Consider the following 72,089-nt stretch of genomic DNA (forward strand, 5'->3'; position numbering starts at 1 on the left):
CATGAAGGCTGCCACTGTCACATCTGTATGCAAAATACAGTCTCCTTCACCACATGCACCAATTTTGTTTGCATGTAACTAACAAGGATGTACATTTTATTGAGGAAGAAGATACAGTGGAATGAAGAAAGGAAATGAGGAGGAGGGAGAGAGGAGAAGGCCAGGTGGGGAATGTTCTCTGGGATAGAAGACTTACAAAATCCAAGACGTTGTTTGCAAGATGAGAATAAAGAGGACGAGAAGACTGAATTCCTTCTCACATCTGCTTCTAAGCTGTTTATCCAAACCCATGGATTATAAAGACTAGTAAGTAATTCACAGACTAATATAAAGTTATTGTTATCTAAATGTAAAAAAACACTAGTGACGAGTTGAAGATGAACTCAATGGAAGAAGGCTTGCCTGCCACACACTGAGGTCCTGGCTTCAACTCCCAGCACCAGATCAAATCCCACTTAAGATTTCTGAGGCCTAGAATGACATCTCTGCTATTCTTGTGTATAATAAGAATAAACTCCTAACAGCCAACACACTCTAAAATACAGGAGAGAGCATGGACAAACACTGGTGACAGGTACACATGTGACAGTCAGACAAAAAAACCTTTCTGAGATTCACTCCCACTTTACTGTCATTGGTTTGTAAAATAGAAAAACTAATACGTAGCACAGAACCTTGGCAAAAAGTAGATAGGCCATATAGATTATATAAGAAAAAAGGGTGTAATGGTGTGTGCACATGTGTGTCCTATTTGACTTATGAAAATTTCAACATACATTTTTACAGTTGTAGTTATTAAGACATACTTCTATATCAACCTTAAAATTTTTATATAAAAGCTTAAGAAATATAGATTAATAAGGGATTATACTTATAGAAAGTTTTCTTTTGTAATGCCCATTACTCGTCTGTTTTTTAATTGCAATTCTGATTTCATAACAAATTATTTGACAAATAGCAGAACTCTTTCTTATTAGAAAGGGTTACCTCAAACACAGTGAGTGGGTTTAGGGAAGAAAGAGGCTGGAGCTAGACCCTTGAGGGAGTGTGTGTGTGTGTGTGTGTGTGTGTATGGGGATAGGAGGGGAGGGAGAGAAGAGAGGGAGAGGGTGAGAGAGGAAGAGGGTGACTGACAGAAAGGGAGAGGAAGAAGCTGCAACACAACTCTAAACCCAAGGCAGCATAATAACCATTGTAAGATTTGATTGCCAAGAGGCTCAAAGACATTTAAAGCAACCTGCCTAGGGCCAGCAAGCTGGTGACTGGGACAAGAAACCAAATCTGCTTTTCCTGTCCCAAAACTCAGACAATAATGCATATGAGTGTTTCCCAAGCAAGAGGGCCCTAGCTCTTCTTGCTCCCACCAGCCATACAGTAGGAAGGGCTTAGCTTTGTCACATGTCACAAGCCCACTCACAAATTTAGAATCAGATACAACACTGATTCCCATGTGACTACAAGGAAACCAGATTTTGTTCCTGCTAGATTGTAAGTGTATCAATTCTTCTGGTTAAGTGTAAATGGCCTAGGTGTTAGAGCTCTTCCTTAGAACTAGCAGACTACTTCTATCCAAGCTGCTTGTGATGGGGCTTACCTGACAGAGGAAAGGTTGCTGACACTGAGATTGGAAACATATGTAAGCCCCCACCTCACTCTTCTTTACTGACCTTTAGAGTGGTCCCCAGTGTATAATCACTCAACACAGACCTACAGCAGACCTGAGAACATTGATTATATATTCCTTCTCATTACAAAAGGTCGCAACTACAAAACTCCAGAGGCATTAGTGTTGGTAGAGAACCCTGAGTGGGAATAGGAACATTCTTTGCTTTTGCCAGTACCATGAACCTAAGTAGTTAAATGTCCCATTCTATTACTGTGGCACCAGATTTTACTAGGTTACGCTAATGTGCATGCTGAAACCTTTCCTAAAACTCAACAAGTTCAGAAGTTTCTAGGACCCAAACCCAATATGCTGTAATAACTTCAATTATTATATATATCCACAAAAAAGGGTCATCTAAATAACCCCTATAATGCTCACACTGGATTCAAAAGACAAACAACAGCAAAAGACCTGAAGCCCTCCAGTCAGCTGCAATACAATTCTGTTTCTTCAATAAAACAGCAGCTTACATCAGAGATATATTATCTGACACTTCCATGTGTATATATGTGTATATCTGCAGTATCAGAGAACCCTCAAAAATCAATGACACATGTAGGGTGGGGGGATATTTTCATCATAGCTATTTATTGACATGGAAGTCAAGGCCTGTTACATAAGAACTTATGCAAGTTTGCACCAAAAGAAGGCAATATGTGAAGGTCACAATGTCACATCTTCTAAATCAAAACTCAGTTCTTTCTACTCTTCTCGGTATCATTAAGGGATGTCCAAACAGCAGGTTATAATTTGAGTTCTATAAGATGTAGCTTATCTTTCCTAATTAATACTCAGACAGTCATGGTCCTTGATAGTCCTGATGCCCCTCCTTTGGAACAACAAAACACAGATAGAGAAGCTGACTGAAGAATCTCTCTAGTCTTTTTCCACCCCGCCTACTGACCCATCTTAATTAACGGCCGCACATACAAAGCCATAATGCAACCGTAAAGCCCATAAGACAAAGCAAGGTCATAAACTTGATTTGCTTTCTTTATAAAAGATCTATGGAGTATGGAGTGTCCCTGATACCTGCTCATTAGGACCGACTGCTATGCAACCCACCCATGGCTACTTCTGAAGCAATCTTCCCCTTGTTCTTTCCTCTTCATTTACCTTGGCCCTTGGCAGGTGGAGTGGCAAACTGGTGAGAGGGATTAGTAGCATTTACTCTGCCTTTGTCTTGAGCCTTGGAAAACCAAAGGATCCTAATAATCCAGCCCTTTGCTTAATAAGCTCTCCTAGTGTGGGGCTTCAGAGGGAGTGGCCTACAGGCCTACAGGCCTACAGGCACTGTTTATTTCCTGTGGAGGACAAGTCCTGAATATTGGGAGCCAGAAATGCTGCTGAAGGCTAGGTATTAAAAAGGAATGCACTTAGGAGGGAGCACCTCAGCAGGTCAGCCAAGGTCTTCCCAGGAGGAATCACCACCATGTAACAGGCCTCATTCAAAAGAAAGTTTACTGGGAAAAGGAAGGGGACCTGGAAAAGGGATAGAGGCAGAAAATGAAGGGGGACAGAGAAGGACAGAAAGAGGAGGGAAGAAGAAAAGAAGAAGCCATCTGGGAACAAGTGGAGGATAGAAGGAGAATGAGAATAGGAGATGGAGAGAGAATAGGAGAGGAGGGAGTGGGGAGGAGAGAGAGAATAGGAATAGGAGAGACAGAGTGAGAGACAGAGACAGAGACAGAGACAGAAACAGACAGACAGACAGCAAGAGTGAGCGCATGCAAACTGGGATAGCTGAACAATTCTTATATTCCATTTTGGCTCAAACCTAGGTAGCTGTTGGGTGGACCCTAGCAGAATTGCCCTAAAGGACCCTGTAGATTTTGAACCATTAATATTTTAATAAAATAGAATAAATAAAATCAATCAAGCGTTCTTTGGAAGAATTATTGTGGCAAAAAAACTACATATACAACTCGTGTATGTGTTTAAAAGGTAAAAACAAAAACAGTAATTCAAAGGAAAAGTTATCATAGAACTTTCCTACCTAGAGTTCCATGGGAATACAGATAATAAAAATTGAAACCAGAACTCTGGGCTATCACACAAAGTCTCTCCAAAGTTTAAAGGCTCAAGGTTTTATCCCCTTGGTGTTGAAAGAACTCAGCCTTGTACATGCTAAGCAAGCACTGCTGAGCTAACCCAACCCCTCAAACAGCTTTAAAACATTGTCAGGGCAAACTAAACCTACCTGAAGGCTGGCTCAGGACACACTGTTCTGGGTTCCTCCTGGCTTCAAAGGAAAACATCAGTGTGTAAGAGAACAGAGGCAGCAGACTACCCTTAAGAAAGCAAGAAGAGCTAGGTGGTGGTGGTGGGGGGGGGTGCATGCCTTTGATCTCAGCACTTAGGAGGCAGAGGGAGTCAGATCGTGAGTTCAAGGCCAGCCTGGTCTACAGTGTGAGTTCCACAACAGCCAGGGCTACACAGAGAAACCTGGGTCCAAAAAAACAAAAACAAAAATTGTAAGAAGGCAATGAGAAGACACTGTAATTTCTTCTCAGGGTTCCAGGGAGTCAATGCATCAAGGCCCAGCAAATTTCCCACAATCACACTAGGGCAGGAGGGAAAAAACAGTCCCTAGAGATCAGGGGGGAAGCATACGGACCATGGTTTCTGTAACCTTGAGAAGCCTTAACTGGTGGGTGCAGTTTTCAAACAAAAATCTACTTTACTATACCTTAACAAGTACATATACTTCTTTGGGAAATATGTAAAGAATTATACATAAGAATTCCATGAGAAGTTGCAGGAGAGTTATAATAGCATGAATGGCTGAGACTATTAGCTCTGCTGCCTCCAGAGTTCTGCTGGGTAGCTAAAGAGAAAGGAAGGGCCCAGCAGTAAAGTGCCCTTAACTAAATGCAATGAGCCTCAGATCCAGGACTGGAGTCAACATGATACACTTGTCTATGGCTTCCTAAGTCACACCTGCCTGGCAGATCAAACTCTGGGTAGCTGTGAGAGATGTGGGCTTGGAGCTTGGTAGGGACAGCACTAAGGTGCCTTCATCTCTCCATCTGAAAGAAAAGCTCCATAAAACCTGGGAATACTACCCACCACAGTCCCATTTGTCTATTTTCAAAGACCTGAAATCTTCTGTGTAAATGCCTGGGCCTCAGCCTGAGAGCTGGTCTTGCATCAAACAGAAAGCACGGCCAGCAGGCAGTTCCAAGCCCAGCTGTTTCCCAAGCTCACGTTGCAGGTGTGAGATCACCCCCAGGAACCTCACCTGCCTGCAGTTTGTCACCTCAATGTCATTACCACAGACAGAGATGTGCTGGGGGTTTTGTTTTACTTCACACCAGGGGGAAGTCATTTTTGGAATTTTTCATCTTAAATAGTTTTTTCTTAAATGTATGTGACACATATTCCTCATAGGACTTAATAAAATAGATATTTCTCATGCCTACAAAGTAAACTACAGCTGCACAGATTAAAACAAAATTTATTTTTTTTTTAAAAAAAAATCTGGTTGGAATCATTCAAAGTACAGGTTTAACAAAAATTTCTGGAAACCCTAAGAACAAATAAAAATGAAATATTCTCAGGAAGTAGTTTTAATATAATATTAACTTATAGAACAAAGTTAACCAAAGCTAACAAATATTGAGCAATATATCCTGGTGTTTCTTTTTATCCATAACAAAAATATAATTTACAAACAGAATTTTAAAAAGCTTTTTCTTCTCACATGCTTATCATCAGAGAAACAAGCTGAAAAATCATTATCTTCACATTCCTGAAACACTTAACTTGCTAGGCATGGTAGTAAGACCTGTAATTCCAGCACTTGGGAGCTGGTGGTGGCAGTAGTCCCAACTCAAGCCAGTCTGTGAGTCCCTGTCACAAAGAATCCAGGACAGACAAGCGCATTTTTTTCTATCCTGACATGTCTCTAAAATAGGCTACAAAGCTTCTGATTGCTGCTACAATGATCCCTTGTAAACACAAACAAAGCAAGTTCATTTTCTTGCAAGAACTTTGGCTGACTAGTCAGGAAATGCTATTCCTGTATGTAACCTCAAGCACATGAAAATAGATATAGGTTCTTTCACTTGGTTATTCTGTTTTGTGATTTAATTTTTTGGCCTGTTTTATATATGAGTATATATAACGTATGTAATTAAATATATGTATAAAACCCAAACATATTCCCTATCTATTAATTGTTCAGAAAAGGAAACAACAGTGATAAGAATGTGGTCTTCATCACATCCTCCGGTGACTTCCCAGATCTCCTTGTCACACTGAGACTGTTACAATGACAAGAAGGAACAAACCTCAGGGACCCTGTAACCTCCCCAGACATGGCGTTCTAAAAGGATTTGGCTTGTCTTGCCTCTCCTGATTATGCAATATATCCTGGAAGCAGAGGAACGGTGACACGGACCACTGGGCTGTGGACAATGTTTTCCAGTCCCAATTGTTTCAACTCCTCATTTACTATTTTGTGTGTTGCTCTGACACAGGAAGAAGAAGGTGGCCATAACTCCAGGCAAGAGCAATAAAAAATGTTTTGCCTCTTCTAATTAGGTAAAGAATGCAGAAAAGCACATATTTACAACATACTTAATAGACCAGCATAGACGTGCACGCATACACACACTTGCTGTTGCTGTCCCTCTGTCTCTCTCAGTTCCAGGCACCGATACATCTTTATTGGCATAAGTACATAGGCATGTTAAGACTTACATAAAAAACATTTTCCTTCATGTAGTGATTAATAGTTCACAACTCAAATATCTGAAAACCTAGAAAAGTCTTACTGTTAAAAATTATTTTGATGTCCATCAGAAACTAGTATTAGCTAAAATAAACAATTATTCTTATACCATCCAAGTTTGAAATTATACATCCAGAAACACAAGCCAAACAAAGTAGTTCATATTTAAACTACCTCTGATGGTCTTTTGTAGATTTCACATCATGGGTTAACAGGTGACACCACAAAACAGCATTCCATGAGATAACAGATACTGACCAGATTTTCAAATAAATAATAAAAATTGTTTGTGAATTTTTATTTGGGCAGAACCAAGAAAACTTATTATTGTGTCAATTGCCCAGCAAAAAATATTAGGGGCTAGAACCTTCACATTATAATGATTCTTCTGTTTCAAACTTACCAAGACAAATAAGCCACACATATCCACTAGGATTGAAGACTTTTTGACTACTAGTTCTAAGGTGTCCAAATAGATGAGGCTAGTGATTGTACCTTATGATCTCAAAGGAAACCAACACTACAGAGAGTTATCTCTTCTGAGTTTACACATGCCCACCCATCAAATCTAAATACTGGGCTTAAGGAACAAGCTTCCATAAGAAGCAATTATGGGGAAGATCTCAAAAACAAAAACAAAAAAAAAACCAAAATAACCAACAAACACATAAACACTAACACTCTGTTGTCTATCCAGCCTCCAAGTTATGAGATGCTGAAACCAATCTTGTAAATTACTCTAGGAATGTCAGTCCAGTTAATGGGCCAATGAAGGGAATGATACCAGTGCAGTCAATACCAAAACCAGCATCACACTAAAAAGCCCAAGATGCTGCACACAAACCAACTCCCAGACGGTACAATTGCCTTTTACAAACCCATCTCAGTGACTGATGCCTAGGACAGACTGAGAATATGTCAGTCATGTTCAGCATATCGCTGGTGTTCTGCCAACAGAAGTTGACATAGCTAAAATACCATTTAGAATTAGTATAAGGAAAATGCTTAAGCTTTCCCCCATGCTCCTTTTTTAACACTATTATCTTTTAATTAACTCCCTTCACAGAAAATTTAGGATCTTCTGAATCAAAGAGATCCTTTGTAATCTCTATTTTGAATAAGCTTTCATTTTCATTATTATAAATGGATGTCCAATTTTGATAACCAAATTCAGCTCACTCCCTATCCTAAGGAAAACATAGTGACAGCAGTGGAGGCGCACGGCTCAGCCTCCAAAGTTGGGAGGATAAAGCCGTAGATTCAGAGCACATGGCTCTGAAGTCAGACTGAACCCATCTTGTCTCACTTGAGTTTAGACTGCCCACCCCTCACACCTCTCATTTTAATCATCTCACCACGACTACCATTCTTTCCTAATACTCCAGGCAGAATCACCAAGATCAGCAGCTAGAGGGGAAAAAGATAAATGAGGCAGGACAAAGGTTCTTAGCACCAGTACTAATGTAAGCACAGTAATAACAACATGTCGATACAATTCAACAAAGAGCATGCTCTACTGCTATACAACAGGCACATAATGTGAGCCAGAGATGTAGTTTGACATTTTCTAGTAGTATCTGCTAGATAGTGGTGGTACACATCTTTAATCCCAGCACTCAGGAAGCAGAGACAGGTTCTGTGTTCAAGGCTAGCCTGACCCACCATGTTCTAGCCTGGTCTACAGAACAAGTTCCATGACAGCCAGGGAGACACACACACACAAACACACACACACATACAGAGGGGGGGGGAGGGAGGGAGGGAGGGAGACAGAGAGAGAGACAGAGAGAGAGAGACAGAGACAGACAGAGAGAGAAACAGACATAGAGAGAGACAGACACTATCTCAATAAAGAGAACAGAAACATTTAAAAATTGTTTAGGGCTAGAGAGATGGCTTAGTGGGAAAAGACGCTTGCCACACATCATGAGGATCTGAGTCTGAAACCTGAGAATCCATATAAAAAGCTGGGCACATAATGTCTGTATTCCTGTACTCCTATGGAGAGTATAAAGCAAAGAAAGGAAAATTCTAGAAGCACATGGGTCAGTAAGTCTGGTATCCATAGTTGAAAACCAAGAGAGACCAAATAAGACACAGGATAAAGATAACAAAGTTGCCCTCTGATCTCCATGTGTGCCCTGGCATCACACACACACACATAATATAAGACTTGAATGAACACATATATATGCACATAAAAATTTAAAAAGGCAAATATTAATACATTTTATTTAACTTGTTGTATCTAAAATTTTTCCCCAGGGAAATCAATAAAAATGAGATTTTTATTTTTTTTATATCACATGTCTAAGCTTTAATGCATTGACACCTCAAAAGCATGTCAACCTGGGCCTGCCACACGTTACTGCTGAAGAATCACGTGTGGCCAACGGCTCCTGAATTCCATAGTGCAGACTTAGTCTACTGGGTACTAGTGTAAATATTTCAGATATATTGATTTATTTCCTCTTTGCAATAATCCTCTAAGGGAAATATTACTATATATTGTTATTTTATAGATGAGAAGCCAAAACAAGGACACATAATTATAATATGGTAGATACTAGAGCCAAAAATCAAAGCTTAGTTACCTGGCTACCACTATTGTGCTATTATTTATTAAGAAATTACTGTGTAAAAGTCTAAATGTGTTCCTTGAAACAAACAGAAATATTTATATTTCAACTTAATAAAGACATGAGATATCATGTCTTTACAAGGTAATCACAGGCCTGTTGGTTAGTAAGAGCACATAAAACCATTACAAACCGACTAGATCCCTACACATAAAGAACCAAACAAAATACAAAACTAACACAGTGATTTATAGAAAAATACTAATCCACTAATACTAAATGTTCTCCATGAAAAGAGATGACATTTAAAATGGGCCTTTATGCAGAAGTGTAGCTAAAAAGTAGAGACCTCACTAACATACTCATGGGCCTGGGCTACGTCTCTCTAGCACAACAAAATTAAAGACAAAAAGACTTTAGAAGCTTAGGATGATGAACTCTTCCACAAGCAGAGATGAGGATGCAGAGGAGAGAAGCGCTGGGTTGTGCTGAAGAGATACCTAAAACAGAAGTCATATGGCTAGTCATCCAAGGACCACAGCATGCAAAACTTATATTCTACACAATGCTTGAGAAAATGGCAGCATTAACAAACCTGATGCCTATATAAAAGCTGTCTAGCAACAATGGGCAAGATGAACAGCAGTAAATAGTTTACATAGTGAAGGCAGGTAAGGGCACCACTGCAAGTGGCCAGGCTAGGTAGATGTGAAAATCACTACAACTGCAGCCATGTCAAGGATAAGCATTTTAACTCTTGGTGATGAGCAGTGACTGAATCATTAACTTTCCTTGTAACATAATGCTCTGGTTAGCTGTAATATGAAAATGGAGTTTTTACTCTCTCTTTTAACTTGAACTTCCCACTATCTCTGTGCATCCAGCATCAAGATTTGTACTATCAGCATTGTATCTGGAAATTTGAAATACTCCTTTTTCTTAACTGAATTGTTACTGGTTTGCAGATTTGATGGAGGGACACTATCTTTTAAGGAAGACAGAATTATCCTACATCTCACATATCAACCCAAGACAGATGTGGAATCTTGGGTTCTTATTTTTAATATGGATGAATAATATTCTAGAAGAATTAGTGGGCATACTAAAATGTGTTATAGGAAAAGGTAAAAATTTCCCTGTTGTCTCCTTACTTCTTAGCTGTATTTGTTATTTTTCATGATTAATTAAAATACACTTAAACTTTAAGCAAATATTTTCACTTTCCCTCCTCCTAATTACCCCGATGCTGATAGAGCTGCATAAATTTTGCCCTGGGTTAACTCTGGAGTGGAGCCTAATCACTAGCTTGAGACCATGTTTTGGCCAAGTAAAGCAGAACGCAGTTATCCCTTGTGTTTGAACAATACTTAAGACGCTTCCAGTAAGATCTCCTCATAACTAATATTGATTATGATTCACACTTCAGTCCTGATTTATGTGGGAACTCTGGAGTGTCCGCCATATTACCACTGTGAGATTTAAGGACACGAACCTGAGTCAGGAGAACTCAGGTGTGGAGTCTTCAGAGAATAACAGGAACACCAGTGCTATCCCTGATTAAATGGTGACAGACTTCCTCTGAGTCATCTGTACTACAGAAACTTTCATGTCTTTCTCATGCTTCCCATACAGAAAGTATACAGCTACAATGAGTGTGTAGAAAAGCCGGGGGAAAACAAACACACAGAATTCAGTGCCAATACATTATCAAGCGATTACAAAAAATAAAATTAAAATGCTAAGAAATTAACAAACCTAAAACAAAAACAAATGAAACTCAAGGCCAAATACGGAACAAGCTACACCATCTTCAGTCACAGGCAACATGAGTGTGCAGCCTCTTTTTCCTTAAGTGGCTCAACTCTAAACTCCTAGAGTCAAGTCTATAGCTTCACATGTGTGGTCTAGAGATGCTCACAGCACTTTCCTTATCCTATAATTAAATCTCGTAATAAAAGCATAGTGCTCTGAAGAGTGAATTCAGGGGCAGCTGGTAAGTTTCACTGGAAATGATCTCATCTGCTAACCATCCAGGACTCCCCAAAGTTTGGAAGCGTTCTTGTGTCACTTGCCACTAACAAGGAAATGAGAGGGTAGGGAGGCACCTTCCCCTTGAGAGAAATTTTACTGCGTTCTGGGTCAGAATTTCACCTTAGATACAAAATGCACACAGGCAGAACACTCTGATCCCAACTTGAAAATTCTAACCACTGCTGTCTACTTAGGTAACCATTTGTAGTGTTCCAAGGACTAGAGGAACAAAAACTCCCACTACCTGTAGCATTCATGCTTTCCTTTCTACACACACGCACACACACACACACACACACACACACACCACATACTCGCACACACACATCCAGTCATCTCTTAAGGCAACTATCACATGAACTGACCTTCCAAAAATCTAGAGCAGTGGTCCTCAACCTTCCTAAGGCTTTAATACAGTTTAAAACAGTTCCTAACCCTTTAATACAGTTCCTCGTGTTGTGGTGACCACTAACCATAAAATTATTTTTGTTCCCATTTTATAACTATAGCTTTGCTACTGTTATGATTCATAATGTACATATCTGTGTTTCTGTGATGGTGTTAGGTTTGAAAGGGTCACTGAAAGGGTCTTTCAACCCCCGAAGGGGTCACAACCCACAGGTTGAGAACTACTGATCTAAGGGCACTACTCTAGAGAAAATAATGACAATTTTAAATATGTCAGGGAAACGGCTAGCTCACTAATGCCACCAACTATTTCTTATGGTGTTAAAAATATTTTAAAAGCACAGGCACCTGAATGAGAACACTTAGCACGGCCTATTTAAAACTTGATTTCTCATCTCTTCACCCAAAAGCTCAGAAGAGTAAAACACATACTGAGAGAGCTGATGCAGAGATAAACAGAGTCATGTTGACAGAAACACTTCACACATTAAGTGTCTCACAAAATTCATGACATTCTCGTTCCAGAGAGCAGGTCACTCCGATTCAGATAAACCAGAAAGAGCTGGACAAAGAATGGGGTCAGGCCCTGGATTTATAATTTTTGTTCCTACATGGGCAGGGTAATTTATTCAACAGGAATCCACTGGATGCTAATACTATCTTCAATTTCTATCATCACAAAATCTTATTTTTATTTTTTTATAGTCAAGAACCAAAAACAAAATACCCTTTAAAAACAAAGCAATAGTGAATAACAGTCTTTTTTTTTTTAGGATCCCAATGACAATTTATTTGCCTCACTGTTTCGATATAAGCATGATTCATATTCACTGTTTGTGCTGTTAGTCTGATGCCAACCTAAAATAAATGTCACAGAAAATGGAGGATTGGGTAAGAGGCTGGGGAAGGTCCAACGTTAATACAATGTGCCATCACCAACAGAAATGGTAAATTTGCAACTCTTAAAAAAAAATTAAAGCCCAGGAAGGAGGGGAGAAGACACATGGAAGTGTAGAGAGAACACCAGGTAGAGGTCAGAGGGCTGTGTGAGCTTGGGTAGCACTTCAATCACAGGAAGGGAAGGTCTGATTCCCCAACAGTGATGGCTGCCACTGCAGTCAGTTCCCTTCACTGGGTCCACTTTCTAAAGTACCACACAAGTTCAGACCTGATGGGTCAGTTTTCAAAACTCCTTCCTTCCTTCTTTCCTCTATTTCTTCCTTCCTTTCCCTTTTTTCCTTTCTTGTGTGTGCATGTAAGTGTATACATGTACAACTGTGCACATGCAGAGGTCAGAGAACAACTTGCTGGAGTTACTTCCTGCCTCCTACCAAGTGGGTCCCAGGAATCTTAGCTCATCAAGCTTGGTAGCAGGAGCTTTTCATTCATGGGACCATCTTGATGGTCCAAGATATTGTTCCCTGAGTTTTGAGTGATTACAGTGCCTGTTCTAGCAGTCAATGTATTAGCCACTTCCCCAAGTGTATGATGTGGAAACAATTGGAGTGTGGTGGAGAAAGTTAAAAAAAAAAAAAAAGCACAAGGTGTGTGAATTTAAAAAACTGCATCTAGACCAAAAAGAACCCAGGAATCCCAAAAAAAGGTGTGTACACTCTTATCAGCTTGCAACTGGCTGTGGAATAAACAGACTTGTCTTTTAACCTACATCTCTACTTCAAAACTGAAATTATAATTTAAAAATATAAGTCTTGATACAATGTTAGATATTACCACTATATTACATACAACATGCTTTGGCAGTCTAAATGTAAACATATATAAAATCCAATAGATGAAATGTCCTTATATACTATTTTTATGCTTGTAAGAATGATTTTACAATCTCATATTTGAAAATTATTCAATACATATTTCGTTTACTGATCATTATCTGTTCTTAAAAATTTACCCAGAGGTAAAATGAACAAAAAAATTATATACACTTATCTGTCCTACATGTAAAAGTTTAGTAAGTTTTCCAAATTATTACATACCAACGACTGCTTAGCCAAAGTAACTAAGTCAACCCTTCAATCACAGGCTCCCAATTGTTATCTGTGAATAGTTCATTCCAAAAAGCAGGGAAGAGATAGGCAGACTCTATTAGGAGAGTTCATGAGCATGTATGAAGATACAGATGTAAACAAGGGGGAAATGCTGTCCACATCTATAAGAGGAAACTCAGAAATAGGGGAAGAGCTCTACAATCAATGCATTCAGCTTAAATTGTAACGTCTTCATGGAGCCTAAAGCAAACTAAAACAAAGGAAAAAAGACTGGGAATTTATACTTCATGGGCATTATGAATATAATTTCCAAATATGACGTTAGAAAAACTATGTGGACTCCTCAAATAGTCACAGTCCAATTTTCACATTTCAAGATTTCTATTAAAATTCAAACAATAGTAACGATCAAGTATTACACCTTCCTCCACTACAGTATGATAGGCTCTACAGCAGGTTCTATACTTAATATTGGCTTACTATCATAAAAATCCATAGAATAAGCCCAACTTTTACTCTAAAAGGAAGACACCAGGGAACCTGTCCATAACCATAGACCAGTTATTCAATCTCAAGCAACTCTAAATGCAAACATTCATTCTTTTAAACTCCCAATACTTTTAAAGTAAGGCCAGTACAGCAATTCTGAGACAAGTAGATAGACTTCCACTGCACAGCCTTTAAGAAAAAAAATGTTTTTAAGCATGGCAGCAGGATAACAACCTTGAAACTGCTGAAGTTTATTGAAGTTTACTTAAGGCTGATTCTCAAATCAAGGAACATTTTTAAAACACCAAGGTTGTCATTCATCCATATATGTCAGATCCAATAAATAAAACCTGCATCAAAAATTAAAGAAAAAACCCCACTGGGTAGCAGATAGGTTAAGAAAAGGATTTAAATGGTGTGTCGTAAACAGAAACATTCTAACTAAAATTATTCCAATTCAGATATAAAATAGGCTCATGTCTGTATATAATATCATCCTACATACCTGTAATGTCATCTGTATATAACAGCATCCTAATATCATTTCTATTCTGAAAATGTAAACATACATCGTTTTTCTGTTTATTTCTGATGCCAGGAATCCAAGCCAGGACCTTATAAATGCTAAAAATCATACTATACTCACCATGTATTTATTTAATTTCGAACCATGAAAAATTATGGAAACTCCAAAATATCCGATGGAATTTAAACTTTTGTCACGTCCCTTTCACATTACTGTAACTAGTCACACAGTTTAAGGTATCAAAAAACGGTTTTATTTTACAAATCAATTGTGTCCCTCCAACACAATCACTGAAACCTATCAGTCCTCTACCCTGCTGAATTTTCCCCATAGTGGAAAGTTGAGCTGAGTTTCATTAGAATCGGCTCAGTGGGTTTTTGTTGTTTGTTTGTTTGTTTGTTTGTTTATAAGAGGCACACTAGTTTACAAAGAAGCAAGCTCTCAGTACTCATTAAATTCTGCTCAGTGATTTCCCTAACAAACTCCTTTTCTATAATAGTAGTAAGAAGTCTGTATGTCAAACATTGTATATTAAACAGTTCTATGGTGGCATATAACAATCACATATCACACCAAGCACAATGACTGGAGGTTAAAACAGGACAAGCTCTTGGGTTTGTGTATTCAGGACTGGCCTGGGCAATATACCAAGACCCTGACTCAAAAATAAACACAAGCAAACAAAAATTATACATGAAAATTTTCACTTGTGACAAGCAAGCAACTTAAACTCAGGAAAAACTCTTTGACTCTCATGGTTTCAATAGCTACTATCACATCAGGTGTACAGATCTCTCATCTAGGAAAGGAGAGAACGTTCAGGAAGTAATCAAGCTTTGCCCAGAAGAATACTCACTGGTTTCTTCTAAAGGTATTTTTCCTTCTCCTGGGAAGTGATTTTAAAATCTCATTCAAATCTCTAACAATTCCTACCAAATTAAATTAGAACCGTGACCTTATAAGATACCCACAGATGAGTCAAATTAATCTTAGTTTGTAGAATAGATTAATGAATGTATTTTACAGCTCTCTGTATAGATTATACATATTTCCATTAATCAGTAGTAAAAAGCCTAAGAATTCCTGGAACTTATAATAAAACCCAATGATAGGGGGTAATAAAAAGCTACTGAGAATTCTTGTCAATCAATACCAAATACAGGCCCTGACTGTTACTACTGTTACTACTGAAGAGCTATAGATCAAGTGACAGTAAGGGAGACTGTACCAGGTATTGCTCATTTGGAGTGTCAAATGAAGGCTTTCCATGGTTTTGTTTTGTGGGTTTAAAAAAATATTTGTAAACATTTTGTCAGTTTGATACATGCACCAAGTATTAAATCTAACACAAAAACCTAAGATCTCCATCCGTGATTTTCAGTGATCCCTCCTTCTGTGGCTCCTAGCTTCACTTGCTCTGCCTGCATACTATCATTGCAAAGGCCACATATATGATCCTCCCTAGTGAGATCTACTGCAAGAACATAAAGAGGTACAGACACAGGTGCCTGTCCTCAGCCCCGGCAGAGCCACATTCTTCCTAAGTGTTCTCTCTAGATGAGCAGAGGTGCTCCTGGACACTTTCATATGCTCAATGCTCAGGCAGGAGTGCTGACTGAGAGGCCCCGAGGCACCTCAAAACCCACGCTGTCACTTCTAGTCACCACTCAGCCCAGCTAAAGCCATGCCTGTTGTGACAAGCATGAGCCACCTTAAGGCACCACACCTTTGTGGCTCAACAAAACATAGTTTTGAAAAGGTATGAGCAGAGGGAACTTGTTTCAGGGGTTGCCAAGGAAAGCCAGCCTTGTCTATAAACAGCAGGAGCATCCAAAGCCAAAAATGCAAGATGACTGCTAGCCCAGGGTGCTAATAACTGTTCTACTTCCTGTGCATAGGCAGGATGAGGAAGGGGGCTGTGACATAGTAAGATACAGTCTGACCATGCTAACATGGGTTCAGTTGTCAGCCTAAACTTGCCATCTGGTGTTACGATATAGCAGATCACACCACAGATGTGTTTCTTCAAACAAATCACTTTTTTTCCCCTTATCCCTCTTTTTTCCCCCTTAAAGAAAGAAATGCCTGCCAAAGATACAAATCAGCTGAAGTTTACTTCAAACTAAGAACTCTTGTTAACTCAGTCAGATAAGTAGGTGTATCATTTCACACACCCAGACCCTCAAACAACCACTTTTCCAAAGTGGCACCTAGAGATGCTGAGCAGAAAATCATTTGTTTACTCCTGTGGACCCTAGAAGTTGAGGTTATCCTTGGTCATCTGAAAGCCTTTTCATCTGAAAAATGCAATGTGCTGCAGTGAGGGAGAGCCCTGAAATCCCTGTCCTCTGCATTTCTGGTCTCTGCATCCCGTTCCACAATTGGGGTGGGGAAGGTTACGCAGCGCTGTCATTTGCACCTCATTACACTGGGCTGGAGCTTTGAGAAAGCTGATATTCCCTCTAAATTTTTACAGATGCTTCTAGTTTACCAGTTCATGACTGCACTACTAGGAAAGACTTCCTGCCTCTAAACTGCTTGCTGGCATGAATGCTGAATTTCAAAATCCCTGAAAAAAGCAAACCTTTGTGGTGTTCTCTTAACTTTCTTCCAGGGGGAGGGGAGGGTCACCAAAACCAAACCCAGCGAAGGCCTTTTCTCCTATGGACTGAGACTGAGTCTCTCAGAAGCATTCCCTCCTAACGACTGACTGTTCATCTTGGTTTGGAACCCATCTCAGAAAAATGTTCATTAGCAGAAAGTTATTTGTGAAAGTTGGGTTTTCATCGTAAATCACAACTGTGCCATGTTCAGCAAGTTGTGGAAATCAGTCAACCACAATACAGCCTTTCACCTGAGCACACAGATGTGTTTCCTTTTACTCCATGTATGTCATTTGAAAAACACTTTGGGACACAGAAAAGGGACACTTTCTAAACCACCACCCCTACTTATTTAATAGCTCCAGGGTTTTTCAAAGTTCAGGGCAGGTGACACTGGTCTGTTCTTAATCTTTACTGCTTTAGCAATGTTCAGGCAGATGACGAGGGACACAAATCCCCTGATGGAACTGAATGCATTCCAAGCTCCCCGACCCACTCAAAGCAGTAATCCCCTGCAGCTGGATCTTACTTACCACCATACACAGCTAATACATTTTTTAAAAGCTAGTCACTGGTGACAAATGTAAACTGGACAGAGCAGTTCTCCTTCGTCTCTGTCTCACTCCCTCACCCCTCAATCTACCCCCATAACCCAGAGACTCACTGCTGCTATGATGGATAGGCTCTGCCTTTTAGAACCACCGAGCCTGGGCAGCATAGCCCTGCTCTAAGTGACTAGAAGGTTTTAAAAGCATCTTCAGCTGCCAGACTGTAACAGAAACAACAAAAATGTCATCCGTAACACAAACATTTCACAACTGAGACAATCCTGTAAGTTGAGATTATCACTGCCATACTGAATCCACTATTTGTTTAGCTATCACACGGAGGCAGACTGTTCTGGCACGCTGGCTGCCTGACTGAATTAAGCTGGTTGCCATATACTAGGGCATTAAAGGATGAACACAAAGAAAATTGCAACTGGTGGTTCTTTATAAAATATATGGATTGTTGTGGAACCCCTTCACTTTTAAATTTTGGCAGAAATGACTGAAATAAGAATAACAAGTACCATTTTTGATAGGCATGGATATTTCACCACAGGAAATTGAATAACCCCTTGGGAACAAAACAGCTTTGTACTAAATTAAGTCTTTAAAAACAGGACAACAAACTACTTAAAGCATACTGTAAAGATGGATGGAAGGATAGCTGGATGTATACACTGAGCCACCTAAAGTACGAAATCTCAACTGGCATCATTACGTATACAACCTAGATGTCACTGTGATACAGAGATAAGCTAGCTTCCTCACCTGATCCAGACAAACAAAGGGTTAATATAAGTGAGTTCTTTGTCTTCTTCTAGTTCACAAATAAGTGGCATTAGGTGCTGTGGTTTTAGTAACATTATCAACTTGACTTAGAGACAGCCACCACCACCACACTGACTATGACACTTAAACCCCATCAGGTTTAATTTCTACAAAGTTATATCTGGAGAGGTTAAGATCATTTTACAGCCTCTCTCAGGATTCCTAGTTGAGCTTAGTCCTGCATGGTACATACTCACCCGAATAATTGAGGCCCTGAAAGGCACCACAGTTAATAATGTGTAACTAGCAGAAACACCAAAAGCGACAAGCAGGTCCCTGTGAATTAAATTCTCATCTAATTATGTGACCTTTAGTGTCCCCCTACCCTTCCTAAGAACAGCCTAGTGACCAGCCTCAGCAGGACCCATGCAATAGGAATTTGGTGGGGGTGGGAAAGAGGGGAGGGGCAGGACAGATGAATTAAGAGTGAAGAATTAAGTCAACTTGCCTAAGAGAGTCCAGCTCTAATTTTCTTACTTGCTTCCCATTGTCATATATTCAAAATCCAGAGAGCTCAGTCAACACACAAGCATTTCAACCATAAGGAAATGTAAGCCCTGCTGCTCACATGACTCCAATGCCTGGGGACTAGACCTAAACATGTGGTATGTATGAGAAAGTCAAGGATTTTGGTGAAAGAACAAGAAAAGCAAGAAGCCACTATGGGCTCAAGTGTATAGAGGAGAACTCTGCTAAATGAAAGTACAAAGTACATGCGACTGGCTCTATTTCCAAAGATCCAATTAAGAGTACAGGAGTACTAAGCAAAAAAGAAGAAAATGATTTGATAAATAGGAAAGTTATAACCAACAGCATTATTAACTCAGTCTGACTGTAGATCTTGTTTGTATAGCATTTGGGGTGTGTGTAGGCCTGACTGTATATGCACATGGAGAGTCCAGAAGTCAGTGTGAAGTGTTTTCCTTTGTCACTCTCCAGCTTTCTCTTCTTTTGGAAACAAGGTCTCTCCAACTGGAGCTGGCTGTTTCAATTGTGCCTGTTAGTTAGCAAGTCCTCATGATCTGTCTGTCTGTCTGCCTCCTCCTACTGCAGAATTCAAACCCAGTTCCTCAAGCATGTGCATCAAGCAAAGTACTCACTAAGCCAACTCCCCGAGTCCCAGAAGCCATATTCTCAAGCTATTTAGCCAAAAGTACTGTATTAAGAAAAGTTTATACTCTTCATATAACAATCACAGATGCCACTGGTTTGTAGCATTATATATCCATTACAAACTACAAGTAGTATTTCTACTTCACAATACAAATGATCTCAAGTCTAAATTCCGATGTCTACAATGATGTGTTTATGCTATAAAGTTGTCAGAAACCTAGAAAAAAATGTAAAAAGTTAAGCCTCAGAGGAAAAAAAAATTGAATTATAACCAGAAGTCTGTGTGTTACTTAAAATGTGATAAGAACTAGAGTTGCTTAACCAAACCTTTTAATAATACATTCTATAACTGTACTCAACAAAAATCGCTGAAACAAATAAATCTGCAGCTAATCCAGTGAGAAATATTGATCACATTTTATAGGAAACCCACAATAAACAACGAATCCTATTTATCTAAACCTCCAGGAACCAATTCCTATTAGATAGAAAAACTTAGCTGGAAAGACTTGAGCAAGGCAGATTCTGTCGGTGGCTTGCATAGAAAAAGAACACTGTCTCTTTAAGAACTCTCTCTCTCTCTCTCTCTCTCTCTCTCTCTCTCTCTCTCTCTCTCTTTTAACACTGCAGTTAGGTAGTATTAAGCCAAGGAAAAGTTCTGAAGTTTAACTCTCAGGAGCAAACGTTTTTTCTACTTGTGAAGAAAACTCTGTTGAAAGATAGAAGACTACATCCCACCAGTAAAAACAGAACAGTCTTCAGTCAGTGACAGCTTTGCCTACAGAGAGAGAGAAAAAAAATGTGTCATAGGCTCACTTTATTAAACCATATGCTCATTGCCCTGTGAAGAAAGCAGGGTCACTAATTAGTTCATTCTGTGAAAGAAGCCCTTCCTGATCCCGTTGACTTTTGTCCCCCTGGTTAGCTCCAGCTATTTCTGTCATGCAACTTGAAAATCACTGGAGGGAGGAAGATCGCCATAACAACCACTGAAATGATCTTGTGGAATGTGTCTAGTGGCACTGGAGTAACCTGAATATGTGCTCCAGATGTGTCGGCTGTCAGGGAAAAAGTAAACACATCTGATGGACAGCGTATGACTAGATGGCCTCGAAGCGACTCCAGAGGCTGGGGGAGGTGCTGCAGTTCCAGGAGAGGCAGTAGAGGCAGGGAGTCCCCAGCTGCAGAGGACTGGGGACTCATCAGGCTTAAAGGGACTGAATGTGACTGTTCCTCTGAGCACCTCCAGAGTGGCCTCTGCGAATTTCCGTCTGGCATGGACTTGTGAGCATTTGGGAGTGAACTGAAACATGAAGGCTGAGAGGAAGGGGGAGAGGAGAAAAGAGGGAACGGCTCAGAATGCTGCTTTCTGTCTTAAATATTAATGGCAACATGTTTCTGAAGCACTCTGTCTTGGGATAGGGAGCTGTCTCTGGCCACTGAGCTCGATCTATCAAGAGAACTGTTCTGTTTCTTTGCCCCACATGTGTAGCTAAGCACCCTTTTATTAGGTGACTGAGTGATCTCATTCCTGATATCAAATGTTCCTTTTTTGATGGCAGTGTGTGGTTCCATAGTTTTTCACAAGTTGGACAAGCGAGTTGATTCCTTAATTCAAAGCGCTTTTTAAAAACATTTTTAAAATAAAATACATAGAAATGGCTAGAAAACTACATGGGCCAAAAATCCATTTTCACCTTATTTCCTGTTCTCTGGTATAACTGCAAAAAGAAAAATTTAGATCTGTGGCCAGTGTTAAAAGTTCAGAAGTAAAACAGAAATTCTATAAACATCTAGCACACAGTAGGAACTTTTGAACACTCCCTGAGCCAAATTAATTTTAATGTACAAAAGTCAACAAAATAGTACTTAGGTTCTACATATAAACAGTAGCAGGAAAATTTTTTTAAAGTAACCAAGCTCAAAAATACTGAATAAAAATAAATAGGTAGCTTACTTCCCCAGAGGAATGAAAAAACACAGCCCTAAAGAAAATCGGAAACAACCGTATCCTCAGTGTGGAACACATGCTGCCTACTCGTGCCTACGTATGTATAAAACATCCACTACCTTCTCTACACAAAGGCTCACGTCTGTGACAAGACTACAGAAGTCTGTGTGGAAATTTAGACTCTACTTCAAACACTTTTCAATCAAGACAGTCTAGCTTTTCTTTCAGGTCCTGCACAATTTTATTTCATAAAAAACTATAATGGTTTTCTAACATTGTTTAGACACAGAATGTAACTGCTCTGGAATATAATTATCTCTGTAAGATATACAGTTATGATGTACAACTGTTTAGGCAATGTTTAAGTTCTTTAAATGGCTAAAGCTTAACATTAATTAGGGCCAATAAATTCCACCAGTCTGACCAATGGCAGATGGCATTCACCTGGTTCTCTCACCCAAGGTGACTGCCAGGTTATAATCTCCCTTCAGTTTCTAAACATCTAAGTTCCTCCTCTGATAGACCCATTAAGTAGTTCAGATTCTGTAAGTCCATTACCAAAGGGGACGGGAGGGGGGGAAGGGGGGAACCAAGAGAGAATTTGTCTGAGAGCAGAAAATGGCGTAAATCTTCAACTGGCTCCTCTCTGTGCAACTCACAGCCGTGACCTGGCAGAGGAAGACGCAGAGGATGTTTGGAGGCAGAGGAACTTAACATGAAAGCCAGGGTGAGAGAGCAGCAAAGCTCAATGGCACTGCTTCAGCCTTCTAGAAACTGGATCCACTGGCAGCAGGCAGAAAGAAGCCAGTGAGAGGTTCATGGTGGTGGGAAATGCTTTCTCTATTTCCTCCTCGAAGGGAGAGCACTGTTATTTCCTTGCAAGAGAAACTGAACTTCTTGACGAGTTAGACAACCTAAAATAATCATCGCCAAAGTCCAATTCATAAACACTCGTTGGCAATCTCTAAAAAATAGAAATCATCTGGATATTTGCAATTTGCAGAGCACACTTTATGATGATTACAGTCCAATCTTGCCACCTCTCTACACCAAATTTTAAAACTTCATAAAGGGCTGTCAAGATTTTCAAATAAAAAAGTCAAATATTTAAAAACCTTTGTAAGCCAAAATTATAAATGTGCGCATTTGTAAAATGAAGTGCCAAATGTCTAGAAGATGGATGAGCTTCTCAACCATTTTCCTTTTCCTTGATTCTTAGTATTTAACCAGTGAGGAATAAGTGTGTGCATATCCAAAACACTGCAAAGCATTCATAATCGTTTTTGTAGTATTTCTTATTCTTCTCAGGTTTCTTAAATGAACTCGCAACTCTCTTTCTTTTTAAAAGAATGGTTATGATTTGAATGTGAAATACACACATGCCATGGGCTTATGTGTTTTAACATTTGATCCCTAGCTGGTCCTGCTGTTTAGAGAGACATGGTCTAACTGGTGGAAGGGGGCACTGGGAGGTTGGGAGTGGGGAGCCTGTTAGCCAGTGAAGGTAACAGCACAAAGCAGTTTCCAACCAGGATCTCTTTTCTGGTCTCTTAAGATGTGAACAAGCCCCATCATGATTAGCCATCGTGGTTAGGGATCCAGCTACTCTATCACTATGCCTTTCCCACCGTGATGTAGTAGTAAGCAACAAGCCAAAATAAATCTTCCTTTTCTGTTGTTTCTGCCATGTTTGATGCCACAACGATGAGAAAAGAGTGATAGGCAGAGATGGTTAGTAGAGCACTGGACCTTTTTGTTTACTTACTTGTATTATTTTTAATTATATGTAGATGTGTGTCTGCAGATGGGTCTGTGCACAACAGACATCCTCTGCAGGTGCTAGAGGATGTCAGACACATGGGACTCCCTGCAGCTGGAGTAACAGATAAAGCTGTAAGCCACCTGGGGTGTGTGTGTGTGTGTGTGTGTGTGTGTGTGTGTGTGTGTCTGTGTCTGTGTCTGTGTGTCGGTGTGTTTGTGTGTGTGTCTGTGTGGGGCAGGTGGCTCACAACTGCCTGTAACACAAGCTGCAGGGATTCAATGCCCTCTTCAGGCATGCATGCTCTCTCTCCTGCTCTTCCCCCCCCCCTGCTCATACACACACATAATTAAAAAAATAAACAAATCTTTCTTTTTAAAAAGATCTAAGAAAATTAAGATGGTGTGACAGCAATTCCACTATTCTCTATGGCATTACAGACCACCAAATAACTATGAGTGTGTGAGTTAAGGAAAGCCAGGACAGTTGAATAATGTGGAAGCCAGGACAGTTGAATAATGTGGACATTAACAACCTAACCTAATCTAACCTTCCCTTCCCTTCCCTTCCCTTTTCCCTCTCCTTCCCCCCCTTTTTCTTTCCCCTCCTCTCCCTTCCCCTTCCCAAGATCTTACAATGTTCTTCTGGCCTGGAACTCACAACATAAACCTTGCCAGCCTTATTCTTTGAGGTCACCACCATGTGTCATGCTACCAAGGGAAAAGAAATCATGAAGGCAGTAAAGAATTCTAGAGAAAAGCAGCCATTTGTGAAACAGAACATGGAGAACACAGAATCTTCTGCCCAGTTTCAGAGACAGAAAGAATCCCTCATCAAGAATATAGCTTTGGGCTGGGAAGTGATAGACTTCAGCAGTGACAAGTGTCTTTGCTTACCATGAAAGAGCCCTTCCAGCTCCAGCATCAGGATAAGTAAATAAATAGCCTCAACTGGATCTATTTACTATGTATGGATACATCATAAATTTACATAGAAATCCATGAAGCCCTCCACCCTACTCATGGCCTTGACAAGAAAACAAGTGAGCTAGAGAATCCTATCTCAAACATTTCACCAAACAAAAGACTCTCTTAAGGCACCTTTGAAACCCTTAAGACAAAACATAGTGATACTAATTTCTAACAAAAAATACTTTCAATAATTCCTCAATTTTAAATACTTTCCATATAGAATTTAAATGGAAGAAAAAGTTGAACAAAACTTGAGACCTCGTTCCAAATTTCTTCCCCACACAAACAAGGAACCAGGTTTGTGGACTTGTCACTCATTTGCCCAGCATGACCCCACTATGTATCTGGAGGAAAGAAGGCAAACTTACAGCTCTGCTACTGGCAACTTTTCTCCCTATCTTCGAATGACAGCTGGCCAGTTTCTCATGTGGTGAATTCTTCCTCAGATGCACTCTGCCTACAAGCGAATGTCAAGGGTAACAAACACCTTCCTGACAATTTCAACCTTCTGTTCCTACAAGCATTTACCTAGACTATTAACAAGGAAGGCAGTCACCCACTTAGTTTGAACTAAACTCTTTGTTGCCCCTGGCTCCTGAAACCGTGCTTGAAGGCACTGAAATGCCAAGAGGAAGTCAGAGGGAAAGTCAGTGTCCTCAGAGCAGGAACGACTAGCTATACCTATTATGTTTTCCTTTAATCTGAATCATGAACAAAGAACATGTTTCTTCACTGGGTTTTCAATGTCACTGTCCTTGCAGGCCCATCCCTGATCCCTGACATGCTAGAAATTGCTGAATGCTTGGCTTCCTTCTATAAATTATCACTGTTCTTGCACATGGGACAAGTGATGTCCCTGGATCCAGGAGGACCACTTCAGATAGACTGACACGTGGCCATGTTCTTTAAAACAAAAAGAATAGTCTGAGTCAAAATTCTGCTTAAAACCTCCAGGAACCTCCCGTTTAACTTAAAATGATGATCTGACTGTGGTCCCTAACAAGGGCTCCCCATGGAGGGGAGGGGCAGCCCAAGCTTACTCACCAATCACAACTCTCTACTCTCTCTGCATTACCTGTAATGGTCTGCATCCTCACCTCAAGTGCACCATGCCCTCCATGTGACGTGACTTCATTTGTCTTTATCCTTCTGACCTCAGCTAAAAGGCCCTGCAAATTTGTCTTCTCTAACAACAAAAACTTCATCTGGTGGTCCCTCCTTCATATCTGGGGACTTTGAGGCATTCCAAAGCAGAAATAATAGGGACAACAATAATAATTCTGGTATTATTAGCATCAAATTTTCACTCTTAAACTACACTGGTAAAGAATTAAATGTTACAAATTTGGGGATACCACTTCTACTTGTCAAAACCTCTTTTATTTGAAACATTCCAAAAACAGATCAATACTTCTGAAAACTAGGTTCCCTTTATTTCTTTCCTCAAGTTGGTCTGCAATGTGTGGCTGCTGCAGAAAACAAAGAGAAAAATGTGCAAGCCTTCCAGTCAAACTAAGTCAGACTCTATGACGTCCCAGCTACCTGACCTCAGGGAATCCCACTGCCTTCTCAGGTCCACTCCTCCTTCTTAGAAAAACAATGATGCCTTCCTCAGAGAATTCAGAAGACTTATACCTGGAAGCCAGTGTGTGCATTCCTAAGTACCATACTGCCATTCTGCAATTTTGTCTGACCATCTAATGATACAAATCTCTGCATCCCTATGTAAACTCCATAAGCATAAAGAAGCTTTCGGTGTTTCCCCCCCACTAACCCTTGCTTACTATTAGCCCGGAATCTACTATATAAAACAAGAATTAAGGACAAGGTTTTAAGATAAATGATTAAAAGGGAGGTGTGGAGGTGGCTCAGCTGATACAGTATCTTATCTGAAAGCATAAGATACGAATTTAGAACCCGAACACACATGTAAATAGTTGGGTGTGATGGAGTGTACAACTGTATCTCCAGCCCTGGGGTATGGAGATAGGCTAATCCACAGAGCTTACTGCCAGTTTAGCCAATCAGTGAGCTCATAGCTCAGTCAGACTCTATCTCAAAAAATAAGGTCGAGAGAAAAACAGCAAAAGAAAACACTGGACATGGAACTCTGGCTTCCACAGATACATGTATATGATACACAATGACATGCATTCACATATATGCTACACACATACCTACAGACACACATGAACACTTCTTAAAAGATAGAGTGCGATGTGGAATGGCTTCTCTACACAACCATTATCAGTGTTTCAACAGATTTTCTGCAACATGCAGTATATTTCTGGCTGTCACATTTGTGTTGGTTTACTGTTCTTACATGGAATTCAATATTCTTTGAGAACAAGTCAATCACAGAACTCATAGACACTTTAAAAAACGAAAGCGTAGTCAGTCTTATTTATACTGGTTTCATATCACTACCATCAGAAATTTCATGATATTAAAAGAACTAAGAGTATTCAATGCTCAGCACTGTCCTTCTACACAAATGGGAGACAATTCATATGGGTGATATGTCAGAGTAGCCTCATAACAAGCAAACGTTGCTTACTTTTTCTATGTTATTAATCTCAATTCTCGATACTTCACTCCAACTTAGACTATACTTCAGTTTGATTTTTCTCCTAAACATGTCTATAAATACTTTACATGTAGCAAATAATTTAACCTTACCCAATTACCACAGATTAGGCAGCATTATCATCCACAATTTACAGAGGGAGAACAAAAGCTGAACTCTATCTGTACTTATCATATATACTTCCCTTTGTAGGACAAGTTGTGGTGTCCCCCTTCCTCTCCCCTCCCTCATCCCAACCTCCCACCCCCCTCTCTATATATATATGTATGTATATATGTATAATATATATGTAGATGTGTATATATGTGTGTGCATATATGTATCTTAGTATCTACTTAGCAGAAACAAGCACGTGCAAAGCACAGCTATAGTATCGCATTTTAACTATGAGACTTACAACTTTTTGCCAAGAAACACACATTTAGGTTGGTATAAGTTTTAGAAGAATTGGTGTCTAAAGCTGTATTTTTTTTTCTCCAGCTTTGCCAGTTTTGAGACTTACTCTAACAGGATAAAGCTTTCAACCCAGGAAGTCTTCAGTAAAATGCAGCACCCACCCCACCTAGCTAAGAATCCTGGCACTAGAAAACTATCTCACCCCCTCAGCAGGCGGCGAGACATAATCATTTTCATCTGGCTATAACACAGGGTGGAGAGTTTAATCTCTGAACTCTACAGGGATTGGTTTTAGCAGCTTTAGAAATTGCCTCTCACACTGTGAATGCACCTCACAGCAAGATGACCCTGCTAATGGGTCCCAGATTAGGATTTGGGTGGACCAAAGGCATAGATCCCACCTCTCCCTAATTTCTTTTCCTTTGTAGGCCAAGTGTGTGGTCATTCAAGGTATCCTCATGACCCTGCTTTCAGAAACAATTTGTTCTGATTTGAACAAAGAAATCCAGGTCATATTTTAAAGTTGGAGATGCGTGTGTTTAGGATGTGTAGATCATCAGTGACACAAAAGTGTACAAGCAGGTCTAATAGAGGCCCAAGCAATAATATGTTCTTGAATGAAAAATAATCTCAAATTTAACCTTGATTCTTCAGGAACTTTGGCAGAGCTATTTCTTCCAGGAAAAAAAAATCTAGAAAAACCAATTTGAGAATGTAATTTAACGTTTCATTTCTTATGAAGTTCAATTCTGCTCAGTCATTTTCTCCCAGGTTCTAAATGAACTCTCACAAAGTCATCAGGAATGAAAATTAAATACTTACAGTCATGTCTGATGGCTCATACATTTAACTCCGGCACTGAGAGGCCGAGGCCAATCTGGACTACACACAGCAAGGCTGTCAGAAAGGGGTGGGACAAGGCGAAGAGAGGAACAGAGATTATGTTCATCAACTGCTAAACTAAAATAATCATTAAAATTGAGATTTGCAAATCCCATAAAGTATAACTGATTGGATTTTTTTTCACCTTTAAATAGAAGAGCCCAGTCTCAAAGTCAAAAATTAACAATTCTAAAAATAAAAAGGACAAATAAATATATGCAAATGTATTTTCTCTGCTTCTTCAGAAAAGCCCCCTGGGCTGGCCACAGGATTCTGAGTGTTGGAAAGCCACATATATTAACAACTACAACTGTTCAGCCTTCATCACCTGGTTCAGCACATGTTTAGAGTATTCTGACTCTATCATGACTCTATCATGATTTATCTCCTCTATCCATATTCACAGAATAGGAAATACCAGGGATAAATTCTAAAATGTAAGAAAAAAAACTTAGAGAATTAACAAAACTTTGTTCTTTTTCATATTACTGGAAAAAAAATATTAACCCACATGAAAATGTATCAGAAGTATAAAACTAAAACATAATAAAATATAATCCTAGAAGACTGGCAGGCACTTGAGGCAGTTCTGAGTTTCTCCTATGAATAGGCCAAGGCAAGACCTGGTAATGGGGGTCCTGAAGGGATACTGCAGGTGAGATTAGACTTCAGAACTGCAGTATCAGATGCATGTTTTACACAGGACCAAGATATGCTTGTGCTACAGCGTCCAGGACAGTTTTCTGATGCCATTGCAAATGCAGACAACCAGGACATCAGAGCCTCACTAAGCTGATTCTGGGGCCCGTAAGATCCTTCACTCTGGTGATCATCACCTCCACAGCCACACTGTAAGTGCATATTCTCTATCTATTCACCTTTGAGGCTTTCTGTACTTTATGATGAACAGTGTAAAAGTACCCCTCAGTGGTAGAGGGACACCAGCTCATGCAGATGCTAAGCCCTATGGAGTTCCACCCTGCCTTCTGTGGCTATCAAGCCTAATGGTCCAAGCTACAAGATGTCTGTGCACTTAAATAAGACCTACGTGATAAAAAAAAATTATACTATACACAGGTTTCAGCCTACCACATATTTTTTTAACCATAACTGATTCCTTGGAACTTTTTTTGTACACAGATCTCTGCTAATAGCTTTATTCTAGATATTCCTTAATAGAAAAACAATCAAAGTAATGCAACTTACTAGGCAGGGCAGGATGGCATATGCAGGATAGCTCCACATCCAAGGCCAGACTGTTTTACACATTGAGTTCCAGGCCATCTGGAGCTACACCGTAAGTAGGACTTTGCCTCAAAAACATAAAGGCAAAAGGATTTGTGCAGACAATCCAACCACCAGGAATATACTAAGGAAAGAGTCAGTTTTATTTACAGGTTTGGGTGTTTATAGTTCAGAATGGGTATTATCTTCACTAGCACATGCTCATGGCTCCTCTTAGGCAGAACAGTATTTTGGTTATTAAATAAACACTTATGGAATACTTGTCATATGCCATGTTTATGCTAGGTTTGGTGATTCAAATATAAATAAAACATGACTCCTACCCCAGGGGACACTCTTGATGGCTGAGACAGATACAAAGAAATACAAAAAGGCTATTGTACTGGCCTATGAGTACCACAGATGTGGCTGCCACATATAATTTCTTACGGAACACACATGAAGGAAAACTAGTAATTTTGCTCGTCTGTGGAGGTGAGTAACATAACTTAGTTCTTACATAAGTCCCTCCTTGGACAAAGGACTAATACAGAAAGGCTACTCAAATATACGGTTTCTAACACAGTGGTCTAAATCTGGATACTGTTCTTACACAAGACACTAGAAACTTTGAGATTCTTTCTCCTAAAGCCAAACAACAATTCTCCCAATAGTTTATATACGGGATATGTACCTGATGGTAAACTTACTCATTTGCAGTATTTCTGTACCTATCAGAACTGGTACTAGTTTAGTTGCTGAGGACTCTGAATCTTCCAATGGTAAGTTTGAATTATGCTAAGTATTAATATAATAAAAGCCATACTTTATCTCCCCCCTTTTTGCTGGCCTTGTTTCATTGTGACACTAAAAAACCACCTAAAATACAACTTGGTTTGAACAGTACCCTAGATTAGAAATAAATTCCCTATAATCTTTAAATTAGCTACTTCATTAAATGACAACCTTTCTGAGGGGACTGATCAGGTCTGATTAGTGCTTATCTGCAGGTTATAGAAGGATCCCATGTAAGCCTGTTTTAAGTATGCATATCCCTTTATTACTGGGAACAATCACTTCATGTCTTCTTGCATCTATCACTATACGCCTATGTCTTAGCATCTAGCCTGTATTTCTCTCAGTGAGATGTACAAGGAAGATTAGAAGATCCATCCAACTCTGTATCCCAGAAAAACATGACCTGTTGTATGCAATTTGCATTGAAAAGGTTTTGCAAACTGCTTAGTCAACAATTGTGGTACATAAACCTATACACATGCATACAATCACAATCCCACCACCAGACTTATAAAAGTCATTAAAAAGTGCTGGAGTGTTCTCCAGACCTCCTTCCCAATATCTGTAGGTACAGTCTCAAAATTCTTGTCTTAAACAGCCATTGACAATCCATCAATTTTGATGAAGATTTGAAGTCTGTTTTTCATCTTTAATTTAGTCTATCCTCAGATAAGGAGCATGAAACAATGCCAAAGAAGTTACAAAGATCAAAAAACCTAGGTGGTGACAGTCTTAGCTGGAAAAACTCCAGATCTGTGCCTTCTGGTCCATACCACAGTGACTACCTGGAATGCTTCTCATTTACCCTAACCATAGTGTTCCTTGATCTCTTCATGTCTTAGTGACAATTCTGGAGTTTTGGTTTCTTAAAACACACACACAGAGAAATATTGTAAGAATGTTTTCATTTGAATCCCAGGTGTGAGATATGGAGCCACTTCAGATTGTCCACAACAGCTGACTATGATTTACTTCGTGCTTTAGTGGGGGCGTGATTTTGCCAGTGGCAGATAGTTTTTGCAATTATGTGATGTTTGGAATTCTGGGGACTTTTCACAGGGAATATTAAGGCTAGAGCCCTGAGAGGCAGGATGGGTTGTTGGCTGCTGTTGGTCATAGTTTGTAAATAGTCAAGTGCAAATAAGATACAAGAAGAAGAAAGTAGATATCCTGAAGGCAAAGACCAAACTGGTGCCAAGGAGTGTGATGCCCTAATCAGCAGGAGGTAGTCTAATAATAAAGCTGCCCCCTTTCCCCTCTATTCTTTTTTTCTCTCCTATCTAGTGTTAGGAGGCTGAAAGGCTGGAAGAAATAGAATGAAGAAGGGTGAAAGAAAAATGAATCCACTAAGTAACTAACTCTGGCTACGTGTCTCCATCATTTAACTTCTTACCAATTTCATTGTGGTAGATACCTACACCTCAATTGTTTTGCTTTTATAGAATGCCAATGTTCCTGGCATTAAACGGGAAAGAACTTACTGTTATTTCATATATATCCAGGTAATGACTGCCTACTTAACCTAGCATTTTTTCCCAAGCCATTAGCTATGACTTGGAAGCTTTCACAGTACTCATTCTATTTTAAACAAAGACAGAAAAAAGAGTATTTGTTACTCTGACAGAAGGATCAAGAGTTTTTGATAACTTGTGATACACACACATACACACACATACACACACACACCACAATATTGTTTAATAATATGATGAAAAATAACTACTGTGTCTGTATCTTTCTAAACTGACACATGTGTGACAAACACTCCATGCAATGAGTAGAGCAGTACTTGCCTTGTTTGAAAATCAGAAAGACAAAGTTTGAAAATGCTCAAACAATGAATTTAGAAAATGTACCCAAAAAGATAAAATACTCCAAAGTTAATGAACAGACTTAAATGCAAGATAAATATTTGTTGCAAGAGATGTATTTCTCACATTTATTTCCATGAAAACATTCCTTAATACACATAGTTTTGGAAATTTTGAAATTTTGGAAATTCCTGTTGATTATTTTTATATATTAACCTATGCTAGTTATTTTGGTGTTTTGTTTTGGTTGTTTTTTTTTTTTTTGGTTAATCTCATATTCTGTGTGCCTGCTAAACTAATACAAAATTTCTCATTAAAACAAACTGGTATCATATCCCCCAGAATAACTCCTATAAATATAAGTCTGATACTTTGCACCCATGATAAAGACAAGAAACTAATGGATCCTTATCTCCATGATGAGCAGATGCCATGCTCATTTTCATAGGTATTATCTCAGAACACTCAAGCATAAATATCTTTATGCTTGTTTTATAAAAAGAAGAAATACTGATCAAAAAGCAAAAGACATCAAAGTCTGAGCAGAAGTTAAGGGATTGGTATAACGAGGCAGAGAACATACTAGAACTAAATACTACTGGGGATGCTGTACTTGAAGATGGTCCAGTTTATGGCATGTGGTTATATCTTTATGATAACTAACTGGATAGATAATCCAGGTGAAGGATATTTAGGAAGTCCTGTACCATTTTTCAACCTTCATATGGTGGTGAACTTATTTCAAAATTAAAGTTAGTGTTCTTAAGGTATAACAATGTGTACCTATAACATTAAAGTTGGTGAATTATATACTTTAAAACTTTTAGAGTGAATTCTGTTATACTTTTAAGCCACATATAAAAACAGATAAGGCAGTGCCCTCAAGACTCTACCTTTCTCAGTAGAATTAATATTCAAATTCAGATCTTTCTTTGCTCCAAAGATACCATTCCCTTTATTGTAAAACCAAAAGTAACAGTACTGAGATGTCACTTAAAATCATTATAAATCTCTACACTTTCAGAAATGAAACTCTATTAACTAAATGTTTTTATAAAGATTTGCATATACACATACATATACGCATGCTCTGTCTTCATGCACACCAGAAAAGGGCATCAGATCCCATTATAGATGGTTGTGAGCCACCATGTGGCTACTAGGAATTGAATTCAAGACCTCGGGAAGAGCAGCCAGTGCTCTTAACCACTGAGCCATCACTTCATCCCAACCAAGCATGTTTTAATTGGAAGCTCTAAAGTCTATGTTCTCGTCATCAATCTTTAACTACTATTTTTCTGTATGCAAATAAGTTGTCATTATTTTTAAAACTTGTAATGTGTAAGCACATCCAAATGTAAGCAACTGAAGGAAAATGTATTCATATAGAAATGTTTGTATTTCTTTAATTGTAAAATAAAAATATGTTCAAATCTAAAAAAATCCATATCCATGCTTTATTAAGTTCACTACATAAAACAACTGTGTATAAGGCAGCAATTCACAATCTGTGTGTCATAACTCCAAAGCAACCAGCAGAAGACAGAGATATTTACATTAAAATTCATACTGTACTAAAATTACAGTTATGAAGTAGCAAGGAAAATTATTTTATGGTTAAGGGTCAACACAACATGAGAAAAATGTATTAAAGGGTCACAGCATTAGGAAGGTTGAGAACCACTGTTGTAACGGGAGATACTAAACAGTGTAGTAGTTAGTTATTTCTGGATGAATGATTTTAAAACAAACAGCAAAAATCAAACAAAATCAATGATCTTGTCCTCCCCAGTCACAACTGCAGAGCTGATGGCACCAAGAAGCAACAGGGAACATGTGAAAATTCTGTAGTGCTGGTAGTAGATTTTATCAAGAAGTTATTTTACTACTTTAAAAAAAAATGTATACTTAACAGGTTAGCAATTTCTCACAATATTTTAAAACTGTAATTAAAGCATGAGTTTTAGTGCATATAATAACATGCTAATTTACCAAGCACTGACATATAATATGATAGGCATTTACATAACTCAGTATATCTGGGTTTGATTTGTTGGCTTACGACTAAATATTTTTAGTGTGCCAAGTATATAAAGTATCCATATGCCTTTACAAATCAGATTTACTCAAGAATGTTAGGAAGTGGAATTCAGAGTTCCACTTGTGAAGAAGCTTAAAGAAACAGAAACATTTCTTTTTAAGGGAAGGATTTTGTTAGGTAGAATTCTAAGGGAAACTCCTATTTTAACCAGTAGTCTATATTTTCTTTAATCAGTTAGCTATCCAGTGATTCCAACAAGTGGGTCTTACCGAATTCACCACTGTACAAAGTCTTCTGTACTCTGTACAAGTCTGTGTCATTATCCTAAACAGCAGCATGTCTCCCTAACTCAGTCATCTGTGACAAACAAAACATCTAGTAAGATTTCCAACTCCCAGTGGAGGAGGAGACATCCCCAGCTCAGCACCCAACAAGCCTTAGCATCGCCAGCCCCTGGGATGTCAGTCCACTGACAAGGCTGCTCCTGTCATTAGCCAAACTGACATCTAGCTTCCTGCAGAGCGGCTGGGGATCCCACAATTTGAAACTTAGCTTCCTCTCATGTGCTCTACCAGCTGTGTGAGTTCTAATTTTCTCATCTAACTTAAGATCAAACATATCTGCATTAATTTGATTGATACTACAAAAACTGGCTAACAGAAATGGATAGGAAAAGTGTGAAGACCCTTTCCATTACCAGTATTTTAATTTGGCCATCTAACTTTTTCTAATGTACAAATTATTATATATTATTAGGGAGAAATCCTTGGAAGTTCAATCTTCAAAACAGAAAAATTATTTAGAAATACAATTTCATACTGCAAGACATAGCATTTAAGTCCAGTGTCTCTGTACTACTGCTGACCTCAAGACCAAAACGAGGCTAACTTTTTAAATAAAGTAGTATAAAATTTAAAGACAGTTATGTTTGAGACAATAATTTAAGAATTTTACTTAGAGGTTTTGGGGAATGGCTCAGGAAATAAAGCACTTATCTTGAAAGTTTGAAGACCTAAACCTGGCAGGCCCGATGGATAACACACGCTGGTATACCCAGTGTTGGAGAGACAGAGACAAGAGAATCTCTGGACCTTACTGGCCAGCCAGCCTAGCCTAACTCTTATCTTCTGGCCTTTACATATATACACTTACACATGCACCTAGACATATCTGTGCACATGTACACACATACATACAGTTATTTTATTGTTAACTACAGCAAAAGAATGATAGGAAATAAACATCGTAAGACAAGACAGCATTAAACTTTAAACAATTATCAGTAAGAGGAGAGCAGAATCTTTTTCTGTATGCCAGACCCCAGTGGCCGATTTATTAACAAGAAAAGTCATTGAATCTTTCACTTTAAAAATCTTCAATTGTCACCGATTCTGAGGTGTATTCCCTCCCAAGTGCTGACTGGAATCTCTTAAGTCCACAGAGCACAGTACCCACGCAGCACAGCACAATGCTAACCACCACAAACCATCACCAGCATTAACTGCTCCCAGCCTTAAGACTTTAATTTCTCTGAGCCTGCAGTTCAGAGACTTCGAACCGGTAAGGCTCTCTTTCAGCAGGCATGGACAAGGATCACATATTTTTATACATGCTTGTGCACATAACAAACATTTACCGCTCTAGTCACAAGCATGTCCAAGACAGAATTTCTAAATTAGTCTACAAAAACTCTCCTCGGAGCATTTTCATAGAATACGTGTCAAATCATTGTCGACCATGAAGATCGAGTGACCAGTACTCAATCCAATCTTTTCTACAAGTTAATCTTTGAAAAACTTCAGGGGAAAATAAATTCTGAAAAACTTCACTCTCACACTGAGCTGTCAATTTCCAATTCAGAGATGAAACAGCAAAGTCAGCTGACACACTGTATAATTATCAGCAAAGGCAGATGCATGTCAGCTCAACTAAAATTTTTTCACTGCTAAAACTTTTTCCTCAGACTCAGAAAGACCTTTGGTATGTATTCACTTATATATGGGTATCAGCTGTTAAGTCAATGATAACCAAGCTACAATCTGTAGAATCACAGAGGATCAGTGCCTTCATCAGCCATCATTGGAGAAGCTTCCTTCTGCAGCAGATGGAAACAGATCAGAGATATAGCCAGACATTACACAGAGAGGAGAGACATGGAAACCCCTCAACCCTAAACGGGATGTCTCTATCAGATCCTCCATCAATTCTAAATGAGATAGCCTCCCCTCTGGGTTCAGGGAACCTGGGGAAAAGGTGTTAAAGAGTGTAAGAGCCAGGGTCCTCTAAATCAACTGAGCAAAGCTCTTATGAACTCACAGAGACAGCAGCATGCACATAGGGTTTGCACAGGGTCTGCACCAGGTCCTCTGTGAATACATTATGGATTCTAGTTTAGTGATCTTAAGGAATTCCTGAGGGTAGGAACAAGTCCATCTGACTCTTCAGCTGTCTCTTGGACCTTCTCCTTCTGTTGTTTTGTCTTAGCCCAACTCTGATGCAATGATTTATCTTATTGTATTTTAGTATTATCTCTTAGAATCCTATTCTTTTCTAAGGAGAATGGATCCAGACAGGAAAGGATGTGGGGAGGAACTTAGAGGAGCAGAGGGATGGGAAAGCCTGATTAGGATATATTATGCAAGAAAAGATTCTATTTTCAATAAAAGGAATAAAGTAACCTTTCCCCTGAAAGTACACTATTTCTGTAAAACATAAAGTATATGGTATGTTTTAAACAGTATCTGTGTACACTGTTAAGATGCTATGCGGTAAAAAGTTAATGTCTATAGCAGGTCCTCCAGATAAAACTAAAAGTTAAAACACGTACTGTGGGAGGTCGACTTCCAATTACTAGAAGTAAGCATGTCAGAGATATAATTAGTTACGACACTAGGACAGGCATGCATGTTTCAACACACACGGTTCAGAACAACACTTTGGCATTATATGACAGAGGACTTAAACCAAAGACTCAAAGAAAGGCTATGGAGTGTGTATATACTTTTTATTATTATTACTTAAAACTTGCCACACCAAATTATTTCTTTTAAGTTATAAGCATATTTGATTTGTATAAACATCTCTTTAAAGATTTCTCAGGAGAAATGAAAAAAAAAAGCCCTACTCCCCTTTCTCTAAGCCTTCCACATTAAAGAACTTTACTTAATAAAACTCGTTGGATAGAAAAAGAACAGGACTGGTGGGACTGTTCATCGGACAGAGGTGCCTGCCACCAAGGTTGACAACCTGAGACCCGCATGGTTGAAGGAATGAATTGACTCCCATGCATGTCTGTGCACATGCACACACGCGTGCACACACACAAAATATAAATAAATGGAAAATATGTATCTTCCAAAGAAGTTGCACAATGACCAAACGTATTTAGAAATTCTGATAAAATTATGAAATCTAATTACAGGCTTCTCAATCATGAATAAACCAAAATCTTTCAAATAAAACACATGAGGCAACATGACTTGATTTTGACAGTCTGTCTGAGAGATGTAAAGATACCTGCCCCTCAAGCCAAAAGAACTGTGCAAATAAATAAATAAATAAATAAATAACATAATTGTATTAAAAAACAAAAACCTTAGTAGTAAATCATGACGAGTTAGATCTTATCCAATAATAAAATCATAACATTAAAAAGATCAAAATGTATCAGAACCAAGGTACAATCCCAGCACTCACAGTAAAAGAGGAAATGTTACCACTACGAAATCAAGGGCATCTTGGTCTACATAGTGAGTATAGACCATCCAGGGATAAATAGTATGGCCCTATCTCCAAAAAAAATAAAAATAAAAAATATTGTTTCAAAGCACCCATTTTGTAAGGGTCTTGATTCAGTGATTATTAAGGCTGGGGGGGGGGGACAGTGCAGTGAATAAAGTGACTACTGAGTGAGCACAAAGACCTGAACTCAGATCCCCAGCACCTGTGTAAGAGGCAGACTATAGAAGCGCACATCTGTACCCTCGTACTGCTGGGGTGGATGTAAACCACCCACAAGTGGCTGGCCAGGCAGGCTAGCTGAAAGGGTGAGCTCCAGGTTCAGTAAGAGACCCTGTCTCAGCAACTAAAGCAATAGATGACACTATCCACATGGACTTGTAGCTTCCACACTTGACCACAGGCATGAGCATCAAACATTCTCAGATCACTCACCCCTGAGAAATGGTGCCTCCTTCCTGAGAATTTTAGCACACCTTTGTTTCATTGATAAAATGAATACTAATACATAAATTCTAAGCAAAGAGTTTCAAAAAGGCAAGGTGAAGATACACACGCGCGCGCGCACACACACACACAGAGTCACAAAGCAGATTTCAAATTGGACGGCTTCAGACTTCCCAAAACCGTACAGTACTCAACCTGCAAATGGAATTCCACAGATGATGTCAGGTGCAGTGAAGGGGAGGTACACCAAATGGACGCTAGACACATAAAGCTTGTAATTAAGTGCATTCTCGAGTGTAATAACCCACCCTGGAACAAGATAAAACATTCGGAACTTATTCAATGTAAAGCAGCTAGACCTTATACTCCCACAGGAATACAGCCTATGACAATGAATTATGAACTAAATCCCATCTTGTAGGCCAAATGGTCCATGAAGTCAGCACACATGGTCCCTCCAAAGACATTGTTAATTATGTCCTCAGGTTTTGGTCCAGCAGAGCCTACAATCTTAAAATAAGGCCTGCAGCAAGCCCTCTCTTCCATCATAGAACTATGTGAGAAGCCTATTATGTAAGTTTTACAAAAGACATGGAGATCCGGCTTAAAAAAAATAAATGTAGTAGATTACAGCTAAAATAAAATAAAAGTACTAATGTTTACTTCCAACATGAGTGCTTCAGAACTTTTATAGTTCCAAAAGTTCCAACATTTCAGATAAAGCTGGAGAGAAAGAAATGACTGAGCTATCATCCCACCCTAAAAAAATATACCCATTTTCTGGGAAGAATGTGACTCCAAAAAAGTGTGAATTCTGAAAACATTTTCTATTGTATGACAAAAAAATGATTCTAAGATCTACAGATTCAAGCCGGGCGGTGGTGGCACATGCCTTTAATCCCAGCCCTTGGGAGACAGAGGTGGGCAGATTTCTGAGTTCGAGCCCAGCCTGATCTACAGAGTGAGTTCCAGGACAGCTAGAACTACACAGAGAAACCCTGTCTTGAAAAAAAAAGAAAGAAAAAAAAAGATCTGCAGATTCTGTGCAAAATTAGTATTTTCTACTGTTAATAGAGGTAATAGGATGAAGCAGAATAAAGCTTAACAGTGTAATTTAGCCAAAATCACTCTAACTAATAAAAATACTTTTCATTTTGAGGTCATGTCTCATACTAGCCCAATCTGCCCCAGAACTCATCCTGCAGTCCAGAGTGACTTCAAAATACTGGTAATCCTCCTGCCTCAGCCATAAAATGCTCAAATTACAAAAACAAACCAACGCATCCATCAATAATTCTTTTCTTAATTGATACCCCAAAAGAAATGTTATGTGTTCTATCAAACCACAATTTACAGGAGCTAAACAGGAACCAAATACGCATGATATACATGTATATGTATACGTATACGTATACGTATATGTATATGTAATAAGCTAACTTTAAAAGGGACTAGAGAAATGGCTCAGGGAGTAAAGTGCTTGTTATGTGAACATGAGGACCTGGATTTAGGTCCTCATTACCCACACAAAATACTGCATATGGCAATGCACATATATAATCCAAATGCTGAGAGGTAGAGACAGAGCTAGCCTGGTGTTTGTTGGCTAGCCTTTATAGCCAACTGGTGAGCTCCAAGTTCAGCAAAAGACCCCATCTCTCAAAGAAAAGTGACAGAGGAAGGCTGGACAGTACCCTTCGGCTTCCACATGCATAGAACAAGCACAGGTACCTACATGCACGGGCATGTACACCAACACACACACACACACAGTCCACACATATCAAAGCACAAACAATAGAAACTATTTAATAACTGCCTTTTATTTTGATATGAGCCTAGTACCAGTATAAAAAAGTCAGCCTCAGAAATATTTGAACAAATTTCTGCCTCCCCAGCTTTTACCTTTCTAATGTCACTACTATTTGTTTATGCACAACACACAGATTTGCTCAACTAAGAGAAAATATACAATGTAGGTTTATACGTCAGCTTTTACTTTGAGCCTAAAAGCTCTCAATAAAACTGTTTAATGTCATAGGGTAACCCTGCCATCTCACATTCTGCTTAAAACTTTTCTTAGCTATGTGTGGCCGCAAATGCCCACAACTGCAACCCTTGGGAAAGTGAAGCAGGAATGAGCTGGAAACCAGCCTCAAATTCTCAGCAAGGCTCTGTCCCTATATTCTCTTCAGAAGCATCCAGAGGGGATGAAGAATAATATTTTTACTCTGAATTCATAAAATCTACGTTAAAGTAGAACTAACAGATGCTTGGCACATGGAGTTGGTTAGGCAAGTCCATAAAATAACAAGCTGGTCAATAGAAAGATGCTACAAGCATTCGTGTATGTATATGGTAATCATCTGTATGAAACCTCACATCAATTCTTACGCAGCTGTGTTTCCTTTTTTAAAATTGATTTAAAGTTCTAAAAGTTGTAGAAGAAAGGAACCAGTATCAGTGCTGTCACCGCAGGACACTTCCAACACTATGTTTGCTCAAATGTCACACTCATCATTTAGGACTATTTTTGGAGTCAACTTTTTAATTGTATTCAAAAAATTAATTTTGCTTTTTCTGATCAAAAATGGAATTGTAGTTCTGTATCACTAACCAGATTCACCATGTTATCCAATGATTTAGAAAGTCAAAACTTAGAACACAGAAATCTTGATAGCATTACAAGAATTAGACATGGGGTGTCTAAAACCAATTTCAAGTGAATAGCTCCAAGGCAGGCATTTATAGCTATGGCACCATTACTACATGATCTTCCATGATAACTAATTTATCAAGAATAATGTATATTTCTGCTTATTTGTGCTTTTTGATTTTCCCTAGAATATTCAGTAATATATTAATTACTTTAATAGTTCATTCAGGTTTGTGGATCTTACCAAATACCTCATTCAAGTTCTTCAAAGGTAATGTTTTTTTTTTCTTTTTGAGATAGGCTCTCATGTACACGGACTGGCCTTGAACTCCCAACCCTCCTTCCTCTACCTCCCACATACTACACTTATAATTTTGAACTGCCACACCTGTTTTTTGTGGTGGTTCAAGGTGGGGGCAGGGAATCAAACCCAGAGCTTTGTGCATGTTAGGTAAGCACTCTACCACTGAGCTACTCATGCCTATATTATACAACTCTATCTCACTTAAGAGATTAAAGTCAGTATATAACCATACTTCCAAATATTACATAAATCATCTATTATTTTCCTATATCTTCAAAGTTATAACTGTAATTGCAGAGTTATTAAAAATCACATTAAACTATATATGTATTATATCCCAATAAAGTTAAGTTGTTTCTAGAAATTTCAATCATAGAAACTATAACAAAAACAAAAAAAACCAAGTTCGTTTAAAAGTCTAAGCTATTCAAATTGTGGGGAAATTAATCAAAAGCCCAGATCACCCCAAAACAGACCAACCCTGTAACATTTGTAGTCACTAAAACATTTCATGTATCTTTTCACATTTTAGCACGATCTCAAGGGTCCTGCACATGCATACCCTAACTGAAGAGTCTTGGAAATCTCATGAGGAATATGGTGACATGCCATCTGTGATACATGTCGCACTCAACAAGCATCAGACTCATTGTACATGATGTGTCTTAGGGCAGGATGGTGGCAAAGCTATGAGTGACAGGAGGGTCTACCAGATGAGACTTGCCCAGCAAAATTCAGAGGACAGAAGAGGAAGATGGGGGGGGTATCCTGAGAAACAGGGACTGGAAAAGATCATGGGGTTGGGGTTGGGTCTGGTTAATGATCAATCGATCGATTTATCGACTGATTCCAAGGCCTACAGCATCTAAGCACCGGGCTCTCTGAGCAGGCTAGATCTCAGGTCTTCAACAACTCTTTCTACTTACAGCTCCATCACTGTCCCACCTCACCTCTGTAACCTCTTCATCCTCCCCTCCACCCGCTCCACACCCAGTCCTCTATTTACACCACAGATGTCCAAACATAAAATTTTAAATGTGAGAAACATTTTAAACAAATAAAAAATGCCTCTCTTTTAGAATGAGTGCTCTTAAATTTGTGCGCTACTGAAAACTAAGACTAAAACTGAGACCAGTACATAAGAAAGCGATGAGAGCCTATGGCTCCACCAACTTCTGTCTTACTGGTTACTATCAAGTGGACAGTGAGAGTCTTATACCTTCTCTTCTCAGTTAGTAACAAGTGTGTCTCCATAAAGTGTTCATGAAGAAAAACAAAGGGCTGAAAGCTCAAAGTAACCATCGCTAAAAAGTCAGTGCTGGTCTCAAAAGGTAGAGAACTGCTTTTACTTTTTGATCTCTTGTTCCTCATAAAACAATGCATTGGAAGTCAGATAGCTGATTAAGAATCCTTAGTATCTAATATTGGCCCAAACTTAAGAGAAAAGAAAAGCAGAAAACAAAAGAGACGCACACTTCACACCAATACCAAAAGCAGTTTACTCTTCCAATATATTAGGTCAGTGTCAGATCACGGTTTTGAGGCTTTCTTCAGTATTTTGTAACTAGACTCAAGCCCCTTCTTTAAATGATGTGGCTCCTTCTTCCCTCAGGCTGCAGTTTTTCCCTCTGGCCCGTCTCCATGGTCACCTACCACACACTAACACCATGCTGCACATAAGGAAGCAGGATGGAACATTCCCTAGGAAATTTAAATGAGGAATCCTTACCCAGCCCATCCAAAACTGGACAGGTGCAGCCACTTTAATAAGTAGCTCCCAGGACCCTGCTTGAGAATATTAAAGCATAGAATGATAAGGGATATGTTAGGCTATGTGGAAATGAGAAGCAGGAAAAAAAGCAAGAAGGGTAAAGGCTGTTGAGGTTATTTACCTAGGTGCTCAATCTAGGAGAGGGGCCAGGGTTACGCTAGAATCAACACAATCAAATCTCTCCCTATCTGAGAGGAAGTACTCCAGACTCCCGTGTCCATCCATAATGTCCTCTGATCAAATTCCAAAGCAACAAAGTAATGAGCAACATTCAGATAATTTGATATCGACTTAAACCAGGCTGCAAAGGCCATGTCAACTCCATCTAGAGGAACACACGGATGTTGGCCCTCATAGGATATACAGTCTTATACATGTTCCCATATGTGTATGTGCCTGTTACTCCTAACTCTCACATGCACAGATCTGTGTGTGCTTATTATTTTCAGCCCTCACATTTACCTGTGTGTATGTATGTATGTATTTAGTGTGTGCATTCACACACACACACACACACACAACTCTCACCCCTCACATCCACAAGTATGGATGTCCCTTACTCCTACATAAACATGCACAAAGGTATGTGTGTGTTATATGTCCCTGTTTATTACTCTCACCTCTCAATCAATGGTAAAAAAATAAAATAAAAAAATAAAAAATAAAAAAACAAAGATAAGCCATTAAAGGAAAGGTTGCTGTGAAAAGATCATTGAAAAAAAAAATCATGTTGTTAGGTGTAACACAGAAGACTAAAGGCTGTTTTCATACTATGGTTATTCTTTAATGGTATCTATCCTGTACTGTATTTTGTGTTGCTTAATTTTAGGGTTATAACTTCTACTTTACACATAAGACTTTGAGCACCAAGTTTTTTATATCATAAAACCTGGAAAGTTTGATAAATTTTACCTTCTAAAATAAAAAAAAAAGGAAATGTAGCCTGGAGTGGTGGGGTTCACACTGCAGTACCAGCATTCTTTTTTTTTTCTCAGAGCTGAGGATCGAACCCAGGGCCCTAGGCAAGGGCTCTACCACTGAGTTAAATCCCCAACCCTTCAGTAACAGCATTCATGAGACAACAAGAAAAGAATCAGGAAATCCAAGCCAGCCTTGGCCACGTAGCTACTTTGTAGCTAGCCTGAGATACTACCAACCCCCACTCCCACCCCTGCCCACCCCACCCACCCCATCTCAAAACAAAACAAGACTAAAAATGTCTAAATTTTGAGTTCTACTTTGCAAAACAAAGCAACTAGAAGTCACACACCTGGGCAGGATGTAGACTTTAAACATCAAAACTTGACAAAGTTTAAGAGCTTTTCTTATTGTAATCAATCAGTACTGGACTTAGGCAGTGTTTTCAACCTTCCTAATGCTGAGACTTTTATATATAGCACCTCTTGTTGTGAACCCCCAATTATAAAATTACTTTCGTTCCTACTTTGTAACAATTTTGCTACTGTTCTTTTTTAATTTTTTTTATCCTTTCATATAATTATATCCCTAACTCAGTTTCCCTTCCCTCTTCTCCTCCCAGTCTCTCCCCCAACCTCCCCTCTTCCCTGGAACCACTCCTCCTCTACAGGCCTTCCAGTAATATTAACCAAACACAGCATATCATGTTGCAAATTGTCTAGGCACCTACCTTCATTTTTAGGCTGGACAAGGCAACCCAGTAGGAGAAAAAAGGGTTCCAAAAGCAGGCAAAAGAGTCAAAGACAATTTCCCTCAAGATCAACCTATACAACCATAGCATATATGCAGAGAGCCTAGGTCAGACCAATTAAAGCTCCCTGATTGCCACTTCAGTCTCTATGAACCCCTGACGAGCCCTGGATGGTTGATTCTGTGTTTTTTCTTGTGGTGTTCTGGACTTCTTTGGCTCCTACGCTTCCTGTCTTCCTAAAGATTCAAGATTCCCCAGGCCCAGTCTAATGTTTATCTGTGGGATTCTGTATCTGTGCCCATAAGTTGCTGGATGAAGACTTTCTGATGATTATGCTAGGCTCTAGGCTCTGGTCTAGGGGCGTAGCAGAGTATCATTAAAAATCATTTCACTGACCATTCATGTTTGGTTCTATCCTGGGATGCTGGACTATCCAATCTCTGTTCCTGGTCCTCTGGGCAGCGTCAAGGGTGGGCTCCCTCTCATAGCATGGGTCTCAAGATGAAGACTGATTGACCATGCCCACAAGTTCTGTGCCACCTTGCAGGTAGCATAAATTATACATTGAAATTTTGTGGCTGGGTTGATGACCTACTCCCTCCACTAGAAGCTTGCCTGGTTACAGAAGACAGCTGGTTCAGGGTCTGTATCCCTAAGAGTCTTAGGCAGCGTCATCCTTGTAGGTTCCTTGGAGTTTCTACTGTACTAGGTTTCTACCTCACCCTTGTAATATTCCCCAGTTCCAGCTATCTCTTTCAATACTCTTTCCCTCCATCCTCCCTCCACCCAATCCCTCATGTTCCAGTCCGACTTTCTTTGTTATGAGCCATAATATACATATATGGTATGCAGATTTCTGATATTCGACCCCTGTGAAAGGATTGTTTGACCCCCAAAGGGGTTGTGACCCTCAGGTTGAGAACCACCAGCCCAAGATGTCATGTAAAAGCACCAGTAAGTTATTCTACTACATATAGCAAACAGACATCCAACTGATGGGTATTAAGATTCATGAGAGTCCTATGACACTCTGGGTTTTGGTACCAAGCATGAAAAACAGTGATTTATGATAGTGTCACATCAGTACTTCAGAAATAAATTTCATAATATTACTAAACCATTTGGTAAACCACTCATTGTTGATCTATGTCACGAATAAATATACCGAAATCCATCTGTTTGTCTGTCCAATCTCTGTTTCTTTCTCTTACCCAACTCCTAGGCTCAAGTCATCTTGCCACCTCTATCTTCAGGTAGCTGGGACCACAGGAACATCTTCCAGCTCAGGGACACTCCTGCCACACATTTGTACACATTCATACAAACTGTCATTGTGTCACTGAGTGGTTGCTCTTTGTGATCACAAGTGGTATTGTGATCAAGGACCAATAAACAGCTCTAAGTCTTTCCTATGATAATTTTCTTTTGGTTTGTTCCTCCAGACAGGGTGCCTCTGTATAGCCTTAGATGTCATGGAACTCCCTCTATAGATCAGGCTGGCCTCAAACTTTCAGAGATCCACTGCCTCTGCCTCTCAAGCTCTGGGATTAAGGCACCAGGAGGCACATATCCCCCCCCCCCCCCCCCGCCCCGGTCCATTGAAGCCACTAGGAGGACACCGGAAAACAAGTGGCAATAACTGGCTACAAGGATGGTGTACTGAGGGTATGGATTTGCTGTCCCCTTCTTTACATTTTGGGACCAACCACTTAAGAATAAGGTTGCATAACTCATCTCTTAAAGATATGAAGAATCTTTAAGAAGTATATTCTCTGAGAAATGAATTTAACTCTTGCACTAGATGTTATTGTAAGTAAACTGATGACGTTTAAGTTTGGCTTGAGACCTGGCAGAACTTCTGAAATTAAAAACAAAGTCCACTGTTAATTTTAGTTAGAGCTAATATGCTCTGGAGCAAGACTGTTTCCAAAGAAATCTGGTCTTTTATTCCAATCATTTTGAATGAGAGAAAAATTGTAACTATCATACTATTTCTTGATGCAAAGTTGGCAGGTGCTGATAGAATGAACTTCTCTAATCTGCTAATTACAGAATAAAAAAAGATCAGAAGCCTTGAGACAGGGAACTGAAGGGTCTTTCTTTGTATAATTTACTATTCTAGTTAGTGACATTCTTTATGTCCCAAATATAATATCAATCCATAATAACACACGACTTTCTTAACCCAATATGGTCATGCCAAGACATACTAAGAACAGAAATGTAACATCACTTCTCCAATGAGAACAAATTATAAAATTCAATGTGGGTCAGTGTGGAGTCTCTCACATGAGAGGCCTCAGTCTAATCCCCAGCAAAAGAAGAAGAAAAAAAGAAAAAATATATATAATCAAAAGTCATGTACCTTATAGATATAAAATGTTTTGTCATACCAATTTTATAAATTATTTTAAATTCTCTACAGAATATCCACAGGGAAGAAAGTTAATCCTCAAATTATGTCATGAGGTATCACTTTAAATTGACTAATTACTGTTTTCATGTGTAAACACTTGTGAGGGGGGAAAAATCCACATTCTCTCCAAATATAAATGTGACCACTTGGCCACCTAATTAATAAATGGTGCCAAATAATAATGAAACTTTGTCTAAAATAACTGGCACAAGGCCAGAAACAGACAATGCAATTAAATAAGAATGGCCCATCAGAATACTGGAAAAGCAATTATTTAAACAGAAATGAATATAGGTTTTATTAGCATGAATGAAAAGAAAATTAGACATTTTCTTTAAAATATTCCTTTTAATTCAAGCATGATCTAACATCGCTGCCCCTAAATTAAGTTACCTTTTGCCTGCTCTCAGGTTTCTCTAACTCCATGGCGGGAGGCTTTGAAAACACACCTGGTAGACAAGAGAGCAAGCTGTTTGCAAACACATCATGCCAGATTTGAACACAGTATTTATTTAAAACTTAACTGAGCCAGTTATTTTAGGCTTGGATATCATAAAACAATTTTCAGTTTTATCTCTGTTGGTGATGTTTTGTTCATGATGGGATGTCTAGAAGACAAATTTTCTCAATAATGTTTTTTCCTCCTTTCCTTTTGAGGTATTTATAAAACCAAAAACAATTATTTCTAGGTACTTAATTCCACCCTCTAGGGCATGAAGTGTGTCTGTTATCATACAGAACACCTAGATTGCTTTTAAACTCAATGATAATTAAGGAACATCAAAGTAAACCCAAGCTGTTTCACAGGGAACCAGTACCTATCATCTTCTAGCTACTGAATGACATATTTCTTGTCCCCTGGAGTACCACCAAGAGTTGTTAGCTGGCTTTTTTTTCTTCCCCTAAACAATAGAATGTTCTTTCTTAACGTAGCCTTAACTCTTTTAGGGATCAGATAAATCTAAGCTTTAAATGTAAACCACTGAAGGCAAAGCAAGCAAGACCAGACACATGGAGCTACAAAAACTTAAAAGCTACGACATGGCCACAGTAAAAGAAGCAACAAGCAGAAGGAAAGATAACCCACAGAATGAGAGGAAAATACCTGTAAAGTAAATTTTGGGTAAGACAATAATATCCAAAATACATAAAGAACTCCTACAACTAAAAAACTAGCAAAACCTATGTAACCCAATCTTAAAATGGACAAAATGCCAAAAAGGTTTGTGTGTCTACCTATCACACCCACCCCACGAGAGCTGAGGCTAGAGGATAATCAGAAGCTAGGGCTGCCTCAAGTCTGTAACAGCTATTAGAGACTGAGGCAGAAGTCTAAGGCCAGCCTGGGAAACTTAGTAAGACTGTGGTTTTGAAATAAAACACAAAGGGAGATAGACATACAATAGAGTTCAGTGGTAGAGTGATTATCTCACACGGGTGAGGCCCTAGATTTAATCCTCAGTACTGGTAGGTTAGAGGCTAAAAGGGAGCATCACTCCATCCCTAGATTTCAAGGCCAGCAGAGACAACAAAAGTAGACAGGGATATGTCACCTCACAGTTGTTATAGTTATATTCCTGTCACTATCATAAAATTACAGCAGGTACTGGTGACCACATGGAGAAACTGCAACACTTGGGCACCCTTGATAGAACATAAAATGGTGCAAATGTTACCCCCCCCCAAAAAAAAAAGGCAACTTCTCAAACTACAAAAGGCAGACTACCACATGGCATGATCTAGCAACCCTACAGCACAGTGTTATCCAGAAGGATGGAAAGACACAGGGAAGGAAACCCAAGCATAAATCTTCATGACGTTGAGTGAGACCAAGTTTCGGGGTTTGGTTTTTGTCTGGTTAGGGGTTTTTGTTTGTCTGGTTGGTTGGTTTTGATTTATTTTTGACCACAAACCAAAAATGAGAACAAGGAAAATTATTATGTAAGTTGGACTTCATCAAAATGTAAAATGTCTCATCTTATCCTGATAGACAGTGCTAGGAACTCTTCTGAGGGTCACTGTTGCTCTTGCACTGAGTTGTTACCATTTAACATGCAATAAAATTTTGTCTGGAAAAAAAATCTTAAACTTCTTTCAAAAATATTTTAAAATTGTTTCAAAGGAGATCAAAAAAGTAAAAAGACAGCTCACTGAATGGGGGAAAGCATCTACAGATCTTGAATCAGATAAAGGATTGTAACCAGACTGTATCAACAACAGCTTTTACATCTCAACTATAAAAAGGCAGCCTAAGGTAAGTGAATGCCTCAGCAGGGAAGGGTGTTTACCACCAAGCTTGAAAACCTGAGTTCAGCCCCTGAAACCCACATGGTAAAAGACAGAACCAACATTATGCATTATGCGTAACAGTCAAAAATACCCATGTTTATGAAGTTAAAAGAAACTATGTGTCCATATAATGGGGTATTATTAATGTACATTTTAAATGGTGATTACCTGGTATATAAGGTATCTCACAATAAAGTAGTTAAAACTAAAGTAAACCACTATGATTTGTATCATCAAGCAGTTAAGGGAGAAAGCCTCAGAGATTACCAAACTGGTTGTTTGGCTAACAGGGAAGAACAGCTAATGCCATAACTGCCTGTATAAAGCAGTGTATGCACAGAAATGTCATAACGGAAACCATTGCATTGTATACTCACTTTAAAAACTGCTTTCCAAGACAGCCCCAAACACTGAGCCGGTAAAGATTAGACACCACAACAAACAGCATTCATTTCCGTTCCCTGCTTTCTTCTCACTGGCCTGGAACTCACCAATGAGACTGGCTGGCTGGCCAGTGAACCTCAGGGACCTGCCTGTCACTGCCTTCCCAGCACTGAGGCAAGGCACTAAGCCTGGCCCTTTCTTTGTGCATGCTGGGAGCAAGGTTAAGTCTTCATGCTAATGTGGTAGACACTCTACCAACTAAGCTCTCTTCCCAGATCTCAGACTTCTTAAAAAGTGATTTCATGCCGGGTGGTGGTGGCACACACCCTTAATCCCAGCACTTGGGAGGCAGAGGCAGGCGGATTTCTGAGTTCAAGACCAGCTTGGTCTACAGAGTGAGCTCCAGGACAGCCAGGGCTACACAGAGAAACCCTGTCTCGAAAAAACAAAAAACAAACAAACAAACAAAAAAGTGATTTCATTATGAGATTTAAGATGAAATCTTTTCCATTCTAAATCTACAAGTATTTGTCTTTATTATTATGTGAAAATGACCAGTAACCATTCCTTTTCTCCTCCACATTACAGCAGCCATAAAAACACATGTATAAAAACCAGGTGACAGCCACACTATGGCCTGGAAATTCACAGCAAAGCAGGAGTACAAGGAGACTCATGGGCTGTATTGTTAAAAACAGATCTATAAAACGTATACATCTCTGCTAAACATTTTTTTCATAATTTTGCAGTGTGTAAAAATTAAGAAAAATAAGTAACATAATCATTCACATATTTTATTTAGTCGATACAAAAATAGTTATAATGCACCAAAAACAGTCTTCAGAAATAACATCTTTCCCTCTGAGGTTAAAGGAGAAAAGAAGACTTTCATTCCTGTCAAAGGTATTCAATTTTCCCCTCAAACGAAGTTTAGATGAAAACAATGTGACTGACAAGCTCCGCACAGGCAGATCTTGGCAACTCTTAACTCCGTCTATCTCCTTGGCCGGTTAAGCAAAATTCCTTCACTAACTGTTAGTCTTCGCAATAACTCCTACAAAGCTCATTACTGCCTCTGTCAGCCTATCCCCCATGTTGCGCATTTATTCCTGGGATGCATATCAACATGTGGCACATGTCCTTGACATGCACAGAAGAGCTGCACCCCAGGACAGCAGCATGCACGACAATAGTCTCCACTCTTACTTCTTTGTGGTTGCTGGGATGTAACGGAGAAATCTAATAACTGTGACAGTGGGGCCTTTCGGGTTCTCCTTGCCTTTGCAGACAGTGAAGCTGCACAGACACTAATGAAAGGTTAAATGAATAGGAATAGCTGACAAGACATACAATAAAGAGGGAGCTTGGTAATCCACAGACACTGAGCAGAGATCCTTGGCTCAAGCAGAGAAAGGACAGCACATCGCCGAGTCACAATATTTAAAACAGCTTGCTATACACAGAGGCTTTGTGTCTGGGTACACGTCTGGCTCTGGACTAAAGGGAAAAAGATACTAAAAAGGAATTTCAGTATGGGGCACTTTGGCAAATGTTAGGGTCATAATAAGAGAAAAATGTTTTTGTGTGGGCTGTTACATCTTTGTACTAAACACAAAAAATAAAGCAGGGACAGTGAACTCATGAACCCCCAGCTCCACACAATACTGTACATTCTGACAAGTCTTAAACCCTGCATGTAGAAAGCAGACTTGATGTGATTCCCACTGGTTAGACACACATGCAGTGACTCATTTAGCAGTTCCACATCCTGCCTTCCCTGTGGAAGGATCCCTGATACTGGAGTTCTGGTCCTTAGCTTGTATAATCAGTTACACTTCAACTGAAACCGGCTAGTATCTTGGACTCTGTTAAACTGGCCAGCAGTTGCTGTAAAGAACTTAACATGCTGGCAATTTGTAAATTACAAAACAAACCCCTCAGAATTCCAAGGGGCTAAAACTGTGAAAGCAGTTTAACCAGAACTCTTGACTGCAAAACTTAGCTTACACCCATCTCACCACACTCCTTCAAGGTTGTATTCCTTGAGGAACAAATCCTAAATCAGTTGAGCAAAACAATTTAAATTACTTCGGAAAAAGTGAAAATGCTCCAGAATGTCTAGGAAATTGCAGTCAAAAGGACAGAATTTACACTGTCATATACATATTTTTTTAAAAGAAAATGGTACAGTTCTGTTATGGCAAAACCTTGTAAAATGACATAGCTGTCCTACTGCTCTTATGCACACTCATGAGTTAGAGTATGGGCTCACAACAAACGGTAAAGGAATACTGGGAACCTGTTTTAAAACAAGGGAGGCTCTTTGAACACCCAAATTAAATTATAGCTGAACTTTTGAGTGTATGGAGGGTTCTAATAAGCAACAAATAAAGACTTTTATTGGCTAGCAACATAATGAGAGCTACTGTGCAAGAAGACAAATCTGGACAGTTTATCTCCCTGGATATAAGATTTACTTAAATGGTAAATAGATGTCAAAGTAATACCCCTAAAAAGTAGTATATAAATAATGAAAATCAATCACTATCACTGATTATTTAATATAAACATATCACAAATGTTACAGGTTGGACTGATTAACAAATGCCAAACAGTAAATAAGAAAACGTTCAACTCTGAGGTTTAAATGTAGCTTATTTACCGATTAATAATATACCAAAGTTTAAAATGATATGCTGTTTATGGTGACAATACAAAGCCCCCTTCTTCTGAAGGAATGTTCTCTCCAGAATCTGGATTTATACGCAGAACTACTTCAAAACATCATCTATGGAGAGAAGTAGCTTATCTTTTGTGACCTGAAGTAGGATAGTATGCTCCTCAGTGACTGGGTAGGAAGTGATTTTAATGGTAGTTCGAAGGTGGGCCTCCCAACATGAGAATAACTCCTTAAGCTGACAAAGTGTCACAGTGGTTACACAAACGCAAACACTTAGAATGTTTGGTTGCACTTTACCTCATTCAAATCACCTACAAGGTAGAGTCCTAGAAAGCTTAGTTGATTCAGTAACTGTTCTCAAAGGAAATTCTGTTGCTATCATCAGTGTGTGTGTGTGTGTGTGTGTGTGTGTGTATGTGTGTGTGTGTGTGTGTGTTACCTCCAAGCCTAAACTCTAAGCCAGTTATTGTGCAACATTCTGACTGCCAGAGTTCTTTCTTTTTAAACCTTAAGTATATCTAATAAAATCATGAGGCTCCCTCTAGCTCTTCAGAGAGCTTACTAACCAACTATACTATGTAACTCCTGACCAACAAGAGATGTTGCGGGAGAACTGCTGTTTTCAACTCTGTTTCTTGTCAGGATGCAGATGTTAAATGAGACCATCTGCAGAGGAATTCAGAAAGCACCACGCCTTTATACATTCATCAAGTTGAGACTATTAAGTGCTCCCAACCTAAGCTTTATGTACAAGAACTCTAGAGTGAAACTATAACCTGTATAACTCTGCATGCCTTCTCAATTTAGATTTACTCACCTTGTAGAAAGTGAATTTTAATCTCAAAAACCAACATGCGAACACTTCAAACAAATGCAACTTATAACCTGGTCTCATTTTTAAAAGCCTACCTTAAAATTGAAAAAGAAAACCTCAGAGGAGAGAATTACCTATTCTATGAACAGTGTATCTGTGGAATTTATGTAAAAGATATTGATGGTAATTCATAGAAAAAAGCTTCATGCACGATAATATTTATACACAATGCTGTTAATGACTTATTTATTGTGTAATCTTTTCGGCAATTCCGTATTGAATATTTGGGAATTGTACTTATTTAGAAGACTATAAATAACATAGTTGAAGTATGCCATTGATGTTTTGTTCGTCTTACAATAGCCATAAAAGCCACTAGTACACTGGCAGATCACGCCAAACAAGTGAATATGAGCATTGCTAAATCAAACTCTTCATCCTTGCTAAATCCATCTTTCAAACATTTACAGAATATTTAAAATGGCCCTGAGGCTTAACTCTAAATTTAAAGTAAGGGAGACCGCTAGCTTCAAGTCATCACCTACTTTGGACTTCCTTAATCTAGGAAATATTCCCAGGAACAACAAAAAGAATAGCTCCCTCTCCTCTCCCACCCCCATCCCCCCCTTTTTTTTGCCAGTGTCCAATTTCTTCTTTTCTGAACAGCTGTATTATCCAACTTAAGTTGCTCTGCTAATTTCAGTCCCTCAAGGACTAACTTGGAAGGCAAAAAAAAAAAAAAAAATACAAGAAAAGATCAATTTGCTGGGAAAGATCAAATGAGAAAACTGTGGGGACAGCACCAGGTCAGCGCGTGGAGAACTAAGCAGACCTGTTCTTCATTAACTGCAGCTCTCTGGGGACGTCACACACTACCTGTCCGTGGGCTTTTATTGAACCGTCTAACCCGCCTCTCTGTTCCATTCTTCTGGGCCCAAGTGAATCATATCCTGCTGCTGACAAGTTAGCAGGGGACTGCGGCTGCAACATGAAAGTACTTTTCTTTCTTGTCTAAATCAGGCAGATTTTTGAAAAGACGACACAGCATTGACTCGTGACATGGCAAGATGAAACGAGAGGTCTGGGCCGGTCTTGGAGCTTCGCAGATAAAAGTAATCAAATGACACTCGTGGAATGCAAATTGGCATTCTTGACTGCAGCAATTGCACAACCATGAAACATCCCTGACAGCAAGCAAGATTAGGACAAAATGTTATGTAAAGCACTGAACTCAGAAACTCTCACTTGAAAATTCAAACTGTAACACTTACATTTTAATACAGCAACAGTCAGCCCTGCTTTTGTCTGCTTCTTTTTGTAATCACATATCCCTGCCTGACAGATAACTTACTTCTCAGGCAGAAGAGGGGGGGAAATCAGGTATTAGCAATGCACTACTGCTATTAATATTTCCTCAATATTTTTTTAAAATCACATGAGGTTGGTTTTTACCCAAAGTTTTACATGCAAACCCAACTTAATATTCTCAGTGGATTAGAGGGTCAGGGCATTTCAAACATGTCGCCAGAAAGATCCTCTACACAAAGTTCAGATTCAGGTTTCCTAGTGTTTCCCTCAGGTAAAGATAGATATTCCTATGCTTTGGTGAAGTAATTAGCAATCTGGATTTTAAATCCACTGCTCTCCGGGAATAGAAAGAGTACCTACAACTCAGAACTTCATTAAAATTGAACAAGTTTAAATGAAACGGCTACAAATATGATATAAAATACAAAGCCTTTAAGGGCTCACAAAGGATTCTCATGTACAGGATTCCAAAGGGTGAAAGGAAGTCCTATCAAACTTACACAAGGCTTGGTACTAAAGGACAACTTCAGAGCAGAAACAGTGTCAGAAATTAATTTCACCTAAAGCATATGTGTGTGTGCACAAAGCCATCTAAACGTGCAGAATGCAAAACGGTGGGAGACAAATGGACTCAGCCACCGCTAGTTATTAGTGTATGGGAATAGATCTGTAGACAAACAGTAAGACTGGCCAGGGGAAGAAAAGGCATACAACTGGCTTTTATAATGTTCTGTAAAATGCCATTACAAGAAACTCTCCAGATCTAAACAGATATATTTCATATTTTGTTTTGATCCCTCACTTAAACACAGGATTCAACAACTACAACTGTTCACGAAGTACATAAAAATTAATAAAACAGACCACTTTCTGCCACTTTAATCCTGGGTACACAGGATTATTTTATGATGTCTTTTGTACATCAGTTTTACAACAGCTTGACTCTAGGGTAAATGGGAAGCATCATAAATCGCACGCTGCTTTCAAAACCTCTTTAATTTCTGTCAGCATTACTGTGACCGCAGTCCTGGGTGCATTGTGATTGTGTGTGTGTGTGTGTGTGTGTGTCTGCATTTGACAGTACCATCTCCTACATTCCAGTTCTGACTTTGATCTCTGAAACAAGAGATGTCACATCAGGGGGAAGGGAAAAGGGAAAAAAATGTCAACCTGCTATTACCCGGTTTCTTATACATCCCATGTACATAGGGCCCACTTTGTATCAGAGCCCCCAAGTGGGGCTAACAACAGCGACACTGGGTGGTAGGGAACTCCAAGAAAGAGTGGTCAAGCCCCATTTCTAACAAATGACTTGCCCGAAAGCGGACAGTACGGCTCATCACCGGGTGAACTAATTGCCTGCTTCCTCGCTGCAGAGAAGCCTTCCCTTCCAGAGGCTGTGCTGGAGTCCCTCTGCGCTGTGCCATCCTGTTTCCTCCAACACTCGGCACTTACAAGTTTGGTTTTTGTTTTTTAAATCTTCGTCTTATCCCAAGGGAGATTCCGTCTAGTTTTGTCCTGAGCTCCAACACCACTGTATTTTTTTTTAAACTCTGCCCCCTTTCAAGTCTCAAATCCCACCGTCCAGGCAGCTTGTAAGCGCATCGGGTCGGCTGCTTCAGAACCGCACTTCGGGAAAGCACACACGTGTCTGTCTAGCGGAATTTGACTGGCCGCGTCCGCGTCCTCCGCAGCCGCGCGGGCATCGCTGCAGTCCCCACGCGGGCCGCGCCCCGGCCCCCATGCCCAGCCGCCGCTCGGGGCTCTGAACGGGCCGGCAAGTTGGGAAAGTTGCCGCGGGTCCCGGCAGCTCCGTGCATCTCGGGTCCCCGCGTCCCGCGCCCTCCCCGAGGGCTCCCAATCCCCAGAGTCCCCGACTGCCCGCCGCTCACCTAAGGCGCGGGGAGCCCTCGCTCCTGCCCGCCCGCCCGCCCGCCCGCAGCCGCCTCGAGAACTTGGGGCCAAGTTGGAGGGTGGGGGGGGGGTGGATTTCGGGAGCGCTGCCGGCTGCCCGCCTCCTCACGCCGCGGCGCTAGAGGAGAACGCGGCCCGCCGCGGCCCCCGGGGCGTCCCGCCCGGGTCTGTCCCTACCAAGTGCAGACGCAAGCGGAGAGGAGGTGGAAACTTCTTACCATCTCGGCATGCTGGTTGTCAAGTGCAGCCCCCGCCTCTTGGTCTCCTCTTAGCGGCCGCGCCTGGACCAGCCCCTCGGCCGCCTCAGCTCGCCGCTCGGCCTGCTCCCTCCCCCGCCCGGCCGCTCCGGGCCGCGCTCGCCGCCCGCGCCACTCCCCACCCGCCCGCGCGCGCCCTCGCCGCGGCCCCTCGGCGCTCAGGTGACTGATTTACACCCGCGCCCAGGGTCGCGCTCGCTCCCTCGAGCCGGCGCTCGGAGTTGTCCCGCTCCTCCCCGGGCCGAGGGAGAAAAGAAAAAAAGGGAACGGACTGTCCGGGAGGGGGGCTGCTGGCGAGGCGGGGTGCGCGCGGCTGCGCGGGGGGGAACCCGGCGGCCGCGCCGGCACAAGTTTCTGCTCCCGGCGCAACTGACTAGGGTGTTCGCCGCCTGTTTTGTTGTTGTCCTCAAGCTTTTCTAGGGGTTTCGGGGAGGATGTGTAGCCCTCCCCCAACCCCACCTCGCTATACACACACCCCCCTCTTCCGTGGATGGAAAAACAACTTTGGCGCCCCCCGAGGGGTGCGGGCGTGGAAGTGGAGGTGGCCGCCAGCGCCCAGCTGTCAACAAGGGGGGAAAAATGCGAGGAGCCGGGAGGGGAGAGGGAAGGCTGCGAGCCGCCGCTGAGCACCGGGCGCGAACTTTATTCCGACTGCGGCACAGCGCCTCGGCTCCGGGTTTCTCCGGCTCTCGGTCCGCTCGGCCCGGCTCTGTCTGCCTTGGGCGGCGCCGGGAAGGAAGACGGGAAGCCCGGGGACCGTGACGCGCTTGGGGACCCCGCAGAAAGTTGCGCACAGCTGGGGGCGAAAAGTTTCTGGGAGCCCTGGCGGCTTTGGTGCCGGCCCAGACGGCGGCTAGCGGCCAGGGTTTCCTTCTCCTTTCCTAGATCTGTGCCTGGAACTGCAACTGGCGGGGGGGGGGGGGGGGGCCGGAAGGCGACTGCCACCCTAGCGGACACCCGCGACGGACACCAGTCACACGTGTGGGGTGACACTCAGCCGACCCAAGTTGCCCTGCTTTAAAACACGGATTGCGGGCGGCAGGCTCGGCGCGCACCCGCCAGCGGCTGAAGGACACCTCTTAAATGGAAGCAAAACACAGTCGGGCTGCAAGATTCAGGGGGAGGGGGGGGAGACTTAATCATCCTCATCTTTCTAATGTACACCGTGTGCCAAAACCGTCTCCGCCTCGTGCAGATTTATCATCGCTAGAGCAAACTTTTTGCTTATCTGTCTCGGGAGGAAGGCACAGGTTTCTAGCACACTCTGAGCTCTAAGAAATCAGAGAATCCTGCGAAGATTTGGTTGGCTGAACAACAGGTTTGATTACTGTTTCTTCCTGAAAAGAGAAAAATCTTCCCTTCTTCCTTTCTTCCCCAAGCAGAGAGAGACTGCATAATTTCATTCAGAGGTCAGAATTAAATTCCTTCGAAAATATGTAGACTTGGAATTAAGAAGAACCCCCCCCCAGTCATAAGTTTAATGTACATTCACAATAGTTAAGCTTTTTTTTTTTTTCAGGATCCATGCCTGACTAGATCCCAAGTAGCAACAGCTGGCCTGAGAATGTGAGCTAGCTTATTCACGTGGATCCAGTCTTTTTTCTTTCTTTCTTTCTTTTTTTGTTTTTTTTCATTAGGGCCACCACCACTTGCAGTTCCTTGTACTGGTGGTTGGGTCCAAATTCCAGACTCCTCCTAGGCCCATGCGAAGCAGACTTGTAGTCACTTCAGAATTTGTGGATTCTATGAGTCGTTTTGGTATAGTACAATTTGTGTTCTCTCATGTTACAGGAAATACTATAGTATTTTAGACACATTTATCTCTTAATTTTCTAATGAGTGACAGTTACTATTCTCACTGTGGGATAAATTACAGGTTAGGTATCTAACCCTTATCCAATATGTTTAAATACATGTTAGCAAAGTAGGCTCGTCTTCAAATGATTTGATTAAGGTGTGGAACATATCCTCTTACTCTCTAAACATAAGTGTAACATCATTCTGTAGAAACTGATTACACAAGAGATAATGATGACCAAATGTGCGTTCTGAAGACTTAGGAGTATCACCAGCATCTTCCAGAAACAAGCCGAGTTGTGGTGTATTTTCCTGCATCACAAAAAGATGAGAAAGACTAGCTCTAATTTCAGAGTCATTACCCACACAAACCCCTTCATATACTTAACTGCTTTGGACAAGTGACAGTCCAGCAGCTGCCAAACCATTGTATCCACAGTGTGTTTCTGGCTGCACACCTACATTTGCCAGGCTTTTTTTTTTCTATATCAAGCAACATTCCTCTGATTGGTTCCAGAACTTGACTGTTCTTGATGTTAGCATACTCTACCTGAGGTAAGATGTAACTATCGAAGTCCCCCTGCCTTTCTGAACAGTCACTGCAAAGATAGAGTATGGGCTGAACTGAAGAGCACCTTTTAAATAAGGTGGCAGAATTGATAGAAGTAGTGGTCTTCTCCAGTGACTTTGGCGATTGGTTCAAGATCTTAGAGGTCAGTGGTTCTCAGCCTGGGGGTTTTGAACCCTTTGAGGGGGTCATCTAAGACCACCAGCAAACACAGATATTTACATTTCAATTCATAATGGTAGCAAAATTACAATTATGAAGTAGCAACAAAAATAATGTTATAGTTGGAGGTCACCACAACATGCGGAACTGTATTACAGGGTCGACACATCACGAAGGATGAGCAGCACAGCCTTGGGACCTCTGCATCCTGCAATGCCCTACTGCTTTGTAGCTACCTGACTCGAGTGCCCTAGTCTGGCTGTTCAGTCTTCTGTTGGACTCTACTCAAGTGATGAGGCCTTCCTCTTCTCTCTCTTCCTCATTTGCCCATCTGCTTTCTAGGCTTAGGTCTGGGTGGCTCTTCTCTTTGCTTAAACTCTTACCCTGCCCAGGGCCCGGTCTTTACCACTCCCACCTTGTCTCCAACTTCATTTCTGGAGAGTCAAAGAAAATAACTCTTTGCCCACTATAGAAGGCACTGCCCACCTTCTCTGCTGTTTCTGTGTGCTGCTGTGTGCTGCTGTGTGTTGCTGTCCGTGTAAGCTGTATTGGTTTCTGTCTATATGCTTCCTATTTGTCAACTAAAGTACAAGCTTATCCAGGGCAAGGGATGGATCTACGCATGTCAGAAGTATTATCAACATTGGGCCAACAAATTTGCTATAGGACGATGGGGAAACAGTCTGTTCTTTGAAAGTGGATAGGAAACACTATTGCACCCAGGTATCCCCAGGGTACATTCGGAGGATACCCAACAGTCCCCAGGGCCCTCCTAGAAGGGCCATGAGGACAAAACTATTTTTTTATCTCAGTAATAAGAAGTTGTGCACACTTCTTATTCTCCTCTGTGCATTTCTAGAAGCCAGTATGGCTAGTAATATCACAACAGTCTGATTGAGGTGAACAGGAGAGTCCTCCTGCCTCTTAGTCCCTCAGTTGTTACAAGAGACGTGCCACAGAAGTGTAAGTCAGTGCCATTCCTCTCACCAAGTTTTTTGATCTGTTTCATACAGCAGACTTTCTTTTAAATATGTGCATTTGCTTGTTTCATTTGCTGTGCTAACAAATTACAAAAAAAAATGTCAGTAAATTAGACCACAAATTTATTCTAATTCTAGATGCCCAGTGGAAGATATATTAAAAATAAGTGTTTCTAAATCTAAATATCAAGGTACTTGTGTTCCCTTATGGGGCCAGAATCTGTTTTCTTTCCTGTTACACCTTTGAGAAGCTGCTCCTTGGCTCTGGGCCCCCTTCCCACCGAGGCCGCACTAAGCATATTCATCTTCCTCACTCTGCTTGCTGCCAGCTGGTCGTAACCACTGTTATGACTACTTTGGGTATACTGAAATAATCCAGGAAAATCTATCTCAAGCTCCTTAACTTAAGAGTAGAGACTATCATTATTAGGGGCTATTGATTCTTCGTACTATAGCACAATAACAGCAAAATGGTTTTAGTTTCATTTTAAGCAAATTAATAGCTTTTTAAAACAACAGAATTTACATTTTAAATAAACACTAATACTTGTTGCCCACATCAATAAAATCATTTTTCAGTCTTCCAAAAACTGAAGAACTTAAAAACCATTTAGGATCACTAACCTGAACAGTTGGACAATATCTGGCCTACACCACTGCCCCATCCCCCTCTTGTTGTTCCAGACTAAAGTAGTTCTTCTAACCTGGTTATAATGGCTCTCTTTCCCTCTGATGACTGCCTGAATGTTGGACATCTTACTTGGACCAAGAATGTGGAAGAGCCACTGAAGAATTCATGTAAGGATTATTTTGGTGAAGATCATTTTACTCATTAAAACCCCAAGTGGTAGATAAGAAATAAATTGGCATTTCAATGATCTGGATATTAGTATGAGAATATTGTACCTTAAACAGTCGAATCCACCTTCTAACCATGAGGGCACCCATGTACCAGAGACGATGGACTTGGAAAGTGAAGAACACTGAGCTAGCTTTCTTTAGAGTTCTGGGAACTGAACCCAGGGCAGCATATAGGCCTGCATCTCTCCACCACATAGCTCCATCCATTCCCAGCCCTTCACCTGAGTTCTCACTGCTGCTGACTTCCAAGTCAAAATACCCCTGATTGCTCAGATTTCCTTTTTCTGGAATATAATTAATCCTGTCTTATTTCTGTTACTTGCTGCTTAAGGTTTCCTGATGCTACAGGGAAAAATGACGTGTTTAGAATTGCCATGTAGGAATTCCCTCCTACTTTTCCCTAGAAATTTAGATATTTTCCCTAAATTCTGAGAAATCAGTAAGCTGTGAGAAGTGTTATTATCCCCCCTGTGAAAATGAAAACTGTCACCGTAGAGACATAGAATAAAGCCAACGAAGGACAGTGACAGAGGGACATGAAAGCTAAAGGTGGCATTGGCAGAAATGTCAGTTTGATAAGTTTTAACTGTATTTGTAACCACATTTTAAGTTTATGTCCCTGGGAACATCCGAAGCTACTAATGAGTCATCCTTGCAAATTAATAGATTATTTGCATAATATGCTATTATGCATTGTATTCAAAGAAATAACACATTCTAGGGGGAAAAGTCTTTAAATTGTCAGTTTCAGCGCTTGAATTTTGTGTAACATTGTGACCTTATTGTAGGCCTTCGCTGCATTCAGAAGGGACCACAATAAGTACAAGTTGTTGAGGAAATTTTAAATCTAGAAAAACCAATTCAATGTCAAATCCAAATTCAGGGCAGACTAAATATTTTCATCCTGAAAAAGGATTGATTTACATGCAGCAACTTGTACAATAGTGTTCAACACAAGGATGCCATCAGAGTCACTCTTACCGATGTGGCCAACACCAACAGAAAATGAAAATTTTCTATTAAAAACCAAAGTGAAGAGTATCAGATAAATTAATGTTGTCTACATTTAAACTTTTCATTTTAACAATTATAACTTGCACATTAAATATTTAAACATTTTTATTAATTTTAATTCATTTAGTTTGGGTTTTCTGGGTTTTGGGTTTTTAAATTTTGTTATTGGTGGTATTTTTTTCTGGGAAAGAAAGCTCTTATTATGAGTGAGGAAATATAGCAAGATACAGAAAGAGAGACCCTCTGCAAACAGGGGGCCTAGGGATGCAAGAAGCATTGTCTCTCCTTGAAGGCTGAGGGGGGGATGTGGTTTCAGGGTCTTTGAAGGGGCCTTTCCCTTCCAGTTAGTGTTGGTCAGTTTGAACCAAGATGGAGGAGGGGGGCTGATAAGTCCACTACTTCAGGGTCAGCACATCCCTGTCTGCACTTGAATATCACCATTGGGCTCATAGGGTCTGAAGCTGCCAGGTTTTTGTCTCAGATCAGGATGGTGAGGAGGAAGCCATTGATCTTTGGAGTTCTCCATCTTTATTGTCTAGTCATGGCCCCTCCTTTCCCTACATCTACCTTTGAGTAGTCTGTCTAACGCCTAGTCACCCATTCCTTACTCTCCGAGCCACCCTAGCTGCTATTGGGGACTTGGAAACATAGACTATTCTGCTTCTGAGCTAACAAAAGAAGCGTTATAAAGAAGCAGAAGTCAGACCACCTCAGAGGAGAGTTAATCTAAGAGGCCATGATCAGACTTAATTGATGGCAAGGATCCAGAACATAAGACAGCTCTGTGATGACAGCATGCATCCGTGGGGCATGTTCTCCAAATGAGCTAGAACCTGTGCTGTACACAAAGGGAGACTGTTAATAGTACTGTAATTCCTCCTACAAGTGTTTTGCCCTTATTGGAGGAGGGGCAAGAAAGCAATCAAAAAGACCCTTGGTAGGCATTGCCATAGGTATCATCAAGATGGATAACGTCACTGTCACCACTGTCCACTGTCCAACAGAGGAAAGGTCGATGGTTTTCACTGGTCAGTATAAGTTTAGAATCTCCTCCATTACAGCCACCTGGCAACATTGAGAGACCCAGTTAATGAGGAAAATTCTTCCTTATTATGGTTAACACAAGTCTTTTTAGTACAGCGAATTCTATTTGTGCAGCATGCTGGACCCTGTACCAGACCCCTGTAGGACAATAGGGTCAGAGAAATGGTCTTCTCTAGCTAAATTGAAATATTTTTTATTTGACATATTAAAGTGTAACTACACAATTATCTGTGTGTGTGTGTGTGTGTATGTGTGTGTGTGTGTGTGTGTGTTTATACCAGATTCCTGGTTAGGGGTCAAATGCCTAGAAACTTCATACAAGAAGTCTGTTAAAGTGGCTGTCTCTTTGGCAGTGCCTTCCCATGGGTAGATGTCCCTATTCATGTATCAGATGTATGCCCCCGTGGAATATGGACACCATGGGCCAAACTTGAGTGAACTCTAGATTCCATTTGTTGAGGTCACACCAGACATCAGCATTTTAATGGACATTTTAAAAGAGAAGTATAAATCCATCGGAACATCTTTATATGATTGCCCAGCAATGTCCTACTGACACCACTTGGGTATCCTGAATTATTTTCCCAAACCTGTGATTTGACAACAGGGTATCTGGTAGCCTCCTTCATTCGAGGAACATGGGTGGTTAGGGTGAAGGACACATTACAGTTGTGAGAAATATTCTTCTAGGAAAAGAGTGTTATGAAGTTGGTATTTAAAAAAGAAAAAGTTTGCTTTCTAGAGTTTGCCCTAACATTTAAGAGGATAACAATCCAGCCTGGCCTGAAATTCACTGTGTAACCCAGGCTGGCCCCTAATAAATGGTGAACCTCTTGTGTTAACCTCATTAGTGCTAGAATTATAGGTTTGACTACCATGCCAGGTAATTATTTTATTTTTACAGCAAACTCTTTGAGAATTTTTCATGTAGCCCCGTGGTATGATGCGAGTAATTGGCCCCTACCCAAGCTCACACCAAAGCTGAATCCCTCAGTGTAGACATGTTGGGAGGTAGTGGCAACTTTAAGAGTTAATTGGATGATGGGTGCTCCATGGTCACGGAGGGACTAATACAGTGAGAGTCGGCTTCCCTCGCTCTTCAACCCATCGCCCCTGCATGTGCCCACTTGCATTCCATGTTATTGCTCACTGTATTATTTTACAGAATGACCCCTCTCTACATACGTCCAATGGTCTTGATCTTCCTTTAGAACTATAAGCCAAGATGAAAACATTTTATAAATTTACCCATTGTTTTTAAGACCCGGGTAAAATATCATAAAATAGAATCCATGATTTGGGAGAATTCACAAGTCTTTAAATTGTTCATTTGAATCCAGAGATTAATAACTGCCAGATTTTGAAAACATTCAATCCATGTTTTTCATATCAAAGTAACGTCATGCTGTCCCACTATAACTTGTTCTCAGTGCCAGCGATCGGACTTGGGACCTCACAGTGTGTTTCCCCCGCGTGGCATTTCCCTCCGCTCTCCTTTCTACAGGAATGCGTTGCCTTGGTTTATACTTCCTGTCTATGAATCATCTTGTCTTTAAATGCAGCAGTACTTAGCACAGTCCCATTCTCTTTGGTACTGATGTAGTTGCTCTCCTCCATGCTGGCTCTTTTCCACCCTCATGCCACCCTTTCCCAATTGACACTCACTCCCCCCCCACCCCCCCCACACACACACCAGTGAGACCAGTCTGATGGTGAGTCTCAGTTTTCTCCTTTTCATTTGGTCTTACTGGTGCAGACCCTTGCTACCTCAACCTGAATTGCCATCTGTTTTCTCCAAAATCTATCTTTAGCTAATGTTGTCAAAGTGTATCTTGCTAATTGACCATGCAACAAACAGCTCATCTTTATCTCAATTGTGTCCTAACACTGAAAGCATCAATGACTCTTCCAAATTTGTCTTTTATTTCCCTTGTTCCATCTTGACTGTTTGTCCATTTGAATGGTGTTTCTCCCTTATGCCCACCTGCTCACACTTCACTCTGTGAGCTCACGCCTCTCTCTGTGAGCTCACGCTTCACTCTGTGAGCTCACACTTCTCTCTGTGAGCTCACACTTCACTCTGTGAGCTCACACTTCACTCTGAACTCACACTTCTCTCTGTGAGCTCACACTTCTCTCTGTGAGCTCACACTTCACTCTGAACTCACACTTCACTTTGTGAGCTCACACTTCTCTCTGTGAGCTCACACTTCTCTCTGTGAGCTCACACTTCACTCTGAACTCACACTTCTCTCTGTGAGCTCACACTTCTCACTGTGAGCTCACACTTCTCTCTGTGAGCTCACACTTCACTCTCTGAGCTCACACTTCACTCTGACCTCACACTTCTCTCTGTGAGCTCACACTTCACTCTCTGAGCTCACACTTCACTCTGACCTCACACTTCTCTCTGTGAGCTCACACTTCACTCTCTGAGCTCACACTTCACTCTGACCTCACACTTCTCTCTGTGAGCTCACACTTCACTCTCTGAGCTCACACTTCACTCTGACCTCACACTTCTCTCTGTGAGCTCACACTTCACTTTGTGAGCTCACACTTCTCTCTGTGAGCTCACACTTCTCTCTGTGAGCTCACACTTCACTCTGACCTCACACTTCTCTCTGTGAGCTCACACTTCACTCTGACCTCACACTTCTCTCTGTGAGCTCACACTTCACTCTGTGAGCTCACACTTCTCTCTGTGAGCTCACACTTCTCTCTGTCAGCTCACACTTCACTCTGACCTCACACTTCTCTCTGTGAGCTCACACTTCTCTCTGTGAACTCACACTTCTCTCTGTGAGCTCACACTTTACTCTGAACTCACACTTCTGTGAACTCACACTTCACTCTGTGAGCTCACACTTCTCTCTGTGAGCTCACACTTCACTCTGTGAGCTCACACTTCTCTCTGTGAGCTCACACTTCTCTCTGTGAGCTCATACTTCTCTCTGTGAGGGCCACTCTTCCAGCTGTCCTGGCCCTGCCCTCATCATACCCCTTTCACAGATCTTCCATCCACAGTCTGATGTTTGTTACAATATTTTAGCTTCTCAAATTCTAGTTTTATTCTATGTCCCTCTCCGAGTTTAACTTGTAGTTAAATATCCGTCTTGCCATGTGTTCTACCATGTCAAGAGAAGTTGTAATGCCTTTCACTCCTTCACTTAGAAGATGCCTGGTTCTGATAGTCATTGACCATATTTGTGTTGAAAGAATGAATGACCCTCTTTATAGTGGTTTTTTTTTTCTCCACTCAGTGTAAATCTGCTCTCATTGTACAGGCCTCCCTGAAAACATATAATCACTCCTGCATTCTCTCTTGATTCTGTAACTGTATTCATTACTTCTTCTGTCACTTCGTGTCTGTACTAATTTGTCAAAACCTATTTCTAAATGTAAGTTGAAGTAACTAAAAAAAACTAAAAAGATGCATAGCTACATTAATAGTAATAATTAAAGGTAACATTTACTAAGGACCTACTTGTGGAAAATTCTTATAATTTTCTTTACATGCCATCGCTTTATAACAAATATAGAATTAGAAATTCCTGTATTTATTATATGAATACAAAACATTCTAAATTTCAAACTGTTTTCTTTAAGGACATTTTAGCACGTCTGTGTTGAGGCAGATATCATTCACAAACTCCAGCCTGGGAACCCACTTGTCTCTCAGGGAGCTCACGTGCTTCTCAATCCTTCCTGAGCCCTCCTTCTTCCCCTGACTCTTTTGTCCCTGAGCCCTTCAGTACCTGCACCCCAAGTCAATAATTTGCCATATCACCAGAACTTAAAGATTTCTGGTCATTTTATGTGAATGATGAAGTAGTAAGTGTAGAAAGGCAGGTAGCCCACAGATTGCATATTCTCTCAATCCCCACACGCTTGGTACATAGGGTAGCAGACACAGGAATATGAAAGGGGTTCAGAGAAATACTTCATGAAAGCAAAGGTTAGTTCTGAGGCATAAAATAATCTTGCTCAGCAAACATATGTCTGCAGGAATTAACGTTCTCTCTTTGCAGAGTCTCATACAAGTACATGTGATCTTGGTAACTCTGACTTTTAATTAGACATGGTCCTGTGAATTAGTCTTTTTTTTTTCTTTTTAGCTATTTTTTTACTTTAAATTGCTTCAGTTCTGATGCACTAACTTACAGTTTAAGCCACGATAAGTCTAGTGTTCAAACAAAACCCAACTGTTAAAGTTCTGTTTCTTCAGGTTCCAATATAATTGCATCAAACAGAGGTCCCTAAAGAATTTATTTTTAATCTCCTGTGTTGTCTCCAGCCAAGTTACCTCTCTCTTACTAAATTAGAATCTAACTTACCAAGTACATTTTTAAACCTTTACTTTGAAAATGTACTTGTAGGTTAGATTCTCAAGGTTTCAGCCTTCGCCTTAGCTAATGACTGAGATGCTGTATGTAACTGTGTATAATTGTGATTTGCTTTAATAGGCAACGGTGTTCATTATTTTGTTGATTATTGCTTGCTATTCATTTCAGTGGAAACTTGACTCAATTTATGTAGTCTAAAAGACTGCAGGAAGGGGCACCAGCTATAGGAACACTTACTGCTCTTTCCAGGACTCAGTTTCCAGCTCCCGGGATGGGACCTGATGCCCTCTTATGTTCCCTGTGTACCTACACTCACCTGTGCATGCACACTCAGAGACACATACATAAAAATAAAATCTTTACCAAATTAGAAAAGTGCAAAGAGTCTTGATTGCGTTTGGATTTGTAGGAGAAAAAACACACCTCACAGGAAGTAATTTTCACAAGCCAATAATCAGGTTTGAAACTGATAAAGTCAAGATGCTCCAGGACTTCTGGTATAACGAGCCTAAGGACTGGGTGTGTGAAACAGTCCTGGGGATGATCCCATTTAACTCAGAATGAGCTACTGGATCAAGCTAAAATCAAGCAAATACCTACAAAACGCTTCGCTCAAATGATCCTCGCTCTATACTCTCAACAACCCTGTGACGTAATTTAGACTTCCACTTGAGTGAAGAAATTAGACCTTCAGAGCTTCAGCAAAATTTCAAGGCCCACAGAGCACAGACAGATAAACTAGGATTGCTCACGAGCTACCAGTTTCTGTTTTGCCTACTCACGGGCAACCAAACAAGTTAGGCATATGGTCTCTCTCATGTCACAAAGGGCTTCGGGGAAGCTCAGATCACTTAGTTATGGGCATGAACACATACCCCCTGAGCCAGCTCAGAGCAGTTGCTTGGCTCTGTGTCTACTCGCGACATATTAAGTACACTGTGCGGTTTCCTAAATGTAGTTCTATATAATGGTATCCTATTGGCTTTTAATTCCTAGATTTATAATAGGCAAAATAAATCCTGTATTTATCTGCATCTATGAAGGAGGATAAAATGTTTCCCTCCTATCAAACATTGACAGTTTTATTTTAGATTTTTTTTTTTGAAATGTGCTTTTTGGCAAGGCAGGCAAAAGCAATCTGGAGGCTTGTGTGATGGCTGTTCACACTTGGTAATGAGTAAATTCTGTTGGCTTTCAGGGGAGTCAGAAGGGAGTCATTGGTTTACTAGAGATGCGGCCTGAAAACACCAAGCCAGCTCATCAGGGCTCCTGATCTCGTGCCCTTCCTCTGGCAAACCATGTGTCGGATGTGGTAGGAAAAAGAATCTCCCTTTCAGCAGCAGAATGAGTGCAAGCTACACCCTGAATGGTCCTATGATGACCTTGCAAATGCAGCACATGCCCTTGTGACCACAAGGCCCAACAACTGTAATTTCCTCTGCTTTTCATCAGCGCTCTCCTGCTGCTGGCAGCAGGAATCACTTGCTCTGGTGTAGCAGCTCCAGACACTCAGGATACCTGCCCTCCCCCACGTAATGCATATGTACAAAAGATGGTTCAGTAGGACACAAGCCTCATTGGGTATGCTAACTGGGACTCCATCCTCCTGAATAAACTGAGAGGACTTGCCAAAGTGTTCTGTGAAGCCAATGGACGTTTTTGAGGCATTATCTAATGTACTTGCTGAAGTCATTCCAAAGCTCACAATTAGGCAATTTCTTGAGGCAGTACACGTGTGGAAGAGGATTTCCCCCAGTGATGTCACCAAGGTTGCTTCATTTGTGCATGCATATTTTCTACTTGCTAGGCTCCAAACATTGCTCTAAGTGCTGGTGATAAGCCCCTGATTAAGGCACTTTCTTCTAGCTTACCTTTAAGTGGAGAAGACAGTGCAGAAGTTAGCAAATTAAAAGTGTAGATGGTGATAAATTTCACAAATTTATTTTATGAAAAGAAACTGAGTCTGTGTACTCTGGTGCCTCAGGGCTGTTGATGTCACAGAATTTTGGGTGGACCCATCTAGCCACATGTTTAATAAGTGATGTGTTCTGGGGTAGACTCGGTACAGATCCTCCAACTAGAGACCTCTATTGGACCAGAGTTACAGTGGACCCTTGGGTACATCCTTCTAAACTGTATCTGGAGGTCAGATTTCTGGTCATTGAAAAATCTCCAATTCCAGTTCAATCAGCACCACCTTTCGATGTCTCTTTAAAAACTCTCTCTCTCTCTCTCTCTCTCTCTCTCTCTCTCTCTCTCTCTCTCTGTGTGTGTGTGTGTGTGTGTGTGTCTCCCAAGATTATACTAAGAATAAGATATGGACATGAAGAACTAGCTATTTCTATAAACGTGAAGTGGCTAGACATTCAAAATAAATACCCTCAGACCCAGTTAAGTGTTAGCTGGCCACATTTTTTCTAAACTGTATTCAGAATGTTCACCCAGCCTTCCAGGAAGTCACTGGTCTTTATTATGCTCTCTGGTCCTCTGAAGCCTCCCATGTGCCTTCATCTTCCCGAGCTAATGGGCATCCTTTCCAAGGAACACTGTGTGGCCTTAGCAGCAAAAAAGCAACATACCTGTGGTTTGGTACTGAGTGAGCTGGGCCAGGAATCTGGGGAGCCAGCCTTTATCCCCATCATTGCCAGTCACTCTGGGATCCCAAGCTAATCAAATCCTCTCTGTGCTTTAATTTATACCCATGCAAAATGGAAAACATAATACTGTAATAGTGCTCTGAACATGCGCAGCCAAATAAGTTGGGAACAGAATGTTTGGTGTATTTGATTTGCTCCAAACTCAAAGACATGATGATGTGGATATCTCTGGCCACAGAGTCCAAGGACTCTTAAGGGAACCTAACATAAAATAGGATAAGGAAAAATTAAGCCCTAAACTACTTTGTATATTAACATTTAGATCTGACCCTTATGCTTTATGCCTGCATATTGAGAATATTGAGAAAGTTAATCGAAGACTAGGTTGTGTAAATATCCACCCAGAAAAGGTTGTCATTCATTTGTGCCCATAATCTCATTAAAATGTAACAATCTGTTGTCACTTAAACTCTCTCTTAACTGACCCAGGCCCACAGTGAAAAGTTCCATTTAAATGAATTCTGATTTTAGTGCCGGCCTGGGGCTACATAGTTGTAATTCCACATAGTTATAAATCTGGGAGGTTGAGGCAAGAGAGTGGCAAATTCAAGGCTAGTGTGGGCTATATAGTGAGACCCTGCCTCAAACAAATCAAGCACAAGAGTCTTGACTTGAAGTGGACCATTGGTGTCCCCACTGGGGGCGATTGTGCTGTACTATGGTTGTTTACAGTGTGTAGGGATGTGGGGCAACACACGAGATGTGTAATCAAAACACGCAAGCATGGACTGATAGTAAAGCCAGGGGATGAGACGTTCTTATGCTCCGGGCCTCAGAGGGACCCAGAAAGATGCCAGTAAGTGACCTCACTGATTCTAGATAGAGAAAAAAGTGTTTTGTTTTGTTTTTTAAAGGGTTCAGGAAGTGATGGGGGAAGAACAGAAAGTTGCAGAAAACAGCAGTTATTTCTCAACCTGCCCTGCAGAATGAACTTGGGAAAGTTAATAAAAGCACAGGTTTCCGGGCACCTCCTCAGCCTTTAGGAAGAAAAATTTTCAAAGGAAGAAACTTAGATTTTGGTGCCTTCTAAATTTTTAAAAGTAATTTCGGTTTTGTAAATGATTTATGCAAACAGGCTTGGATTATGCTACAGGAAGTTTTGTGGAACTTGCAGAAACTTATCGTACTGGATGGCTTTATGTCAATTTGACACAAGTTAGAGTTGTCAGAAAGGAGGGAGCCCCAGTTAAGAAGATGCCTCCATAAGACCTGGCTGTAAAGCATTTTCCTGGTTAGTGATCAGTGGGGAAAGACCCAGCCCATTGTGGGTGGTGCCATGGCTGGGCTGGTGATCTCGGGTTCTCTAAGAAAGCAGGCTGAGCAAGCTAGAGACACAAGCCAGTAAGCAGCATCCTCTATGGCTTAGGCGTCATCTCCTGCCTCCAGCTTCCTTCCTTGCGTGAGTTCCTGCCCTCATAGCTTTTGATGATGTATTGTTATATTGAGCTGTGAGCAAAACAAAGCCTTCCTTCCCAAGTTGTTTTGGTCATGGTGTTCCATCACAGCAATAGTAACCCTAACTTGCCATATTTGAACATGCTATAGAGTAATATTATATAAGTTTTACTTGTGTGTATCTTACCATGCACATATACACATTCTAAGCAGACACAAGGCCTGGGTTCCAGTCCCAGCACTGCCCAGACAGAAACAAACAGCAAAAAGAACTAATTTAGTAACATGTAAAAGGGAAGAAATCTTATTTGTTTCTGGGTGGATGTGTGTTTACTTACATGATTTCTGTGTATATCATCTGTGTCTTCTAGGTTATCATATAAACTGTATCTCTTACTAATTTCTTAAGTGAAAATAATGAAAATATTTTGAAGATGGTACACACACACACATACATATACATATACACATATATGTTGGGAGCTGACTCCAAGCAGAAAGTGGCTATCATCTTTGCAGCCATCTTGAACCATATACCCTGACAAGAGACTTGTTTTCAACAGCCCACAACAGCTGAGCACACTCTGATAAATATCTTGCTTTTCTTACATATCTTGTTTTGTTGTTTAATGCCCCCAGCTGCAAGGTGCACGTGGTAAAGTGTCT

The sequence above is a fragment of the Grammomys surdaster genome, unplaced genomic scaffold (assembly GCF_004785775.1).
Source record: "Grammomys surdaster isolate TR1022 unplaced genomic scaffold, NIH_TR_1.0 125951, whole genome shotgun sequence".
NCBI lineage: Eukaryota > Metazoa > Chordata > Mammalia > Rodentia > Muridae > Grammomys > Grammomys surdaster.